We start from the raw sequence: 71,711 nt of genomic DNA, 5'->3' as shown, positions 1-71,711 counted from the left end.
CAGATTTCCTCCTGTCCTTACTACCCTTACATCTCTTATCCCTTCTCCTGTTTACAACCTCCCCTTGAAGGTTGGACCCCCACCTCTACCTGTCCCCTTCCCCACTTAATCTTACCAGAGCAGCTAAGGTGTGCACTTTTGTGTTTGGCACTTTCCACAAAGTTGTGCACTTTCACCAAAAACCAAAATACATTATGTATTTGGGCACATAATAAGCGAGTGGCTGAATATTTTTGCATTTGAAGACATTTGAGGTTTGTTTAATCCTAGTAAAATCCCTTCTTCTCTCACTCATCCCCAGAGTTCATCTTCTACCCAGTTGAAAAGGAGACCAAACACCCCAACCCCACTTTTGTTGTTCCTCCCGGCTGTCTTTATCTCACACTACATGCATGAGCTTTCCAGGTGCTTGACGGTAAAGAATCTGCTTGCCAATGCAGGAGATGTGGGTTTGATCCCTGGGTCAGGAAGATCCCCTGGGGAAGGAATGACAACCCACTCCAGTACTCTTGCCTGGGAAATCCCAAGGACAGAGGAGCCTGGCCGGGGTGGTAGGGGGGGGGCAGGAATGGCAAGGAGTGAGATATATATGGCTTAGTGACTGAGCACGCACACACATACATGCATGATTTTCCACCAGGGCATTGCTGAGGCCAGGCGGCAATGTTCACACCTCTCAGTTAAGATCAGACTGGGCTCTGCCCTCCAAGTGAGCCAGAGCCTCCCCAATCTAACCAAAATCAGCAGGTCAAGTGTTAGGCATCTGCCACTAGCCAGCTGTAGGCCTTTGGCAAACTATAATCTTTCCTGTTTTCAATTTTCAATTAAGTCAACCAAAGGCAGGATTAAATAATTTCTAAAAATCACTTTTAGTTCTGAAAGACTATGATTCATGATTCGATAGCCAGGAAATGTAGAAATAATCAGAAAATCAGAAGCAGAAAAATTTTGAAACAGCATAATAAAAGATGATTATGAACAAAGTGGGTTTATTCTTAGATGCAGAGGATAGAAGAATCAGACTCTCCTCACACATACTGGTGGAATAGAATTAGCTAATTAGAGACTGGGGGTTTCACAATGGGACAGTTACTGACTTCATAAAACAGTTGACCATGACTTACCACTATGGATGAATGACACATCTCCAAATGCTATAATTAAATAGATCGGAAACCAAATTCTAGCTATGAGTAAGCTTTTCTTCCTTTATACTTTCAGTAGCTTGGGAAGAAAAGTAGAGTCAGTTTTTTAGGTTATTAAATCAATGGTTCCACAAGTTTAGACCAGAGATAAGAGCATTTCAAACGAGAAGGGAAGGATTGATGACAACAAGCCCAATGTTAAGTCAGTGCACAGGGAAAGTAAAGACCAGGCTGGTTGAGTGACTTGTTGAAGGTCACACAGAATGGAGGTTCACTCCCAGAACGTCTGCTGGGCGGGGTACCCCACTGCTAAGCATCCTCGTCCATCAAACACTTCTCACCAGCTAGTATCGTGCTGGTCTCTGGGCTCTCATTGAAACCGTCACCTTTGACACTGATTCACACGCTTCACCCCTGTACACACTTTACCCCTGAGGCTGTCAGCTTAGGTAGGCTGTGTACAAGGAGACCTTTTGTAGTGTTGGGAGTCATTCCAGCCCTCTGGGATGGAGTCCAAGATGCACACCTTCTACCTCCCTGCTGTGGGTCCCTCTGGCGACCATCCAGGTGTTTCCAACTCTTGCAACAGCAGTAGGTGAAGGGCTCCACTTGGCTCCAAGGGTCTATATCTCCATCAGCGTGCTGTCTAGAAATCTGCAAAACTTGAAAGCCCAGTACACGAGCTTCCCTGGTGGCTCAGACGGTAAAGAATTCATCTGCAAGGGACTTCCCTGGTGGTCCAGTGGTTAAGACTTTGCCTTCCATTACAGGGGGTGCAGGTTCAATCCCGGGTCAGGGAGTTAAGATCGCACACGCTTTCTGGCCAATATATATATATATATATATATATATATAACAGAAGCAATATTGTAACAAAGTCAATAAAGACTTTTTTTTAAAGGTCCACATCCAAAAAAAAAAAATCTGCCTGCAATGTGGGAGACCCAGTTTCAATCCCTGGGTCAGGAAGATCTTCTGGAGAATGGAATGGAAACCCAATCCAATATTCTTGCCTGGAGAATCTCACAGACCAAGGAGCCTGGTGGGCTATGGTCCATAGGATTGCAAAGAGTCGGACACGGCTAAAATGACTTAGCATGCTTGCACATTATTTAACCACTCAAGTCAAAGGTTTTTCTTCTCTATGGATGAAGGCTGCTATGAAGAATAAATGAATAAAGAGCATGCTGAGGACCATGCTGCTTCCTGCTCACTAGGCAGTTATACAATGACCATATTGAAGAGTCTGACTGTCCCATCTTAGACGAGAGAACAGTTGATAAGTTAGAAAATCAAATGAGTGAAGGTGAAGGTCTTGCTGACTACTATGGTTGCGATTTCTTCTCTGAATGCTGGTTTCATATAGTATTTGTGCTGAAAACAGACAAGTGTTTTGTACAAGAGACTTGAAACTAGGGGTTACAATGAGAAGAAGCTAAAAGACAATATTCAGTGTGAAAGTTTTCTAGTTCTTTATAAAGAAGCCTTAGCATCCTACAAGGAAGAAATAGTGCATTAGCCAAACAATAAACTGGAAGATCTAGAGGGTAATACCAATCAGATATTGAAATGGATTGAGCAGTGAGTCAAAGACCCTAGTTCTTGACTTAACAAGAATGCCACTTTACCATCACTCTTGATCTCTCTCTTCCATCATCATACAAATTGTTCAATTATCAGTAAGACTTTCTTACTGAAATTGTGCTGTTGGACTAGAAGGTGGATAGTATAAAAGCTTATGCTTGTTTTTTTTTTTTTTCCTCTCCATGAGAAAGCCAAACTCAAATGTAATGAATAATACTACTAGTAAAAGTTGAGAGTTAAAACTGTAATTGCTCCATGGTTCAGTTGCTAAAGGAAAAATGTATTAGTTGCTCAGTCATGTCCAACTCTTTGCGACCCTGTGGACTGTAGCCCACCAGGCTCCTCTGTCCATGGAATTCTCCAGGCAAGAATACTGGAGTGGGTTGCCATTCCCTTCTCCAGGGGACCTTCCCGACCCAGGGATTGAACCTGGGTCTTCCGCATTGCAGGCAGATTCTTTACCATCTGAGCCACCAGGGAAGCCAGTAAATAAATAAATCTGACCAACAGCGTAGAAAAGAAAATAATAAATGAGGAGAAAATGCAAGATATTCACAAAAGTACCCAGCACAGCACTTGGTGCGTAGTAAGCATTTTAAAAATATTAGTTATTGCTATTAGTGGAAATGCAGTGGCAGCAACATGGCAAGCAGGAGTAACAGCAATATCGCTTTATTTGGGAGACAACTTGTAATTAATAACAGTGGAATATCTCTGAAAAATGTTCTTGGCAGAATTCATATTTCCATCTTTGACTGGAGCTCATTACAAATTACCATCTTCTCTGAACAGAGGAAGAACCTTTGAAAGAATGTCCTGGATGAATTGGGAGGGCACACCATCCAGTAATGTGTAGACAGAGAAACATTTTTTTCCTTCCTGAACCGTTCCATTGGACTTATTAAAAAAAACCTTTCTTCAGCTGCTTTAATCGTTGGGATACTAATAAAAACAATAAAAATCCCTGCCAATATTTATAATACAAAAATATTCACTGGCCTCATATTCAGAGCGTCTTAAGCATTTACCTGAAGTCAATTTATTCTCTCAAGGTATGTACACTGGATTTTATGTGCTTGTGCTTATTGCTCAGTGGTATCCGACTCTCTGCAACCCCATGGACTGTAACTTGCCAGCCCCCTCTGTCCATGGAATTCTCCAGGCAAGAATCCTGGAGTGGGTTGCCATTTCATTCTCCAGGGGATCTTCCAGACCCAGGAATCGAACCTGGGTCACCTGCATTGGCAGGCAGATTCTTAATTGTCTGAGCCACCACGGAAGCCCAAGTTGAAACAAAACCAAACATGTTATATGCAAAATACTCCTCCATCTACTGGCTTGGGTAGAATATCACAACCCTGGGTCATCCCTTATTATTTCTTCATTTCTTCATCCGTCTCCTCATCCATGAAAATAGGAGCCTTAGTGGCTGCCCTGCCGGTCTTCCAAGGTTGTTATTGGAGATGAGATGAGGAAAAACTTGGATCCAATAATTGCAATTGAAGTGGTACAAATTTAAAAGTTGTTCATATTTCAAAATGTGAGCTCACTGCCCTACACAAACACTGGTTCTCAGATTCTATTTGTGCTAACTGAAAAACAAACTCCGTGGTTGGTACATCTGCCCCGCCATTGGGGCCTGAAGCTGGCTCTCAGGAATGGAGACAGGCCGACTCAGAACTTGCTGGAAGGTGTTTGGATGCTCACCTATCTGCGCTGCAGACAGGGAAGCCACGACAGCAGGAGCCTTTCCCAGACTGCTTGAAGGAATGTAACCAGGCTGTCTCAGGGCTGTGTGCAAGCCAGAATATATATTGACATGATAGACCACAATGGATTTAAGTGTTTTAAAGTCAAAAATACACTTTTAAAAATAAGTGCTTGAGTTGGCTGCTTGAGCAATACCTGGGTGCTGAAGCAAATTTGTTTAGAATAAACCACGGAATATACAGTGGCTCAGACGAAGAATCTTCCTGCAATGCAGGAGACCCAGGTTCGATCCCTGGGTCGAGAAGAGTCCCTGGAGAAGGAAATGGCAACCCACTCCAGTATTTTTGCCTGGAGAATCCCATGGACAGAGGAGCCTGACAGGCTACAGTCCATGGGGTCACAAAGAGTTGGACATGACTGAGCGACTAAAACATGCACCCCGCTCCATGTCCTTCTAACGCTTCACACACGTCCCTTACACTTCCTGTAGCCCTCCTTTTGATGGGCAGAAACTCTATCTGCTGCAAAAGAATCTCCCAAATTTGGGGAAAAACTGCAGAAATGTCGGCTGCCTCTTTTGCCCTGATATGCCTGAGGGTGTGCTTCCCAGGTGGCTCAGAGGTAAAAACCTCACCTGCCAATGCAGGAAACGCAGGAGATGAGGGTTCCATCCCTGAGTCGGGAAGATCCCCTAGAGGAGGAAATGGCAGGCAACCCACTCCAGTATTCTTGCCTGGGGAATCCCATGGACAGAGGAGCTTGGCAGGCTACAGTCATGGGGTCACAATATCAGGCACATCTGAGCACGCACGAGCATTCTGAGGGCGCACAAACTGCCCTCTCTTCCTCTGGTGAGGCACAGCTCCTGTGACCCTCCCAGGTTGTCTCCATTGCTTCAATTCAGGTGTTATATTGTGAAATATTTTGTCTTGAGTGACATCTTGTGTGGGTGGGATAGCCAGGGGTTCTGAAGCACGGAGGTGAGTTTGTCTCATTCACTTGGCTCATTTAGGGAGACACCACTGCCTCTAGCATATTCTAAGAAGCGATAGGTTATTTCATCATTTGGTGAGATTTCAAGCGCCAGCTTGAAGTATAAGGGGAAAAACCCTGTTGAACCAGGCAGGTGGTCAGAGCACTCTTGGTTGTGTCGTGTCCTCAGATATGCAGACACTCGGCCATCATGTAGTGACAGGAGAGGTAAGGGGGTGGCCCTGGGAAGGTCTCGGAATTTGCCACAGAGGCCTTGCTCCTCCACTTCTGACCTGGTTCTGCATCCCAGGGGTGGGAATTGGGGAGCAGGACCCCACCCTCCAACACAAACGTAGAGCAGTAGGTCAGAGGTGGTTTATTCTCCCTTTGGCCTAGAGGGGCCCTCCGCAATTGAGACAGGTTTATCAGGCTTGTCTGCCTCTGTCAGAGGTGAAGGTCCAATAAATAGTTAGCTCGGCCCCCAGTAGCGGGTAAACAATCTACCTGTAATGCAGAAGGAAGGTCCAATAAGTAGTTAGCTCGGCCCCCAGTAGCGGGTAAACAATCTACCTGTAATGCAGGAGACATAGGAGACACGGGTTCTATCCCTGGGCCGGTTAGATCCCCTGGAGGAGGAAATGGCAACCCACTCCAGTATTCTTGTCTGGAGAATCCCATGGACAGTGGAGCCTGGCAGGCTACAATTCATCAAGTCACAGAGTCAGACATGACTGAGCAACTGAGTATGCACATCAGTGGCCAAGGCAGCCTGTTTCCTCCGAAGGAAGGAAGGCTTTCTTCCCTCTACCTTCTATCTATGGGTGACATTCCTCCGACCTCAAGTGAGTGTCCTGCTCATCCTTCACCAGCTCTTGGCCACACCTCCGAGCTTGACCGCAGGTGCACCGGGCCGCGTCCTGGAGGAAAGAGAGAAACTGAGGCAGTCATGCAAGTGCTGGGGGTCACATCAGCGGGCAGTTAACTGCATTTCTCACTTCGGTCTTAGGATCTCCTGTGGGGAGAGATCTCTTTCTTCAAAGGTGTTTAGCGCTCTGTAGACCCCAGTCGGAAGTGTTTCTGAATCCCAAACCTTCCTGCGGAGCCTCTGTGTATTCCACGAGTGCTCTCAGTCCTCGCTGCCTGTGGTTTACAAGTTCATGGCGCCCTGTGGGCTTTGGCTGCCTGGGCCCTGGGGAGCTTTGACAGTGCTTTTCGCTGTGCGTTTCCATCACCTCCATTAGCTATGATTACCAGGTTCTTAAATGCTTATTCCTGCTTTCCCTGGGACATTCGTATGACCTATTTTACTCCCACATCCTAAACCAGGAGATGATCATTAGAAAAACGAGGTCAGAACAGCAATAAGGAAAGTCACCCATCTGGGTGGTGGCCCCAACTGCTGTCAGAGAAATGAGCTTTGCTGCCTCTGAATCAGTACATCCATACCCCCTTCCCATCCCACATCCACTGCTCCTCGCGCCTCTTCTCTTGCCTTTACGGTCCTTTTATTTACAACACTTACAACTTTCTAATAAGCTACCTAATAATAGTTTATTCATTGTGTTTATTGCTTACTCATTCTCTCTCTCTCCAATCAGATAAGTCCCATGAGGGCACAGGTTTTTGCCTATCTTGTTCAGTAATCAATCTTAAGTTCCAAGGACAGTATAAGGCATAGTAAGTATTCAATAAATAGTTGCTGGAAAATAAAAAAGAAGTATTTGCTGTACAAATGAATGAATGTCGAATGACAGATACCTGTCTGATGCTCAGGTCATAAAGCATACCCTTCAGAGTGCTAAATCTTTTCCTTGCTTAATTTCCTCATCTCTACGTACAAAGCTTCAGCAAAATTTTAAAACTTGGCCATTCTTTCTTCTACTCTCTTTACCTCCTCTCACAACTGTAAACCAGAAATTTTATTTCATCTAACACAACCATTTCCTTGGTCCAGTCTGACCCTATTCTCCAAAGAACCCCATGCTTCAGTAAGAAATTCTCTCTCAGTTGTTCACCCTCTTCTAATTAAATCCATCCCATTATTTGTTTTATTGTTCAGAGAAGCACTCAAAATTTCAGAACCATAAACATTTCTGGGGAAAAAACCTCTTCAAGTTAATATAATTGTCTATCTTTGCAAACATGCTACTGTCTTCTTGAGGATTACTACTGCCAAATCATACAATCTTGAGCAGCTGGCCCTCTCCCTTAGAGATACCCAGATAGTAGAATTACTATAATTAGTTTTGCAATCACTCAGCACCAAAGAACTCTTACTCACGACCGGGATACTGTTTTTGAGATGACAAGTTCAACAACATAGAAGGAAGTGGTACTGATCTAAAGACTAGTCTAGTGAAGAAAAAACAAAGTCTAAGATCTCTGATTTTCAAAATGTAATCTCCTGGAATATAGAGTTCATGGGTATATTTTGCTTTTCCTTCTCCTCAAAAGGGAGGGACACAGAATAAAAACAAGTGAGATTTATCAGTGCTTCCTATGATCCAGTTACCATGCTAAGCTTTTTACAGCCATCATCTTGACTCCTGGCCCAGGTTAACTGTAAAATGTTAGCATTTCACAGTTGCAGAACTGAGACTTCTACGTTGAAGCAATTATCCAGAGCCCACTGCTTAGGACAGCTAGAAAGAAGTAGGGTTGCCCCTACCTTCAATCACCAGCCGCACCCCTCCCATCCTGTCCCTTATTTCCTCCGCTTTCCACATCTTCTCCCCATGCCCAGCCCGAAATGATAAATAAAGGGGCTTCTGAAGAGACAGACAAGTAAGTGACCCCGACACTGCTCTGAGCCCTTTTGTGTCCTGAGGGGCTGGAGCCATGCCCCCACCAGGAACAAAACTCAGGAGCTGCAACAAGGTGGGGTGTGCTGCTGTTTGAATTGTTGTTGGGTCTTGTTTTCTCAAGAAATGTAGTCCACAGAGCTTGTGAAAGACATTCTTCAAAAGCGGGAATTACATACAGAAGCTGTCAAGGGTCTGGAATGCGGTTCTACAGGATATCATCCATGTTTCAAGAGAGACAAGATGACAGCTCCAGCTACCAAGCCCATGAACCACAAAGTGGAAACACCCCCACCCCGGCCATGAGTCCCCAAGTCTCTAAGAAGCGCGGGTGTGTGTCAGGAAGCACTTCAGCACACCAGATTGACGAAGTCCACCTTTTTATCCAGGAGAGCCTCCTCTCTCTGCAGATGACCCAGACCTTGGCCTTCCTCTTCCTTGCTCTTCATGACAAACAGCGTGGTCATCACATTGATGTCATGTTCCTCTGACATCTCTGGAGCAGAAGACACAGGCATGGTGACAGGGCAGCCAGGACCAAACATTTGGGGAGATTTCTTAGAGGTTTGGTGAAGTCAGTCACATGGTCACATAAGCTAACTTGTAAATTTATTCGTATGAATCCTTATTTTTACATCACATGTGGAAGCCTTTTATTTGTGTAGACTCAGTATTAAATGATGAAATGAATAGTAACTGGAACACTAGGCAAAGTCAGGAGCTGCAAAGAAAATGTAAAATGCTGTGAGGCCATGTCTATGCGGGATGAGGAATGTGAAGGTCAGAGATGCATGGATCACAGCTTATAGGGTAAAAGTTTTGCTCCTGTATCTGCGACCCAGGAAGATGCCTGGCTTCCCATGGGGTGGGCTGTGCAATTAACAGGACATTTCTGACACTGCCTTAAAAACTGCAAGGTGCCACACAAAGTGTCAGGACAGACTGCTTCTGCAGTTTAGCACAAGATGTAATGGGGACAACCTAGGTCTACACCTGGGCACGTGACAGAACATGCATCTAGTTACAGAGTGGACTAGTGCTTCATGGGGTGCTCGGGCACTGGGAGTGTACAGATGGAGAGTTACTTCTGGAATAGGGTAAGGACTGGTGTGAAGTAGAGCTGACCCACCACAAGTCTGCTCCTAAACGGAGCAGAGGATGGCTTTGCAAAAGCAGCAGCAGAATGCTCCCAGCCGTGGGCAGGAACAATCAGCTCTGTTTATGCAGCTCAGGCCCTAAGCACCAAGGCACAGTAAACTTCTGACTGATGTGGTAAATGGCTTGTTCTTATCATCTGCCCCCTACCCCCACCCCAAAATGAAGTTTTTTACTTGTTCTTGCTTATCAGAGGTTTCGGGTATACATGAAGCAACTAGGATGGGGGTGTAGAGTGTGAAGTTGAAGCTCTAGTACTCTTGACGTGATCTGAAGAATCGACTCACTGGAGAAGACCCTGATGCTGGGAAAGATGGAGGGCAGGAGAAGGCGACAACAGAGGATGAGATGGTTGGATGGCATCACCAACTCAAAGGACATGAATCTGAGCAAATGCCAGGAAATGCTGAAGGACAGGGAAGCCTGGCGTGCTGCAGTCCATGGTGTCACAAAGCTGGACATGATTGAGCGACTGAACAACAGTGTGAGAAGAAATCTATAAGGACAACATTCTGGGCCAAATTATGTAATAAAACTATAAAAGTAAAGCAGTAAATGAAACAGTTTGACTTCTTGCAATCTTCTCCAGCAGAGATGGGTTTAGGGGGTCAAGTAAGAAGATTGTTGTAGTTGGTATCAGTTTTCAGAGTAGACCAAGAATTAGCCAGGCTTTCACTGATTACCTATAAATCCACTATCTTTTTATCAATGCATTTGAAATATTAATAATACCTACTTGCATGCCACACATGAAACCTGCTGTGGGACAACCTACAGGAAGTTATGGCATTTCTTAAAGACATATTCCCAGGACAAAAGTCTTTGAAAGAGTCAGTGGTTTGCTCAGGTTGTAATGGCACCAAGTGGCAGAGCCTGAACTCAGTCCTAGGAACTGACTCCAAATGCAGTGCCATTTTCACACCAAGTTTGGGTTTGGCTTCCGGGTATTATGTGGATTTCTGCTGCTGGAAGTTTTATTTTCACTGTGAACAGCCTTTCTCCTCAGTGTTCACCACGCTGGGCAGGTCATTCTCTCCTCCCCCACAACCCCACTCCGCCCCTCCCATCTCAACACCCTATACTTGCCCCTCCTTCACCCCACCCACTCTGAAGACAGGTAGAGCCCACCCTGATTCTCTTCTTTCTCCAGGACGACGATCAGGACTGGTGGAGGAGTCCGAGTTGGTATTAAGCTAATCTGTGGTCTCTAAACACAGTAATGAAGGGACTTCCCTGGTGGTCCAGTGGTTAAGAATCTGCCTCCTGTAGGGGCCCCAGGTTCGATCCCTGGTTGGGGAACTAGATCTCACATGCCACAACTTAAGATCCCACATGCCGCATGGTGTGGCCAAAATAAATAAAATTTTGAGAAGAGAAAAACAGTGATGAAACACAGTGAATCTGAGCGCACAGCCCAAGGGAATGTTTGTGAATGGGGCTGGTCCTATAAGCCAGCAGGTTTGCAGAATGTAAGCCAGGAGGTCTCCTAGAAGCGAGCAGGTGTTCAGACGTGGACTTGACATTTGGCTGTGCAACAGCTCCAACTAGGGCAGAGGCAGAGCCTGCTGGCCCTGAGAGAGTCACCTGCCTGGGGCCGGGGGGCCACAGCGGCCACCCTGCCGTTTCAGGCGTCAAGCACACTTGGTCCTGATGCAGGCGCCCATCCATGAAAGCTGTTTCTGGGGTTGTAACTGCAGACCAGACCCAGTCCACCTCATTCAATTTCCTTTTCAGAATAGAGCATTTCACACTTCTTCTACAAAATACAAAACCAAAAAGGTGAAGTTAAAAAGTCGGCTCAGGTGGCACTGGTGGTAAAGAATCTTCCTGCCAACGCAAGAGACGCAAGGGACTTGGGTTTGATCCCTGGGTCAGGAAGATCCCCTGGAGAAGGAAATGGCAACCCACTCCAGTACTCTTGCCTGAAAATTTCCATGGGCAGACGAGCCTGGTGGGCTTTAGCCCACAGGGCTGCAAAGGGTCAGACATGACTGAGCATGCACAGGTGACTTTATTTTCCAGGTTCTATGACATCTGACTATATGAACTCACAAAGTGAGAGGCACCATGGAGCTGGGAGCTGGGGAGTGAGATGGGCTCTGATGAGGTGGTACAGAGGCTGCAGACACAGCCAGGGGCTGAAGGTCAGGGGAGATCCGACTGCAGCCCAGGAGGCCGGGGCGCTTGGCTGGGAGGACTAGGCTGCTCAGGGAGCTGCGTGGGTGCGGGAGACCCCGTGTCTGGGAGGAGGCAGCTGTATTGTCGGTCTCCCTCCCTGAAGACTAGGGCCCTTGAGGACAGAGCCTGGGTCTTGTGTGTCCAAAAACATACCCTCCCCACCCTGCTCAAGCCTGCACCCTTTACACGTGGTGCTGGATGGCCAGGACCGTGTAAACAAGAGGAGGGACTGTGGATGTTTACCCTAAGGTGACGGCAGGGCTCGGGAAGTTCAAGGAGGGGGGTCACTGGGTTTCCATTTGGGGAGGTTCTCTGGGCTGCCGTACCGAGGAGGGCCTGAAGTGGACCAGGATTCCTGCGGGAGACAGTGTAAATGGTAGAAGTGATCCCGGACCATCACCATAATCTCTGAACCAGCCTCTCCATAATTACCCTTCTCAACACACAAGTCAAGTGTGTTGACTTGACCTTCTTTATCTCAGAACCCTGCAGAGCTTTCCCCTCTGTAGAGAGTCAAGTTTAAGTCCTTGGAACAGCCTTCGAGGCCACACACAATGTGATCCTAAGCCACCTGTCCACAGCCCCTGCCACTGCCTTCATCTACTCTTTCAGCCAGTAAGAGGATGTGTCTGTCAAGGCCACTCACTCTCTGGGAAGCTTGCTTCTGCCCCTCCCAGGGGGCCATCCTCCAGGGACCATCTCAAAGTCTCCTGAGGCCGGTGGTGCCTTGCTCCTCCCAATGGTTACCCCAGCGCTCTGCACACTGTGGGCACTTTGCTAAGGCTTGTGGAGTAGAATCAAACTGCAGTGCTTGCAGCTGGATTCATGTAATACTTACTGAGCAGCAGAAACCATAAGCAAAAAGACTGATCCATTTAATTACCTTAAAATATAAAATACTGCTCCAAAATGAAAATACAAAGTTAAAAGACAAACTGGGAAAAATACATAGAATACATATGACGAAGAGGTAGTAATAAATTTTCTTACCAAGCCAAGCATTCCCCAACTGGTTCACAGCAACAATCTAAGAAGAAGAAAAAAAAGGGCAAAGGAAATAAATACGCCCACTCCATTTTTCACTCATCAATGATAAGGATGGAAGTTTTAAAGTGCCCAGCAGGAATGAGGGCCTGAGGAACAAGGAAGGACTCACAGGCTTTTCATCCAGGACTGTGAAGGTAGGCTTCCTGGGGGAAGGAGTAACTACAAAATTCAAACTAATGAAACCTTCAGCCTAGAAATTTCACTCTTAGAAATGTAGCATGTAGATAATAGACAGAACAGGCAAAGTACTCATAGCTGACACTACTTCTAAAGGAATCCATCTGTGGGAAATGGGTCCATGACCTAGTATCTCACAAGGAAAGACCTACAGTGGACCTGTAACCAGCCATGCAGAACTATTCCAAACTACACTGCTCAGTGCAAAAGGCCAAGCGCCTCCACTCACGCACTACCATGTTCTTTTGCAAACCAAATATACAGCTATACCTGCTGTTTAGTTGCTAAGTTGTGTCCAACTCTTTTCGACGCCACAGACTGTAGGTCTGCCAGGCTCCTCTGCCCATGGCACTTCCCAGGCAAGAATACTGGAGTGGGTTGCCACTTCCTTCTCCAGGGGAATCTTCCTGACCCAGGGATCGAACCTGTGCCACTGGGTACCTGGGAAGCACTGGGATGTGCCTGTACTTGCATGCAAGACCTTGAAAACTGCCGACATTGGCTGCTTCTGGGCAGATTTATTTACATTGTATACCCATTCACATTGTTTGAATCTGCCGTTTTCCAATGTGTTCAATTTTAAAAGTCTGCCTCCCCCAAACACATGCAGAGCTGTTGATCATTTATTACATACTAGAAGCTTCCTAGGGAGGTGTTATGGACAGAACTGCTTCTTGGAGTAGTTGACATTGCTACGTCCATTATAGTGGATGACATTGCTTCCATCCTTCAAGAGCATCTGGATAACTACAACCATGTAGCTCTTAGAAGAAACACAGATGTTAACCTTTGGACTTTTTTGGAGACATGACACCAAAAGCTACAACCACCACCACGAATTGGACTACATCAAAATGAAAAGCTTCTGTGTTTCAAAAGACACCATGAAGTGCAAACACAACCTATTCAGAATGGGAGATAAAATTTACAAACCATGTATTTGATCAGGTACGTGTATCTAGTGTGTGTAAAGGACTCTGGCAGTGATAAAGATACAAAACCCAATTTAAAAATGGGCAAAGGATCTGAGCAAACATTTCTCCAAAGAAGATCTCTAAGTGGCCGATATGTATGTAAAAAGATGCTCAGCATCATCAGATATCAGGGAAATGCAAATGAAAACCCCAATGAGGTACCAGCTCAGGCCCTCTAGGACGGCTGTCATCAAACGCGGGTATTACAATAAATGTTAATGAGCATGTGTACAAACTGGAACTCTGATATGCTGTCAAGTGGTGCTGCCACTCTGGAAAACACGCTGGCTCCTCAAAAGACTAAATGTACTTACCACACGACCCAGTATGGTCACACCAGTTCAGCTGCTGGGCATATATCCAAAAAGACGCTGTCTATGCAAAAACTTGTACACACAAGTTTCAAGAAGCAACACACCTTGTAAAAAGGCCAATAACGCAAACAACCCAAATACCTGTCAACTGATGAACGTATAAATGAAATGTGGTATATTCACACAATGGAAGCTTTGTCAGCAACAAAAGGAATGAAGCACTGATATCAGCAGCGGGACTGAACCTTGAGAACATGAGGTTGAGAGAAAGAAACCAGTCACCAAAGATCACAAGGTGCATGACGCCATTTATGGAAATGTCCAGAGCAGGCAACTCTAGAGACAGAAAGTAGGTGAGTAGGTGCCTGAGTGTTGGGGATGTGAAGTAGGGACGAAGGGTGGTGTATGTTAGAAGCAGATCAAGAGTGCTAACAGGTACAGGCTTTCTTTCTGGGGTGATGCCTCCTAAAATCAATTGTGGGGATGGATGACAATTTTGTCAATATACTACTAATAAAAACCATTGCACTGTACACTTTAAACAAATGATTTACATGGTATACATATTGCACGTTGATAAACCTGCTCTTTAAAAATAAAAAGAGCTAGGCCAGGACAAATAAATGTGGATATTGGTATGTACATTTAAAAAGGTGACATTAAAATTCCACTCTTAAATACACCTAGAAGTACTGAAATGTTTCTTACACAGTAAGTATTCATTTCTTGTCAGCTCCTATCTAAATCCATCATTTTTGCAATCAATACAAATCAAAGAATTTCTGAAACAATTCTACCTTTTATTTGAATAGAATCATATTTGAAAATAAAGGTTCCATAGTTTAAAAACCTCTGACCTGGATTTTGGACTAGGACCAACGAGCTAGACAGTTTGTGTCAGCGGCTGTCGTAATATTCCTGCACCAGGACCAGACGAAGAGAAGGGACACAAACTATCTGTTTTCACTTTCTGTACACATGAAATTTGATCAAATAATGTGTCTTTTACAAAGCAATCCTGTAAATGAAAGACCCCGGATTTTAAAAGGCGGTGAGTTTGAGACCTGCTTTACACCACCACCCCAGTCATGATACGGAATATTCTCGCTTTTATATCATAAAATGAAGCTCAGCTCCAGCCTCATCCTGTGTTGCAATCACCTGACGAACCCCAGCCCCTCCTTGTCCATCTCATCCTGCAGGTAGAAACCCCACCTCTGAAAGCATCACCTTTTCTTTAGAAGGCTGTCCAGTAATCACAGACTTCAGTCACAGAATCCTTTGACTAAGCCCATCCTTAAGGAAACATAAAGAAAACCAGTTCTCTGTATGTCATTTAAAGACACCTGTGCCTCGCCAAGGCTTTTTAAATCAAGGTACATGAGTGATGTCAGGGCAGAGACCTTAGTGACATGCCTGGGACTGAGCCCCATCAGGTACCCACCCTGGACCTGCCATCCAGTCTGCTCCCCACCACCCCTCCAGGGGGACAGTCCACAGACTGCTCTCCACACGCGGCTCCAGCCCGCCCTCTGTGGTGCTGTCACGCACATCACTTGCCTTCCTTGGAGACACTGCCTCCCTTTCACCCCCATTAATCCCTCCCTTGTTCGCATCTTACTTCTTTCTCTCAAGACCCAGCGGAAAAGCTCAACTCTCCACCGAGCTGTTCCTAAGGCCCCCTTGCCTTCAGCAAGTCTTGTGAAGTCGGGGACGCGGCAGAGCCGGGGTGGCCCACTCTCATCGTGGTATTGACAGCAGAAGTGGAGGACACGGGACTTCCCCTGAGGAATCCGAGCTCTGTCTGCGTAAGGCCTGAAAGGTCTTATGAAGTCGCAGTAACCACTTATTAAAAATATTTATCTGTGCCTAAGTTACATAAACAATTTTAATGCAAACACTCAATAGGGCATCTTCCCCATTGCTCCTAAGATCTCGTCTCTCTCTGCGGCCGTGGGCATGGGCGGCTTCACTCCGTTCTGTCTTCTCTGGATCATGACAGAATTCTACAAGTATGTACAAGAGAGAAGAAACCAGAATCAGTCACATACTAAATGCCAATCAACTGCCAGTATTTGGCTATTGCGTCTTCTAAAAGGAAACATAAAAGGGCAAGTTAAAAAAAACAGAAAATAAATTCTAGGACTCTAGGTAACGTTTTGAGATTATTATCCATTAAACAGAAGTGACTATTCCCTTGGTGGTGGTGGTAGTTTAGTTGCCAAGTCCTGTCCGACTGCTATGTGACCCCATGGACTGTAGCCCGCCCGGCTCCTCTGTTCCTGGGATTTCCTAGGTAAGAACACTGGAGTGTCATTTCCTTATCCAGGGGTGTTCCTGACCCAGGGATCAAACCCACATCTCCTGCATTGCAGGTAGGTTCTCTACTACTGTGCATCCAGGGAAGCCCCAATATTCCCAAAAGAATATGTCACCTGTTACTAGGATGGGGACACAGTGTTGAACTACCAACCCAGGAGCACAGCCCACCAAGAGCTCAGGAACTGCCCAAAGGAGCCAACAGGTGACCACAACAGGTGAGTGAACAGAGGGAAAGGAAGCCATTGGAGCCAGTGCTCAGAGAAGCAGAAATTACAATATATATGAGAAAATGGGGACCATGGGCAGTGGTGGGGGAGTAGGAGGCAGAAAAAGAAGCCGGATACATGTGGTGACAGGGCAAGGCCACCAGTCCATCCACCTCTAGAAAACTAACACGATGACAAGATACTGATCCACGTAGGAAGACCCACCTCGGTTGGAGCTACATCCTCACACATGGGAGGGGGTGAGGCAGCCAACGAGAGTGCCCGAGGGTTCTGAGGGCACACGGGGGATGTGGTCAGAAAGGTGGGCTTCCCACAGCCATCTAAGGAAGGGTGGTGGGTTCTGACAAACTTCAGGCTTCAGACGCATGCCTAACAGATGAGTTCTAACAGAGGTGACCGAGCCAAGCTTACCCAGAACTTCCGGCAGTTCTTGTACTTCAAGAAGTGAGAGGAACAGCTCTCCTTGTCATAGTTATTTTCAGCCATGCATCTGGTAGACGCATCCGATTCCTTAAATATGTAAAACAGGCAGCATTTAGGAGGCAGAGTGGCATCTAAAAAACAGATACACACACCTCTGAAGCTGCGTCCCCCCGAGCAGATAACTGGAGAGAGTTTCAAACACTTTCACTCCCAGGGGCCTGGGTTTAATCCCTGTTGGGGAACTAAGACTGCATAGTGGGGCCAAAAGAAAAAAAAAATTCACTGCTGCATAGCAGAAGCCAAACCCCATCTCCTGACTCAGAGGGCAGCTCTCCACTCCTCCAAGTTCTCACCTGGACTTGAACGTTTGATGTTAAGGTGATTTCAAGACCCTAAGTAAATAGGTAATGACTGGTCTACAACAAGGTAAAGTAACGACATTCATCTCAATGTAAATTTGGCTATCATTCACTCCATTACGCACGTAAATACACTATTATGTCAGTAATTTTAATAGGTATCATTAATATCACTTCAAAACTGAAGTGAGCCACACAGGGCTACAAGTTCAAAGGAGGGTAGCTGCCATTTGGGAATTAAAGTTTAGCTGTCTGAACTGGAAGTAGATTGGATAACAAACTTCAAAGTGAAAGGCATGATTCTGAGAAGTCATCTAAAGGAAAACTTTAAATTAAGGGCAAGTAATTTGCTTCACAGATCTGAGAAACATGGTTTATCTAAAGCAACTTAGGAAAGCTGCTGAAAATAGATTTCAAGTAGAACAAAGCCAATACTCCATGCCAAATATTTAACAAATGTGTGTATTTGGAAAATGCATATGAATCGGGAAATATAATTTTCATAGCACCAGTTCGATGGCTGCCTTATTCAAGGATGACAATGCCACAAGTTAAGAACTGCTAACTGTACCAAATAAATGCCAATAAACGATTTTAACAACAAAACATTTTGTTTACGTGATACCCTTGTGAAAACCTTCAGGCTTTAAATACTCTAACTCAGTTATCAGCCCTTCACTCTCAGCGAGGTGGTCTCAGGGACATGATGAAATCATTGCTATCAAAACATAAATTTCAGTAACCATCTAAAAATACCTACTTTCCAACTTTGAATGTTTGGACTCATGCTTGTCTAGTGTTAAGAGTGACAACTAAAAGCTTGTATGCTCTACAAATTAGGGAAACTCAAAAAAGAGATGAGTTTTTGTCAGCTAAATGATGAATATCTAAAAATGCTCTTGTGAAATAAGAATACGCAGGCCATGAATGTTTCTTGTACAGGAATAACTTTATTCAAGAATTGCAGAAAACTGATGCCCACAAAATCAGAAGACGCTTATTTTTCCAACTTTACTTGTACAATTCAAAGCCAACCAGCTTACCGACAAGCAAGGGTTTATGTCAGGATCCCTCAGCCTCCGCGTCACCATGGGCATCCTAAGTGTCTTCTCCCTGCAGGCAGAGGTTGGGAAGGGTAACACAGTGGATGGCACACAAGTCAGTGAAGCCTCATCAACTCCACAAGTACAGTACCGGAAAAGTTAACCCTGGCATAAAGATTTTCTAGTGAGGAACTCACACGCTCTCTGTATTTTCAGAATGAAGACTTGGATGTGATTCTCCTCTACACTGACTCATGCCTCAGCACAAAGGCCTTGTTTAAACTGTTTAAGTGCCTCTACTGAAATCTGACTACAATGTTCAGAGAGAAAGTTCCGCTAAAATTCAGTTTTAGTTTACTCCTATTTCTAAAGGTGGCTCAGTGGTAAAGAATCTGCCTGCCAATGCAGGAGACAAGAGTTCTACCCCTGAGTTGGGAAGATCCCCTGGAGGTGGTACTGACAACCCACTCCAGTATTCTTGCCTGGAGAAATCCACGGACAGACAAGCCTGGCAGGCTATAGTCTATGAGGTCGCAGAGTCAGACTGACTTTAAGTGACTAAAAGACAACAATATCTATAAACTAAACAATTAAATGTATTAACAAAACAAAAATACAGCATGCACTCTACTGACTACTTCCTTATGATACACTGATTAGCACACAAAATACGGTGGAATAATTTAGTACAACCCAACTTAGGAAAAATTTGTCAACTAAAGTACCTGAATGTCTACTCTGTGGCCTGTCCTGGCCAATATACCAAAAAATATATAAATAAATAAAAAACCACCAAAGTTATTGCTCAGTGGACATTTTGAAAAGTTAAAAAAAAAAAAATCTGAAACTTAACTTCCTAAAGGCATCTTCTATTTAACTGATACTTCCAGGGATAAAGGGAAGTGAGGGAACACCACTGCGGCACATTCATCTTCTGGCTAAAGCCCTATAGGCATACAGCTTGAAGGAGCCTTTATCAATTAAAGATGATCACAGTTCTCTAAGAGCCAATTAGGGATTCCAAGTCAAATCATATACTCTTATAACAAGTAGGTCACCTATATTATCCCAGGACAACTGCCCTCTCTAATGAATCTAACTGAAATTGGTATGCCTGTTATCTTCAAAGACACATCATAGACATGAACTAAAAGAGAATTTTTTTTTTTTTTTTTTAAAAACTCAACTACTTGTAACAACACAATTCTTTATTTCAACATATTGGCATATTATCAATGAGCCACCCACAAATATTTTTAAATGCTCAGCGCTAACTTTATGGAACTTACCCCTGAATCCCGCTCTAGCTTAACTTCTACCTAAAGATCAAATTAGACAGCAAATAATGTAGGATGACCTACCCAAAACACCAATGAATAAAAAACTGCGTCAGTATAACTAGACAGAGCTCTGAACTTTTGTACAAAATGGTTTCTACTTCCCTTCCCCAAGATGGGACCATCAAAAAATATGAGCCATATTAAATAAAGTACGTTCAGGGAAAACAATCAAACCCCCATAAGCTCCTGAAAAGTGGAGGTATTCTAGGATCATGAGTCAACTAGTTCCCTTTCTCTTTTACAAGAAAGATCAGGATGTCCAAGCTAAAGGGTATAACCTTTGCAAAGAAGGATGGAAAAAAGTCTAACCCTTCCAGGTCCTTTCAGTAAGTAATGTATTTTATGATCTTCATTGACCAATACACGTGAGTACACCTAGCTAACACAAATCTCTCGGCAAGAAGAAAATTCAAGATGCTGTTCAACTGTACCTAGAAGCTTCTTCCTCTCCCGAACACAATTTCTTTGCGGGCTTGACTTCTTCCTAAGACAGGTGAGGGCACAAAATGAACTCACGGCTTTCTTGTCTACATGTGTCCCGTGCTCTGAACACAGAGCTCTGCTCCGCTGTTCACACTCCTTGGATGTAATCTCAACAATGATGGGACGCAGACTGAACTCAGGTTGCCCCCCTTCCGTGACAGTGTTCTACTTTTTATCACCATCGTCGGACCACCTAGGTAACATCATATATACCGAATCAGGTTTGCTGTAGGAATTTATTCATCGTTCCTTTCCTTTCCCTTCCGGGTTCTAAATCCCAGTCAATCTAAGTTTGGATTTCCGACTGTCACCTGCTCTGCACGAACCCACATGTAATAACTGGAAATGAAGAGGAAATGTCAGTTTACAGTGAGGAGCAGGGCTGAAAGCGGCTGTTCCGCTAGGGAGGCCTCATCTACTTACTCTCTAAAGGTTAACAAACAAACATGCCTAAGCTCTCTGTCCGCAGAGGACAGTCAGAGAGAAACCAACGATTTGAGGGAGGGGGCGCAAAAAAGCACAGCACGTTTGAGGAAGAGCTCTCAACGCTTTCTGCAAAGGGCAAGCTGCTTTAAACAGTATTTCTTGACTTTCCATCCACTGGTTCCACGTCCCCACTTGGAGCAGCTTTGCAAGGGAAGGGAACGCTGCTGAAAGGTCCAAGGCCCCCTGCCACCACCACCGCCGGCGCCCCCAGGCTGTCCGAGCCCAGGCAGGGCTGCGGGCCTCCCCACCACAGGAGCAGCCGTCGGGAACCCGCAACGCGTCCCACGAGGCATTTGACCCTCCAACGTACGTCTGGGAGCAGGCTGCGGATCAGGAAGTAGGGGTGGCCTTACGGAGGGGCCGGGGAAGGCCAGAGGAGACCCCGGAGCGAGGCGAGCCCCAGGCCCGCGGCCTTCAGAAAGCTGCCCGTCCAACCTTGTGAGCGGTGGGCGCAGGTGAACACACCTTGCTCTCACTTTCGACGGCACCCAGGAGGGCAGGGGGCGAAGAAAACACAGGGAACTGGGGGCACGGGCGGGGGGCCGATTACGCTCCAAAGGCTGGGAAGGAAGGATGAAGGAAGGGCTGGGGGTTCCCGGGCAGGGGGCACCTCCCTCGGCCCCGGCCCGAGGAGACCCGCGTCGCCACGAGCAAGCGCAACGGCAAGAGGCCCGCGCCTAGGCGAGGCCTGGTGGAGGCGGCTTCACGCCAGAGACGCGACTGTGGGTCCCGCGGCGGCCCGGGCGCGCCAGTCTCTTCCCGCAGCCCTGCAGCCGCGGCGGAGAGAAAGCGGGGGGAGGTGGGGGGGAGTGGGGGGGGGGGGCGGGGAAACCACTCACCTCGGGCGGCCGCTCCGCCAGCGCCCAGGCCGTCTCCAGCTCCAAACACGTCAATGGCTCACGCAGCTGGGCCTTAAGTAGCGCGCATCCCAACGTGCTGCCCCCGCTCCTCGGCGGCCGCCGACCCAATCAGCGCGCCCCGTCGTCTGACTGACAGCCGAGCGGGTCCCGGCTCGGCGGGGGCGGGCGGGCCTCGCTCCGCCCCCAGTCCGCGGGAGGCGGGCCGAGGCCGGAGGAGTGGGCGGGACGGTGCTCGCGACCCCGCCTCCGCCCCCGCCCCGCCGCGCCCCCCGCGCCGCGGCCCTCCTCTTAACACTTCGGCTTGACTGGCGGTGCGGCAGGCCAATCGGAGGGCGCAGCTGCGGCGGCGGCGGCACCCAGTGGCCGGCCCCGGGGCGGAGCGCGCGGGGAAGGGTGGGGGGGGCGGGCGCAGCGGCGGGCGGGGGCAGGGGGCGGGCCGGCGGGAGGCGGGGGCGGCGGCCGAGCGGGCCGGGGGAGGCGGCGGTGGGCGCGACGTCGGCGGCGGCGGCGGCGGCGGCGGCGGCAGCTGCAAGTTGGGCTGCAGGGGCAGCGCATACACTACAATGGCTGCTGGAAAGAGGCGTAAGGAAACAATTTCCAGGCCCGCCGCGTCCAGCCCGAAATATGAGAAAAAAATTATTAGAAATTCCGCGGGCGGTGTAAAGGCGGCGGACGGGCCGGAGGGAGGATGTTAAAGCCCCGCGGTGAGTTCTCCCGGGGTCCGGGGCGGCGGAGAGGCGTTTAGCGGGAGAAATATCAGGGTTATTTAAATTATGGGACTCGCTGAGGGGGCAGAGGAGCCGCGGCGGCGAAAGGAGGAGGAAAAAGTTTGTGCTGCTCTCAGCCCCTGCTCAGGACCCCAGAGAGAAAAATAATAATAAAAAATAAAATAAAAATAATCGGGCGGGGGTGCGGGGACTCCCGAAGTCGCTTCTGACAGGGCAGGGGGCGATGCGGCTGGAGACCCGAAGGTGAGGTCGGTGGGAAAAAAAAAAAACCCTTTATTCAGGGTCTGGAAAGTTTGAAAAGTTTTCCTCCTCCTCCGCCTCCTCTCTGGTGCTGCGAATATTGTGACAGCGGCAGCGGCAGCAGCGAGAGCGGAAGACATTAGAGACCCGAAAAATAAGGGAAAAATTAATATAAATTCGGTTTTGAGAGTAAACTCTCCGCATTTTCTACCAAAACATCCCGGGGGAAGGTGGGTCCCCAAAGGGCCTGGCGGAAACCCGCAGTCGGCAATATTTGGGGGGCACTTGGAGTGACTTGGGGGGAACTTTGCCCCTTTTTTCAAAAGAGGTTTTTCTTTTTTGGAGAAATGCATTTGTTTTCGCCCTTTCCTCAGGTGGGCGAGTCGGGGTCGGGGTGCGGGGTCTGCGAGGAGGTGTGAGCCCCGGGTGTGTGGCTGCGGGGGGGGAGGGGGGTGCTAAATGAAAGCAGGAGATCTGCACAGACCAGGGACAGCTTGTTGTCAGTATCATAAACAACCAAAATGGAGGGAGAACTCAGGCATATAACCAAATAAAAATTTTTTAAAAATCGCAAAAAAATCCCAAAAAATCCGGGATGCTCCCCCTTTTCTCGCTCAAGGTAAAAGGATGAACCGCCTTTCCCCTGAAGTCCATTTTGACTTTGCAGGGACCAAGGAGTTAATATTTATTTATTTTTTCAAAACTTTCGAAGGGCAAAAGCCTTTTATAACTCAACCGACAATGAGAAAACGTGAAAATCCGATGCTCGAGAAGGAGGGGGAGGGGGGGGGAGGTGGTAGTGCAGAAACTGCTAAACTTAATGGTAATGTGGGCTGATCTGACATAAGATAAACACTATATTTGCTATTTTATAACTCTGTTTTAATGATCGTTGCGGGTTTTTTTTTTCTCTCCCCCCGGTGGAAAAAAAAAAGTGATGCCATTTTCTTAATAGAGTTAATATGTGTGATTGGAAGAATAAACCCTTTCGGCTTTGAATTGCATTTTCGTCGCATTTATGCTTCAGGTTTTGTTGGTGGCTCCCTCCTTTCTTTAAACTAGGCTCTACAGAGGAGGGGTAGAGAGGTGGTGGTGCACACAGAGGCTGGTGTGCAAGACTGGAGCACCTTTTGGGGTGGGGTGGGGAGTTACTGAGCTGCTCGCCTCCTGACACGTTTGCTTCACCTGCTCATCCTCAGGAAAGAATGTCCAGCCGAGGTTTTCTGGTTTTATGTATAGAAAAGGATGGTGCCTCTTGCATCACAGTGAAGTTAATGGGAAAGTGCTGCTGATGTTGGTTTCCACGTGGGATGTGGGACAGAGCAGGGCATTTTAAAGGGACAGCTTCTCTTTTCTTATGATTTTTCATCACCTACACAGAAGCCCTGCGTGAGGACCAGCAGCAGAGGTGCTGGGAGGGTGTGGTGATGGAAGAGCCTCCTCTTTCCATGACTCAAATGCACCCACCTTTAGCAGTGATGGAGGGAAAGGAGGGCTAAAGCAGGCTCAACAGAAGATGGATATTGTGTAGATCAGTTTGTTTCCAAGCTGTTCTTTTGTGTAACAAGCCCTCCCAGGAACTTTGCATGTTACATTGCTGTGCTCTGGAAGCTGATTTTGGAAGGAATTGTGGAAAAATGGAAATAGTTTAAGGTGTGTGGTGTAATGGTATAGCATTATTGAACAGTTATGAATTCTGTGCAGTGAGATCAAAGAGCTGTGTATGCCCATAATATGATTTTACAGCCATTTTGTAAAAGCTGTAAAATACCTAATATTCAATTTGGCTTAAGGTACAGTGAGGACTTCTGGTTGAAAACTGCAGACAGAGTGGTGGAGATTCTTTTACTCTGTAAGCAGTAGGCATTTCTTTAAGGGAAAAAAAAAGCACATACACCAACACCATGGAAAAGTTTACACATACCCATTTTAAAGCCCCATCCTATACATGTGCAGTAACTCTGTGCCTTTGAAATGAAAAGGTTTTAAAGTCCTGTGACCTACCGGTTTGCATCTTTTAAGTTGAATTTATTTGTGTTATTTAACAGGAAATGTTTACTGATCATAAACTACTATTGACTCTGATGGCTTAGATTTTCACAATATTTTCAAAATTGAAAATATGTAAGTTGTATGCTGTACTCTATTGGACATTAAGGTTCACCTTGAATAGAATTTACTTGTGTTCCGTTTTCCACAGGTATATGAAGTTTCTGGAATAGATACCTATTTTCCTTTGTTTTTATGATTTATAGAAATGGATTAAAATAAGGACTGGATTTTTAGACTTCTTATATAGAATATTTTTTCTGGCCATACTGTACAAACAAATTATTATTTTGAAGTCTGGTGTACGTTAACCTGTGTTCACATCTGAACTCTTACCTGCACCTTTCTGTAAATACCTCCATAGTAGCAGTTACATCCATATAGTGTGGTTTCTGATTTTGGAAGCAATTGCAACTTTCTAAGAACTCAATAAAAAAATTAATCCCGTGAATCCCTGTTAAATCAAAATTGATTGGAAAGTGATTAAACTGTCAGTGGAGAAGGGAAACTCCCCCCCCCCCCCCCCCAAATAATCTTTGCAGAGGTCTCATGGTGCCATTAATACTTATAAAACCTTTGAAATTTATCTTACATGTTCATTGTAGTTTGGCTGGAAACAGTTACATTGAGTATAAGTAGTCAAATTCAGTATGGATTTAAAATAAGTGAGACTTTTAAATCTTGAATAGTTGCCACTTTGACAAACCAGTTTCTAGTATCAGTAAATTTAGTTTCTGTAAATGTGAAGAAAAAGTATTTCTTCCAGTTACATGAGACCATGGAGTTATTCAGTTTGCTTGGACACTTCACATTATGATTAGTTTATTGTCATCCTAAATAAAAGTGCTGGTATTGTGATTTTTTTTTTTTTTTTCTTTATCACAAAAGGTGGTATGAAACCTTCTCCATGTTTGGGTTTTACACACCTGGCTGCTTGTCTGAATCAGAAAATACATTCAGAGCACACAAGTATAAAACCTGTAATTGCTTGGAGAGTCTCATTTAGCTAGGACATAGCATAATTACTCATTTGAATTGATTGTACTGAGTTTTTGTAATGACTAAGAAATACTACCTGTTGAACATCCTTTTTCTGAAGCTACTATTAAATTGTACCAATTAACAGAAATAAGTTAAGGCTGTTGTATACTCATAATCTTTATTTCAGGGGGAATTAGAGAAGCCTCATAGCTGGAGATGCTAATTTGAAATTTATATGCCTAATTTAGCTATTGGACATTCTATAAGGAATTTAGCTGCTGTGGAAGATGATTTATAAATATGAGCTAATTCTGATAAAATTCAACATCTGCATATTTATTACATATCTAAATATTTTAATAAACAGACATAGCTAAATAAATTAGTGAATATGTTTTTATCAGTACATTTTCAAAGTTGTAAGTGTACTCTTGGTGTTTTAAAATCATACAAAGGTGTCCTTTTTTTTCCTTTGTTTTTAACATAATCCTGGTTGTCACTATATACATTTTGGTTTGGTATTCTGGAAATTTTCCTTTCTAAGAATTAAATTGTTATTTGCTGAATGAAATATAATGCTGCTGTCTTTGAGATTTGAAAAGCTTGATAACTAAAACATGTATCTATAGCTGTCTTTGAAGTTTTGTTTTGATAATCATTTGCTCCTTGAGCTGTATAATCAAAATGTTGGTTCCTTCCAGGAATGTTTTAATGTTCTTTATTTAGAATCTTGTTCTTTGGAAAATTAATATGTCTGAAAAGTTACCTGTTACACACACATATATACAGACAGACACACACCCAAGAAAAAAGTTTTACTGAGTAACTTTACTTACACAATCTGGAATACTTGTTCTTTTTTGATGTGTTTCCAAATGTATAGGAAATAAATAAAAATTTTCCTCTTTATATTGATAACATCTTAGACTCTTTAGTTAAGTTATTTGAGTAAGGGAAGAGTTTCAGAAGAAGGCAAGAACAACTGAATGTGTTCAACAAAATCCAGGATAGTGAATATGTTCAAGGTAAAAAGGCTAAAAGTTGTCCCTTGAGCCATTTTTTAACTGTTTTAAGAACCTGATAAACACCTTATCTGAAACATCAAATACTTTGAAAATATATCGGACACTGCAGAGGAGCAAAAATGGACCCTTAATTTCTTTAATTGTAACAGGAATTAATGTAGGCAGCATATTTAACCAATTAGTAAGTGTTTAGGTAGCCTTGGAAAAGTATTTACAAATAAGTTAAATGTGAGGGGAGGGTACAGTGAATTGATGAACTGAAAGTTAACTATGATTTTAGAATTCATGCAGGGGAATTCTTTCCCATTTTACAATAAGACCACTTTGGAAGTAACTAATTTTTACTTTTGTGTGTATTTCAGTACCTAATTTTTTCTTTTTTTGAAAAAGCCTGAACCTGACATCTGTGTTACTACATTTCTTTTATAACAGGGCAACTTTTATATCTCATTAGCAAATTTAATTTGAGAAATTAAATGCAAAATTTTACATCATAACATTTTCTGAAAGTATTGATGTGTAGTTATTAACATTTGAAGTTGTGAGAAACATAACAGGTATGAAAGCCTGGTAAACATTATTGCAGGGGCATAATTTGATTTTTAGTTTTAAATCGCTTGGCCTAGTGCCCAGTAGTTTACATTCTACCCTGGGTGTCCACCTGTCTCTGCCTCCTCCCTCCAGGGTGGTATTGACAAGGATATGGTGATGAGGAACTACCAGGGGTGCTTTGGTATTTTTGTTTTCTGATTTTGTGTATGCACTGGTGTGTGTTGTCCAAGTGTTAAGGTTTTTGTTCTTTTTTTTTTTAAATGCTTATCAGAGAACAAAATCCCAATTTTAGAAAACAGTATCTCATTTTTAAAAAGTGAAGTGGTGTGATACTGCATTAAAATTGTTAGTATTGAAAAGTCCCTGGATGTCTTGTAAACAGAGTTACTGCAGGGACATGGCTTTAAAGCTAACCACAGTATGTGGGGGGAATTTGAGATGGCAACCCAAAGAAATGGGTATGCCTATGTAGAATGAATGAATTTAGGCAGTTGTATCCTAGGTTAATAGAATGAGCAATTTGCTTGAAGTGTTTCCCTGTGTTTTTTTTTAAGTGAAAACTTTTTCCTAATTTAAATACATAGAAAACCTAGAAATATGAATGTGTTAGAAAGCAAAAATGTTCTTTTTGATGTTTGTTTGTTTGTTTTCTTAAAAAAAAATTGTAAGGAAAAGTGTATTATAAGAATCTAAGTGTGTACTAAAATGTCCAAAATTAGTGGGGGAAGAACTAGTTATATGAGAAGATCAGATTTAGTCGTGGTAACTTTAAAATTTGACTTCTGTGAATAAAGAATAACTAACTATAAAGCAAATAATAGTAAATTTACTCCCCCAAAATGAGAGTGATAATTGGGGGAATCTGTAAGAGAGTATTTTTAATACAAATTGCTGGTTTATGGTAACCCTTTAAAAATAGATTCCTCCCCAATTTTTCCTCCATATCTTTAGACTTGTAGTAAACTAAATTAAACTCTAAGAATAATATGTAGCGGTTATTCAGAATACTTTATTTTTAAATAAGAAAAAATGATTTTTTGTTATTTTTTTAAAAGAGTAAAGTTTATTTCAAATGTGTACCTAAGTGAAGTATTCTGAAAAATCTTAGAAACTGTTGAAAATTATTTTCTTAATTCTTCTTCAGAAACTTTAAAACTTCCAATTAAGTTAATGAAATAAATTCTAAAACCTTAGTTTAAGAACAGTGTACTTTCTGAACTTTTTTTCAGGGCAATTTAAGTCATTTCTTCCAGACTCAGTAACATTTTAAAAGCTTTTCACAAGGTAAAGATAAGAACACTCACAAACTTTTTGATTTCTGAAGTGTTTTTAGAGGTAGGCTGACAGTTAAAGAAATTTTCTTCCCCGTTTATTAATTAGCAATTGATTTTCTGAAGGAGAATCTAGACCTATTACAGTATTGTTTTCGAGAGTGGAATTTTCTTTTAATATTAGAAAATATTTTGAGGGTAAAAGAGGCATCTTTTCTTCAAGGGTCTCAGCAGACTGTGGTTATCTGCCATTGCAGAGCCTTGAGCTCTACCTTTTTTTGAGAGTCAGAGACTCATTTTAGGCTTTCAGATATTAAATATTTGAATTATTGTCTCAAACCAATGTTCGAATTGCATATTGTTTATTGATTATTTATGATATCATATCTTTTAGTTTCTGAATATGGAAATGTTAGTTGTCAGATGAAATGCTACAACTGCAAGGCTGCCATCCGATTTTTTGAAAAATTTTATCTTTTAAATCAATAGTTTGACATTAGAGCCTTGAGTTTTGAGATACATTTTCGGAGACTGTTCAACTAGAAGTCAGAGAATGAGGAATTTAGTCCCTTTGACTAATAGGCAGAATTAGAAAAATGTTTTAATCAATTTTTTTTCCACTTGAAGATATTTTAGTAAAAAGTTGGCTGAATTGTTCTTAATCAGAAGAATTTTAAGAAATTGAACCTGAAAGTTTGAGGTAGTTCAAATGTGCAGGTTCAAAATAGCCCCATTTGAATTTTAGACTAGTAGATTTTCTCAATAACTTGATTTTATTTCCTTGTATTGCCTTAATGTTGGAATTACGTAGAGCCCACATCACTTTTCATCATATTCTAAAACAGTTACACTAATAGGTTTTATTTTTATCAACTTTAGACAATGAAATGAAAATACTATTTTATATAAGGGTACATTACCTTTTTAAAACTATTTTGTGCATTTCCTAAATTTAATTTCTTTAACTATTCCATTCCAAGGAAGAGAAACTAGCTCCTTTACTCTAAAACTAAATTTGTTCTAAATTTGCAGTTTATGGGAGAGTTGTCACTTTATATGTTTAGATAAGATCTATTATAACCTTAAACATAAATATTAACATGATTGTCATATCTGATTATAAACTATATCTCAAACATGAATTTGCTCCCTTTCTTCTAAAATTGTTTTCTGAATAAAACTGAGAAAATATTTTTCTTGTGTTTTTCTCATTTATTATTGTTTGAAGTAATTTAATTGGGTAAGTTTTCAATTTCAATTATATTCCTCTTGTAATATTAATAGAATTTTACCTAAAATTACTATTCAAATACACAGTGTCTCAGCAGTAAAATAGAACTAGATATATAATAAAATAGTTAATTATACTATGAGTGGTAGAAGCAGTCTTAGTAGTTCTTATTTGGAATAGTTTAAAATGACTCAAACAAACTGCCCGTGAGTATAAGGCATACCTCTAACAGCAGTTAGTGATATTTTATAGTTTTCTTTTTCTGCTTCATAAAGTTTGAGCATTCTCAGAGCTACTGTCATGCAATAAATAACTGATTTAACTATGCCCTATGTAAAGTACACATATCAGGTTTAGCTTTTAATACAAGTTGCTTTAGCTTTCTTATAAGAAAACTGAATAAGACAGGTGTCCCTTAGTTATAATTTGGTGGGCATCACATTTTAAAAGATATTACGGGTAAAATATATTATCATAATCACCCAAATCAAAATGAAAGTAAACTATCAAGTAATTGTTTTAATTAGACATAGAATGATGGTTTTAAATATTTAACTAGATAACTTGATGTACTGCTGAAATATAAGGAATTTTAATTGAAAGTTGTTATTGTACCCAAATCTATTTTTGTATGCCTCAAAAGTTTGTAAACAAAAGTGAACACATGTGAAAGTCTGGTAGCTTACAAACGTTCCTAAGCATCTATCATTTGACAGTTAATGAAAATGTATTTTTTAAATATATGGGCAAAATTATTTCAATAATTATAACATTCAATTATTATACTTATTTTTCAAAGGAAAATGGAGAGGAATGGTTTAGTGTTGCTTATATCTCTATCAGTTGCATATTCATTGCATTTGAAATTAATCATTAAAGCATTTGATACTTTACGGATATTTTAGGCTTTTTTTCTTTTCTTCTAGTAGTATAACAGTGTTTTCCTTAAAACCCTTTCTTTTTGGACATTATAATCTATTTAAGATAGTTATTTCAAAACTTTAACTGCTTTTATTTAATAAGAGAATTTCTGTTCCCTAGATCATGTTATTCTTAAAAGAAGTTCCTATCTTGAAATACTCTTAATCATAGCTAAGGTTATGTTTGTAAATATATACTAGAAGCTTTCTTCTTTCTGGTGTTAGGCATTTATCACTATGAACTTATCTCTCAGAACTGCTTTTGCTGCATCCCATCAATTTTGGTATGTTCCATTTTCATTTATCTCAAGGGTTTTTGTTTTTTAATTTCTCTTTTGATGTCTTCTTTGACCCTTTGGTTGTTTAGTAGCATTTTGTTTTATCTCCACATATTTGGAAATTTTCTGGTTTTCTTCATGTAATTGTCCTCTAGTTTCATACCATTGTGATTCAGAAAAGATATTTGATGTGATTTCAGTTCCTTAAATTTATTGGGACTTGTTTTGTGACCTAACATATGGTCTGTCTTGGAAAAATGCTTCATGTGCACTTGAGAAGAATGTGTGTTCTGTTGCTCTTATAGAATGTTCTGCCAATATGCATTAAGTCTACCTGATCTAACGTGTCATTTAAGGCTGATATTTCCTTATTTTCTTTCTGGACGATCTAACCATTCGTGTAAGTTGGGTTTTAAAGTTCTGTACTATTACAGTATTGCTGTCTATTTCTCCCTATGTTTACTTTGTTTATTTAGGTGCTCCTGTGTTGGGTACATGAATATTCACAGATGTTATATCTTCATGTTCAAATAAACAACCTAACTTTTAGAGATATTTTAGGAACTATAAAAAGAGTCAAGAAACTAGAAAAGAAAGGAAGGAAACATGAAAGATTAGAGGAAAAAATGAAATAGAGACTAAAAAGATAATAGAAAAAATCAATGAAGCTAAGAGCTGGTTCTTTGAAAAGGTAAATAAATTGACAACCTTTAGCTAGACTCATCCCTCCTAAAATAAAAATGAAAGAGATAAGTACAACTAATACCACAAAAATACAAAGCATTCTAAGAGACTGCTATGAGCAGCTATACAGCAACAAATGGGCAAATTTTGAGAAACATAACAAGCTACCAAGACCGAATCATGACAAAATAGAAGATCAGAACAAATGAGTTACTGGTAAGGAGACTGAATCAGTAATCAAGACCTTCCAACAATCAGAAGTCTGGGATCAACCAGATGCCTTCACTGGTGAATGCTACCAAGCATTAAAGAAGACTTAAAGGCATGCCTCATCTTATTGAGCTCTATAGGTATTGTGTTTCTCACAAATTAAAGGTTTGTGACAATCCTGAATCAAGCAAGTCTGTTGTTGCCATTTTTTCCAAGAGCATGTGTTCACTTCTGTATCACATTTTGGTAGTTCTCACAATATTCAAACTTTTTCATCATTACTGTATTTGTTACGGTGATCTGTCATCAATGACCTTTGATGTTACTGTTGCAAAAAAAAATTACAACTCATTGAAGGCTTAGATAATGATTAGTATTGTTTAGCAATAAAGTATTTTTTAACTACATTGTGTTTTAAGACATTCTGTTGCACACTTAATAGACTACAGGATAGTGTGAACATAAATTTTATATGTACTGGGAAAACAAAAAAAAAAAATCATGTGACTTGATTTTTGCAATATTTGCTATATTGCAGTGGTCTGGAACCAATCCTGCAATATCTTTGAGGTATGCTTGCAATTTCAATCCTTCTCAAACTCTTCCAAAAAATAGAAGAGGAGGGAACTCTTCCAAACTTATTTTACAAGGCCAGCATTGCCCTGATACCAAAACCAGACAGGATGCCGCAAATAAAGAACCTCATAGGCCAATATCTTTGATGAATGGGCTTCGCAAGTGGCTCAGCGGTAAAGAATCCACCTGCCAATGTGGGAGACTCAGGAGACATGTGTTTGATCCCTGGGTTGGGAAGATCCCCTGGAGTAGGAAACAGCAACCCATTCCAGTATTCTTGCCTGGAAAATTCCATGGACAGAGGAGCCTGGTGGGCTACAGTCCACGGGGTCACAAAAGAGTCAGACACAGCTGAGCAACTGAATAAGCAGGCACGCATCTTTGATGAACGTAGATGCAAAAATGCTCAAAAAAGCATTAGCCAACCAAATTCAATATTGTTAAAAGGACCGTACACCATGATTAAATGGTATTTATTCCAGGGATGCAAGGATGGTTCAACATCCACAAATCAGTGTGATATGTCATGTTAACAGATTGAAGGATAAAAATTACATGATCATTTCAATAGATATAGAATAGGCATTTAACAAAATTTGATATTTATTTATGATTAAAAAAAAAAACTTTAAACAAATCAAGTGTATGTACCTGAACATAGTTATGACCGTATATGGGAAGCTCAGAGCTAACATCATACTCAGTGGTGAGAACCTTTTCTCACTCAAAGGTGAGAACCTTTTCCTTGATAATCAGGAGGAAAGAAGGATACCTACTTTGACCACTTTTATTCAACACATATTGGAAGTCCTGGCCAGTCCAGTTAGGCAAGAAAAGAAAATAGAAGGCATCCAAACAGGAAAGGAAGAAATAAAATTGTCACTATTTGCAGATGGCATGATACTTTATATAGAAAACCCTAAAGACTCTCCCCCGACCAAAAAAAAAAAAAAAAACTGTTAGAACTAGTAAACGAATTCAGTAAAGTTGCAAGATATAAAATCTGTATAAAAAAATCTATATGTTGCATTTCTATATGTTAATAATGAACTATCCAAAAGAGAAATTAAGGAAACCATCCTACTTAAAATTGTGAAAGACTGTATGCTGAAAACTGTTAAGACATTGATGAAAGAAATTGAAGAAGTCACAAATAAATTGAAAGATATCCTGTGCTCATGGATTAGAAGAGTTAACATTGTTTAAGTGTTCATATTTCCCAAAGCAATCTACAGATTCATTCAATCACTATCAAAATTCCAAAGGCATTTCTCAGAGAAATAGAACAAACAATCTTGAAATTTATATGAAACCATAAAAGACTTGGAGTACCCAAAGGAATCTTGTGAAAGAAAACCAGGCTGGAGGCTTCACATTTCTTTAGTTTCAAACTATACAAAGCTATAGTAAGAGAATAGTATGGTATCAGAATAAAAACAGACACATAGATCAATGGACCAGAATAGAGAACTCAGAAATAAACCCATGCATTTTCGGTCAATTAATACATGATGAAGGAGCCAAGAATATCCAGTGGGGAAAGGACAGTCTCTTCAATAAATCATGTTCAGAAAACTGGAAGCCATATGCAAGACAATGGAACTGGACCACAGTCTTAAACTACTCACAAAAGTTAACTCAAAATGGATTAAAGACTTGAACATAAGACCTGAAAACATAAAACTCCTAGAAGCAAACATAGGCAGTAAGGTCCTTGACACAGGTCTTGACAATGATTATTTTAAATCTGACATCAAAAGCAAAAGGAATAAAGGCAGAAATGGAAAAATGACATTACATCAAACTAAAACTTTCTCCACAGCAAAGGAAATCATCAACAGAATTAACAGACAACCTACTGAATGGGAGAAAATATTTGCACATCATATATTTGATTAGGGACTAATATTCAAAATATATAAGGAAGTCCTATAACTCAAAAGCAAAAAAAAATCCAATTAAAAACTGGCAGATCTGAGTAAACATTTTTCCCAAGAAAGCATGCAGATGGCCAACAGGTTCATGAAAAGATGCTCAACATAATTAATCGTTAGGGAAATGCAAATCAAAACCACAGTGAGATAATACCTCACAGCTGTTAGGATGGCTGTTAAAAAAAGCTAGAAATAACAAGTGCTGGCGAGGATATGGAGAAAAGGGAACCCTTGTGAACTGTTGGTGGTGTAAACTGGTACAGCCACTATAGAAAAAACAGTATAGAGTTTCCTCAAAAGATTAAAAATAGAAATATTGTATGATCCAACAATTCTACTTCTGGGTATTTATCCAAAGAAAACAAAAATAGTGACTTGAAAAGGTATATGCACCCCTATGTTCATTGCAGCATTATTTACGATTGGCAGGATATGGAAACAATTTAAGTGTCCATCAGTGAGTGAAGGGATAAGGAAGATGTGGCATGCATGTGCATGTATGAGATGTATATTAATTCATCCATTAAAGAGAATGAAATCTTGCCATTGATGACAGAATGAATGGACCTCAGAGGTCTGTGTAAGATAAGTCAGAGATAGGTGCACACCATATGATCTCTCCTATGTGGGATCTAATAAATAAATTAATTTTTAAAAAACCCACGCTCACAGATACATAGACCAGATTGGTGGTTACCAGAGGCAAGGAGTGGGAGATGGGAGACATGGATGAACTGCTTTTGGTTTTGGTTTTGAGTTTAAATAAGTAGGAAGCAAAAACAGTAAAAACAACAACAACAACAACAAAAATATATATATATATATATATATATATATATATATATATATACACTAGAGATCCAACTGGTGTGCTTAAGCATTGGATCTGATGTGGTGCTTCAGTTTCATCATACTCATTTCACCTATTATCAGCCAGTGCAGGAAGAGGAAGAGAAAACAATTTGTTTTGAGAGAAGGGCAGTTGATCATATTCAGGGGCTGACTCATAAGAGCCTTTCTAAAAGGCATGATACCTCTGCCAGAATTAAAAGGAATTTCTTAATTAAAACCATAATACCCGTGTGTCTAAGAAGTGTTTTCATAATCAGATTTCAGGCGCACTTGTGTGCCTGCACGGGCCCTCCCAAGTGTTCTGCTGTTTGCACGTATCTGCTCTCAGTGCTGCCACCCTGTGTATGGCAGTGCCTCTGTCCCGTCTGCACTAACTTTCCTTGTGTGTGTGTGTGTGTGTGTGTGTGTGTGTGTGTTTTATGAAGCGATAGTGTCCAAAACTACTTCGGGAGAATGAACATGCATATTACAATAAATTTTAAAGATATTTTAGTATACTCTGCCCTGTGTTTAGTGGTGTATTAAATCTAGACTTTTAAAGGTTACACAATTCAGAAATATGGTATTCAGTTGCCAAAAATGAAATTTGGGGGATTTTTAAAAGACAAATACCTTTATCTGTTTCATCCGTCACTTCACTAAAACAAGGTGGATTGTACTAGTAATTTCAAAATAGCTTGAAATTGGTGAAATGTGAAAGCAGAGGGTTTGATCCTTTAAAGTTGAGAAATATTATAAGATGTTTTGTTTTAGCCAAGTTTTAGTTAAAAGTTCTTCCTAGCAAAAGCAAAACCAAAAATGAGCACAAAAGAGACTGTTTCTGTTTAAAAGAAAGAGAAACTAAATTTGATTGGTTAAATTATTCCCTGAATCATTAGACACCATGACTTTTAAATTATATCACCCCAAATATTTTGAGTATTAATACTGCACACCAACGATAAAGTAGTTCACCTGGGTAGCAATCTCTGTTTTCACCTATATTATCTCATTTAATTTTTACTGCAATCTTGTGAGATAGGAAGTGCAAGCGTAATATGTATGCATGGAACAGTAATGACTTCAGAAACTGAAATTGTTACTTTTTATGAGCAAGTCTCTAGACTGTACAGGCCATAGAAGCTCAGTATATTAATTTGCTAGAGAGTAAACCTGAATTATCTCCATATTGAGGGTTTATTTTAAAAATCAATTTGTCTCAAAGCTAAAATTTTCAGTTGTGAAGTTGATACTGAGTAACTTCAATTAGAAAGTACTGCTTGTCTAGATACTTTTAAAAGTTATAGATGAGGGGGAAATTTTTTTATGAATTTACTAAGTTAAGGGAGATTTTTAAAGATGTACACCTAAACTTTTTTAATGACCTTAAATTGATACAGTTTTACTAATCTTTGCTTTCAAACACATTTATAGCAAAGCCTTCTGATATCAGAATAATGAACATCTCTTTTTTAATGTTTGGCTAGTTTTAGTTCAGTAAATAATGTAATCATATATCATAATTGAACATACTGTTTAGTTTGGTTAATTTCAGATGTTAAGCTTCCCAGATTAGAACCGTCACTCACGATTTTACCACTCAGGAGAATTGAAAGAACATTATGCAATATGTGGTGTCATTCCAACTACTGCAAAATTCCAAGTCAAGTTCAAAATCTCTTTTTTTTTAATTTTTGCTGGGAAAGATTGAGGGCAAAGAGAGAAGGGGGTGACAGAGGACGAGTTGGTTGGGTGGCATCACTGACTCAGTGGACATGAATTTGAGCAAACTCCGGGAGATAGTGAAGGACAGGGAAGCCTGGCATGCTGCAGTCCATGGGGTCACAAAAACAGTTGAAATTTAGTTGATGAACAGTGATTCAGGTGTGCAGCAAAGTGATTCAGTTTTATATGTATGTATTCTCTTTCCGATTCTTGTCCATGTAGGTTATCCCAGGATATTGACCGTAGTTCCCTGTGCTGCCCCCTTGGTCCTTGTTCACCTGTCTTAGGTACGCTCATCTTTGTCTGTTAATTCCGAATTCCAGATCTTGTTAGCATGTGCTTATCTCTGTAAGTTTCGGGAGTTAGAGACACATGCTACCTTTGATGGTGGCCATTTCTTGACTTTGTCCGGTCTCCATGCAATGCTTTTCTCATACACCTGTCCACCTCTTAGCTATCCTAATGTTAAGTCCCATCTCAAACCATCTTTTTTTTTTTTTTTTGGAAATTTCTTTATACTTTCTCTAAATGAGAGCCAGAAGTGGGGAGAGTAGCTCCTATGCCTCTAAGGGTTCTGATGTTGGCCTTTCCTTTTTCCTTGTCTTTTTTTTTTTAATTGCCTTTCAGATAATAGGTTGATATATGAAAGAGATGCTACCAAGCAGTATGTTTTAAAATGCCAAGTGAATGATGGACATTAAAACCTAGATCTTCAAGGGAGGGGAGAGGTGACCCTGGAGGTGGGCTTTGCACAAGGTGTGATTTGGGACTAGACAGAAGGAGGGATGACATTCCGGTAGAGCGAATGGTTTCAGGAGGGTTTAGGGGGCAGAAGTGTGTTTGTCAGCAGTCTCCAAGAGGACCAGTCCACCTGGAGGGGGTGCCATGGTGGGGAGCAGGGCCAGGTGGAACTGGAAAGGTGTGCTGGGGCCTGCCGTGAACCACCTCGCCCACAGACTGAGGAACCTGCAGTCTGCGCTGTAGATGGCACTACAGGTTCTTGAGCAATGGAGGGTATTCGGAAAACGAAGTTGATTCAGAACCCAGAATGAACTGAGCCTACAGGTGTAAGACTAGAATCACAAAAATGTTAATATGACCCAGATTTGGAGTGGTAGATCCACTGCTGCAAGAATGGCTCAGATCTCCATTGCCACGCCCGTTCTCACTAGCCAGCTCCAGACCTTCATTCTCAGGGCGGCTTGGACCTAGCCAGCAGGCATCTCAGACCTCAGTTGTCTTATTTATGGCCCCACTGTTCTTTCAGGCCCCTGGTCAGGAAACTGTCTTTTCTGCATTGAGTTAGAACTTCTGTTGTAGGTTTAGTACTTCTGTTGTAGAGATACCAAACCAAGTGGAAACGTAAGGGAAGAGTAGGAGGATTCAAGTGGTCCTGGAGCAGGGAGTTTGGGCGGGGGGACACATCCGGCCAAGAACAAGGGAATGATGAGGGCCTCGGCCTGCAGCGCCCACTGGGTACTGTCCTGGAACTGGGGCCTAGGGCATGGTGAATGAGCGGACTACTAGTCAGTGAGGCTGGGAGGGAAGACTGGGGTCAGGATGGGCCAGTCCTCACTGTAACGGAGCAACCCCATGGTTCAGAGCTGGGACTGCAGTGGCGTGATGCCCCCTCTTCCCTGGGTCTCCTTCTCACCCCTCTGCTCCGTCCTCTCATTGTGAACCCCCAGCATCTGGCCTGCTCCAAGCCCCCTTCCTCCGTCCCCTCCCCAAGTCACAGAGAAGCTCCCTGCCCCGGGCCTGCCCCGCAGCCTGGTGGGGACGGCCTCAAGTCTCCTGCCCCCTCACCCCACCAGGACTCCAGGCCTAGGCCATCTCCACATCCACGTCCTCGTACAGGACAATTTGTTCTGTCTTGTGTTCAGCTCGCAGATTGACAGAAGGCCCACCAAAGGCCAGAGATCCTGCCAGACTCTGGCAGGTGGGAGGGAGGAGACGGTAAGCAGCCATCTCACCCATGGGCCCCCCCGCCCCGCACCTGGGCCCTCCTACTGTGTGCAGACAGACCGCTGCCCGCGACCAGCAGGCCAGCCTTGTAGCCAGGCCACAGAGACAAACGCACGCACCCCAGAGAAGGACAGGCACAGGCGACAGGCTTGGGTAGGATGTACACACACCTGGAGCCGGGGGGACCCATTGTCCCCGGGAGACACACACCCACAGCAGTCCAAGGGAGACACATACCCTGGGTGTGTGTCTCCATGTCTATGACTGTTGTCTGTAGTTCTGCAGAGAGAGAGCAGGGGAGAGGGGGAGGGATGAGGGCGCACCCGGCTCAGGCCAGGGAGGGGACAGACATACGGTGGGGAGGGATACACGCTCCCACGGGGTCGGGGTGAGTGACTTAGTGACACATGTCCAGAAGACAGGTGGGTGGGAGGGACAGACACTCAGAAATGGTGGGGTACAGACCACTGTGGCATGGGGCACTCACTTGTGGGGACAGAAGGAGACCCACACAGGAAGTGGGGGAGTCACACCCGCAACTGGATGTGAAGGGAGACACCTGGCCTGGGGCATGGGGATGGAGAGGCCCCTCTGCACCCAGGAGAAGCTGGACACCCGCCCCGGGATCCAGAGCCAGGGAGAGACACGTGCACTGCAGGAGATGGACACCCAGAGGGGAGAGAGAGACGCACACCAGGAGTGGAGACGGGTGGCCTCAGCCCCGATCGGGAGAGGAAGACAAGCAATGGAGAAGGGAGTTGGCACAGGACACACGTGTCCGTACACTGCGTGCACACATGGAGGTGGGGTGGGGAGAGGCGTGCGCACACCATGAGGGGAGAGGCAGACATGAGCAGGGGCACACACAGGCCCCCTCTGCACCTTCTCTGTGCCCACCTCCAGGGTTGGGGTGATGTGTCCTGATGCCCTGTGGGTTTGTCCAGAGAGAATCTGAACAGACATTATCTCTTGACCACTCAGGGGACCTGACCCTCTAGGCCACCCTCAGGTCACAGCTCCACGCAAAAGGCCAGACCTCAGTCCTTTAACTCTCATTAAAGGACCAAACTGCAGTATAGCCCCATTCAAGTTGTTTTTCTCTGAGCATAATGTCCATGTCATCACACCCATCTCCCGAGTTTTGAGAGTAGGATTCAGAATCTTGGGTGTGCCCAGACTCTAACCCATGAGTCCCAGCCTCTCCTCCTGGCCCCAGCACACAGCGGGCTTGGACTTGAGTAGGGGCGTCCATGTTGCCCATTTGTGGACCTAGGTCTTATTTGTCATAAAATCTACCCTCACCCTCGAGCTCTTGGAAGATGTCCACTCCTGAGCTGAAACCATCAAAGCTGGGTCTCAGTCCACCTTCGCGCCCGTCCAGTACTCCTCCAGGGTCTCCCCTCCCGGCTGGATGCCTGCCCCCAGCCAGACCCCTCTCCTCCTGATGTCAGGTCGAGTGGCCTCCTACACCCGGAGCACCTGCCTGCACTGCTGCCCCCTCACCGCGTGGTCCAGGGCTGGGAAGGTTCCGTGGGGAGCGCATCACCTGCTGTTACCTTTACCGAGTGCTCACTGCGCTCTCGCTGGCACGCTCCCACCTGGCAACTCCTTTAAGCCTCATCACAGCCCTGTAGATGGTTTCTGAGCTCATCTGAATTCCGAGTGGGAGAGGAGGAGGAGGCTGGGAGAAGTTAAGTAACCAAAGACTAAATGAGATAGTGCCTGAAGAAGCCTCCGCGTGGCCCCTGGTTCGCACACGTGCTCCAGTGACTCTCATTGTCTGACGGCCCTGTGGACTTCTCCCTAGTAGTGGTGACGGTGTTAATAGTTCTGCCATAGAATCAGGACCTCTGAGTCTGCTGCTGCTAAGTTGCCTCAGTTTTGTCCGACTCTTTGCAACCCTATGGACTGTAGCCCGCCAGGCTCCTCTGTCCATGGGATTCTCCAGGCAAGACTACTGGAGTGGCTTGAGGATCTTCCCGACCCAAGGATCGAACCTGTGTCTCTTATGTCTCCTAAATTGGCAGGCAGGTTCTTTACCACTAGTGCCACTTATTTCTAAGAGTCTGGTATTCTATTAATAAACTGATATTAATTTATTAAGTGATTAGTATTTTCCTTTTATTCATACTCAGTATTTGATAGAGTAGGAATATCTATTTTATGTTCTAATTAATACTAATCTGTTAGTAGCTCATACTCTAATAGAGATTCCTATTAGAATTTATAGTAGACATGAGGTAACTTTACGCTAAGATCACCAAGAAGACTGGTCTGTCAGGCTTGCTTGTCAACAGCCTGTTCCCCTACCACCAACCTTATGGTATGGGCTTCCCAGGTGGCGCTAGTGATAAAGAATCCCCTAACATTATCTGCCCCCAAATCCCTTCTCTTGGCTGCTGGGCAGCTCTGCTGTCCTGCCTAAGGCTCGCCATCTCTTTTCTTGTCCCACTGAAGATGGATAGATGTTTACCCCACTGGTTCTGACTCTCTGCCGGTGGAGCGGTTCAGGATTCCCCAGGCTGGACTCCGCCACCTCCCTCCATCCAGCTGTCCTCTTTTCCTTCACACCTTCCTGGCCTCACCTCCTCTCTCAAACCTCGCCCCTCGGGGCTCCCATGTGTGTGAGAAGCTGCGTGCATACGCCCTGCACACAGGCCCACCCCACTGCCAAGCCTGGCAGGTGCTCGCCATCCCCCTCCCCTGTGTGATGCTCCCCTGGGTGCCGGTCCATTGACTCGCTCCGTGACTTGGGGCCCATCCTCTGTGAGGTGCCCACCACCTCCGTCCCTCCGTGTTCAGCCCCTTCCCAGCCAGACACGGTTCTCTGATCTTGCTAGACTGATTTAGCCTTCACTCTTATTACAGTTAAAAATGACCCAGCCGTTGTATGCTAAATGATTGTTTGAAAGACTGAATCATGAAAACCCTCTCTCAGAATATTTATTTGTGGAAAATAATGTACACAGTTGAAGGGCCATGACTAATAAAGGTATTTGTTTCTATTAGTTTTACATCCTCTCAAGCTTCAAGTGGTAATTGCCTGGCTTCAGCAGCGCATGTAGAGCGGCTGGTTGGCCTGTGACCGTATGTCAGGGTTTCAGATACGATTCCTTCACAGAAGCTGTGAGTCAGAAACTGCATGTGTATATTATCTTTTCTGACTTCATCATCGTCAGCTGGGTTTTATTGAGCACCCATGAGAGTTTATACACAAGAGACGCTGGTTTGATCCCTGGGTCATGAAGATCCCCTGGAGAAGGAGATGGCAACCCACTCCAGTATTCTTGCCTGGAGAATCCCATGGACAGAGGAGCCTGGTGGGCTACAGTCTATGGGGTTGCAAAGAGTTGGGCACGACTGAGATGACTGAGCACACACACAGCACATGGAATTTGTAGTACATTCCATACAGATTTATTGTGGAGGTTAAGTTTAGGGCTGTGTTTAGAGATGTTTTGTAAAACTTGTTATAGAGTATGTCAAAGATACTGAAAAATCTAAAGTGGGGAGAACAGTAGAGTGCATCCTTATCTATCCATGACCAGTTTCAGCAGTTACCACCTCTGTGGGGGACAGGGTGGTCCTCCTACCCACGCCCACCCTTTCTCCTGCCCACTAATTTAATACAGAATTATTTCCCATCACTCGTATAGTTTTGGTAAGTAATTCTGAAACGTACACTCTTTTTAAAGATATAGTTACAATACAACCGTCATGCTCCAAAAGGACAGTAATGCCTTAATGTCATCAAACACAGTGTTCCGTTCTTCCCAGCTCTCGCAGTTTTCTTTTTTTTTTTTTAAATCTGCATGATTCAAATCCAATAAGACCTGTTTATATAGTCAGTTGACATGTCTCTCAAGCCTATTTTGGTCTATAGGTTACCTCTTCCTTTTTTTTCCCCTTAAAATTTTCTTGAAGAACTGATTTTTTGGGGTTTTGTTTGATTTTGTCCTTCCCACAAGTCTGTATTTTGTTAATTGCATCCCTGTTGGTTGACGTGCCTCATTTTATGTGAGAAACAGGTTCTGCTTTCTGCATCCAAACACATTAAAAAGTCTCCCAGAAAAAAAAAGTGGGGAAGGTGGAATGTTGAAGAAGTAAATTTTGAATGAAGTGCTATAAGCAGTAAGAATGACATTGATATACGTATAGTAAATCTAGATATGTGCTGTCTTATTTCTGGTGGAATGTTGATATTCACATCATCAACAGTGATGATCAGCACTGACAGGTATTTCCTTCTAGTATAATTTTTCTTTGAACCTGTGTTAATACTTTTGTAAATTGGGACCTTCTTCATTGTCTGTGCTAATACTGTATAAAGGTTATTGCCTGCATACTTTTGTGTTACTTCTACATACACCTCAGATGCTAGGCTCCTTTGAAGGAGCGTCTTTGAATTCAGAGCATCCTTTGAATGAGCACCATGTGTACTTAGCCTTCCCTGTAGTCAGCCAGGTAGCTTATGTCTGGTCTTCACTTGATGCAGTGAGGGATGGTCTTGTGCATAAATCATTATGTGTGTCTCATGTTTTCTTCAGGTAAACTCTCAGGTGTGAAATGAGTGGAGAAAATGGTAAATGCCTTCTTTTACTTGGCCATTGTGTGGCCAGTTTGACTTCTGGAAGTTGCCCGTAGTACCTGGGAGTGGTCATTTCCTTAGCTCTGCCCAGCGTGGCCATGACCACAGTCTATGCTTTTTTATTTCTATTGTGTATATTTATGTTTCATTATCTTGCCCATGCTTAGCAGTCCCTCCACTGCAACCATTATTAATTTGTCTTTGACACCTGAGGTTTCTAATCTTCTCTGCACCAAAAATCTCAGCAACCCAATCTGTTGGGGTTTTTTGCCTGAGAGGTTGGCCCTGAGTGTGGGAAGGCCCAGCACCCGCCTCCACAGTGCAGTGTGTGATATGCGAGGATGTGGGACACCTTCGGGGGCTGCTCAGGACTTGTGTTCCTCCTTTCTGTCCTCTCCCTTTGTTTCAGATCATTGATGTTTTGGTTTAAATGAAAGATACTTCAAGTTCATGGTAGGATGAGGTGGGAGAAACTCACCTGCCAAATTCTGAGTTAGAATTTGCAAAGCACATAAATTAAGGGAGTAATTATTCACATTACCCCAAATTCCTTTTTTAAAAAAATAAGGATCCAGATGGGCGCCTCTTTTGGTGTCTTGCATTATTAACTGTGGAGGGGATGTCAGTTAGAAATCTCAAGTATTAGAAATATTCAAACATCATAATCAGAATACTCTGAAATCACAGTACATCCTGAAAATACCTCCCATTTGCATAACGCTTTGCCACGTGTCATCATTTCTTGAACTGCTCGCCTCTGCGACCAGGTGACTCCGCGACTGCATGTGTAGTGTTGAAGTAACAGCTGAGCCCCAGGCCTGCCCCCACCGTGCCTTGGTGTTCTTCACCACCAGCACCCGGGAAGCCCCATGTTAGTTTCTGCTATATAGCAAAGTGCCTCAGTTACACATATATATACATGTATCCACTCTTTTTTAGATTCTTTCCCCATAAAGGTCACTACAGAGTACTGAGTGGCATTCCCTGTGCCATCCAGGGGGTCCTTACTGGTGACCTGTTGTAGATGTAGTCGGGTGTGTTTATCCGGAAGTGTGTTTGGACAGCACCTTCCAGGTCCTGTGCGGGTGGGGGCCGCTCTCCTCTGTTGAGGAGGATGGACGTTCTCGGCCTGGCCACCAGGTGGCACAGTGACTGCAGCGTCCTGGTGTCCGGTGAGGGTGGGCCCAGCCAGGAACCCCGGCAAGGTGCTCCTGGCTGCTGGGCCCCAAGGGAACCCAAGGGATTTCATTTACACGCTCAGCCAGTTCCTCATTGCTCACAAAGGGAGATCAAGTAGGGTGGGCAGCCGTACCCCTCCACAGGTCCACGTGGCCAACAGGAGGACAGCTTCCCCCCGCCTCCCTTCTCTGCCTCCTCCTATGCCTTCAGCACACATGTGAGCACCTCCTTGGTGCACCCCCCATTCTAGGTAGCGGGGATGTGGAAACAGATGAGAAGAGGCGGGATCTCGGCTCTGAGGAACTTTCTCTGCGGCCTCGCCAGGGACCCCACTAGAGGCAGACCCAAGAGTCTCTCTGCTGTCTTTTGTCACCTCCGAAGGCTCCTTCCCCCCTTGCCCCCAGCATGGATTGACTTTCTTGTTATCTAAGTGGGCTTCAGTTCAGAAAGCAGAAGGGTCACCCATCAGGGCACTGCTGTGACACATTTTGTCTTCACCATGAGTTTCTGTGGCCACTTTGACCTTACGTCCTGGAACTGACTGTGCTGTTTTTACAGTTAAGGATATTTAGGTCCAGAAAGGCCATGAGGCGTGTTAATATGGCGTAGGTCAATACATGGAGAAATCCATGCTTAGGTCTCTGGGTCATCAGGCCATTAATGATAGAATCAGTGCCAGTAAAGTTTTTTATAACTTACTTTTAAAATTTATTGAAGTATAATTGATTGACAGTGTTGTGTGAGTTTCTACTGTACGGCAAAGTGCTTTTGTTATGTATGTGTATATATATTCTTTTTCACATTCTTTTCCATTATGTTTTATCATAGAATGTTGAAAAGGTCCCAGTGCTTTGCAGTAGGACCTTATCGTTTGTCCATCCTATATATAATAGTTTGCATCTGCTAATCCCAAACTCCCAATTCATCAATACCAGTAAAGTTTTTGAAAAACAAAACAAGCAAGTCCAGGATTGTGGCAGGTGCCTGTAGATAAATTTGGCAAACACCGCATTTGCTGGAGAGAGCTGTTTGACAAGGTCAGCCCGGTGTAAATGCATTTAGTTAAAATTGCGTCTAAACACCAGGGCTTCCCTGGTGACTCAGACAGTAAAGAATCTGCCTGCAATGCAGGAGACCTGGGTTCAATCCCCGAGTGGGGAAGATCCCCTGGCGAAGGGAATGGCAACCCACTCCAGTATTCTAGCCCAGAGAATCCCATGGACAGAGGAGCCCCGTGGGCCGTTGTCCATGGAGTCGCAAAGATGTTTAGAAACATTTCCTCTGCAAAGGGTGAGCAGGAGTGTGAGAATAATGCAAATGTGATCACTTAGAAACCTCAGAAAACACACGTTGTTTGTTTTGAGACCATGGGAAGTTACTGTCCAAGACCAGCCATCTTCATTGTGTCAGACTTAGCTGAGGACACATGGGAATGCCGTCTCCTTCCCTCCATCCCTAATCCCTCCACCAGCCTGGCTCTGCAAGATGGCATTCAGTTCACAAACCCTTGCCAAGCCCGCTTCAGTTTCAGGAGGATGTGGGGAGGGGACGAATTCGAGATGCTGTGTGACCAAGGCTTTCCCATGTCACAGCATTCACAGTGAGGAATTTGGGTTTAGTTTTTACCTGGATAAAGTAGGTGTTTTCTCTGGTTTGTAGTAATCTTACTGTTTTCACAGGTGTGTTATAATCTTTTACCACAGTTAGAAGAGATAATTAAAAGTAAGCTGTTTCAACAGGTATCAGTTTTCATATGCATCTCACACCACATATGACGGAACAGTTCTTCACACATAGTCCTGCCCTGCCTGTCCTTCAGAGATTCTGTTAGCTCTGATTCTATATAGGAGCCTGTGCCAGTAAAGAGGGAGAAAAAAAAAATGAACCCTTATTTTTAAGCGCACATCCAGATGTTTGGGGTCAGCACTGATTCCTGAGTCATCCACCGAATAGGGGACTTTGGGACCTTGAGCCCTGAGAACCCCACTAGAGATCTAGCTGCGTCCCCACGGTAATGCTCACAGGCCCACATGGTCCCATCCTGCCCTTAGGAAAGGGTCCAGCAGGATCAGACCTGGTTCTGACTCTCAGAAATTTGGGCCTGTGTCTCTAGTCCCCACACTCTTGGCCCTGAACCCAGGTTAGAGTCTATGTTTTGAGGGCCTCTCCAAGTCAGAGTTCTGAAGGAGCATCGTGAAGATGATGGATCGTCAGACTACACTGGTCACGCTGACGGAAACACACAGCCCTGGTCACTCAGTCCTTATCAGAGTGTGGGGGGCTGGGTGGCACTCTCCCACCTGTGCAGAAGGAGCCCCCCGGGTCCTGACTGGGGCTTCAGGGGAGAGGACCCTCAGTCTTCACACTGATGGGTGTCAACCCCTTTTTGTTAATTATTGATACCTATCAGCAAACACTGCAATGGCCTGAGTTTCTAAGTAAGGAAGATCACATTTCTTTAAAAGAAAACATGCTAACCTAAAACAACTGATAGGAAAACCACCACTTAATTCTGTTTCAGAAAACCACACAAGCACACAGAGGTTGGCTGTTTGTTGAATGATTTAAAACTGTCTGGGGATGGGAGTGGGACGGGAGGGAACATGTTATACAGGCACCCACACTGAGGATAATTTTAAATTAGAATAATTTAAACTGTCCAGCCTCGTACAGGACTCCTCCACCATCTCCAGCTTCCTCCTGTCTTTCTCTCTTGGCTACCAAAAGCAACAAATCGCCTGAAGTCACCCGGACCCACCATGCAGTTCCTGACCCCCTACCTGCCCGTGCTTGACTGATAACCTACTCCTTCTTTGATTGTCTTGGCTCAACTCTTCCTTTATTGTTTTTTTTTTTAATTAATCAAAGGCAGGCCTCCCAGTCAGCATGACACGTCTTTCTTTTTAAGGTTACCACTAATTAATATATTTAGAAGATCTATCCCCAGGCTGAATCGCGGCTCTCCACCGAGTGCTTCCTTTGGTATTTGATAAATGGAACCTGCCCCAAACTATTTATTGTGTGTAGGTCTCAGTTCCAGGCAGAGTGTATTCCCGGAGGCCCTAAATCACAGAGTGTGATGTGCCAGCCAGCGTGCAAGAAACAGGTGAACCTCGCTGGCTTCCTCCAAGGGCGACAGCTGAGAATGTAGCTCTGAAAACCGCCTGGACATCTTATCCTTTCTAGTAAGGACTGAATGTGACTCTAACAGTTAACCCAGGATCCCGCTCATCTTTTTTTTTTTTCCTTTTCCCCCCTCTGAATGGGAAGGAAGGATTTTAGTCATTTTGAGTCATAACCCTTATGAAGAATTTAGTTGATAAGTTTATCATTTCACAGAAAAGTGGAGGTGTTTTGTTTTGTTTTTTTGCAGACTCCAGCAAATTCATATGATGATTTGTTTCTGAGACTCATCAATTTTAAGTTTCTCTCAGTATGGAAACTTGCCTTCTTTTATTAGCTTTAGGTGGCAGTAGTGATAAAGAATCCACCTGCTAATGCAGGAGATGCAAGAGACACAGGTTCCATCCCTGGGTCGGGAAGATCCCTTGGAGGAGGAAATGGCAACCCATTCCAATATTCTTGCCTGGAGAATCCTAGGCAAGATCCCCCCCATGGACAGAGGAGCCTGGCGGGCTACAGTCCATAGGGTCACAAATTCGAACACGACTTCAGCAGCACTGAAGTATAATTGGTATCTGGTAAACGGCATGCATTTAAGGTGCACAGTTCGCCAGGTGGTGACCTCAGGGATGTAGCCATGAAACCAGCAGCACAGACAACATAGGGAGCGTGACTGTCATTCCCAAAGATTTGCTCTTGTCCTTCTGTGAATGCTGCTGACCCATCCCATCCCATCCCCAGTAACCGCCAAGCTGTTTCCTGTCACTGTAGATGGGTTTGCATTTCCTAAAATGGTGTATAAATGGAATCATGTAACATGCCCCATTTTTCTGCCTGACTTCTTTTGACTCAGCCTGATTATGTTGTGGTTCATCCTGTTACTGTGTGTATCAGTACTATATTCCTTCTCATTGCTGGTGATTAGTTCATTATTTGAATCTACTACAGCTTGTTTATCTGTTCACACGCTGATGGGCATTTGGGTTGTATCTAGTTTTTCACTTTGACAAATAGGACTGCTCTGAATATCCATTTTCAGATCTTCAGACAGACGTGTGTTTTCTTGTCTCTTGGGTACACACATAGGTGTGAAATGGCTGTGTCACATGCTGGGCACATATTTAACTTCTTAAGAAACTGCCAAACTTGTTAAAAGTGATTGTACATTTTTACCTTCCGGCCAGTAGTGTGAGTCCCATTTGTCTTGCATCCTCACCGGCACTTGATAAAGTCAGATGGTCAGTTGTTGTTTTTTTAATTGTAGTCATTCTAGTATGTAGACGGCAGTGTGTCCGTGTGGTGTGATTTGCATTTCCCTCATGATCCAGCGATGGTGTGCATTTTTTAATGTGCTTATTTGTCATCCTTATTTCTTCATTGCTGAAATGTCCGTTCAAACATTGCCCATTTTTTTAATTGGGTTTTGTTATTGTTGAGTTTGAGAAGTTCTCTGTATATCCTGAATACAGGTTCTTTATCACAAACATTTGCAGAGTTCTTCTTCCAGTCTTCTTGTGGCTTGTCTTCTCATTCTCTTCACATTGTCTCTTGGAAGAGCAGTTTTAAAGTTTGATGGAGTCTAATTGATCAGTTTGTTGCTTTATGGGCTGTGCTTTTAGTGTTGTAGCCAATGAATTTTTGACTTACTGAATGTCACAAAATCTTTATTCTGTTTCCTCACAGAATTTTTTATGGGTTTAGGTTTTATGTTTCTGTCCATGATGTACTTGTATATGGAATGAGGTATGGATACAAGTTCTTTTTTTTTTCCCCAGCATCATTATTTGAAAAAGCTTTTTTTGGTGGGAAGGTAAAAATTATTTTTTTCTAATTGTAAAAGTAAGACATTAGTAAAAGAGAGAAGAATATAGTCTATATCTTGCTAATTTTTTAAAACAACTTAGCAGGTAACATATCAGGGTATTGTGAGGTGAGTGGGGAGGAGTGGTTCTAAGTGTGTACTTTACAAAATTGGAATCGTAGTGTATTCTGTGTCTTGCTTTTAAAAATCCTTAGCATTATATTGGTGCTTAATCATGTGATTCATTGTTTTTAAATGCCAGGTTTTTAATGGCTGACTATTTTATCACATAGACATATCCTACTTCACCCCTTCTATTAGACATTATCAATTTATCTTTTTTTAAATTTTATTCTTAAAATATGCTTCAGATATGCTTATACTTAAATCTTTGTTTCTCGGTTTTTCTCCTTACATTTTTAGAAATATTTATCAGATCAGCGTACATGGACACTAAAAAGGCTTTGAGTACCTATTTCTACAACATATTCCAGAAAAGTTTCAACAATTTACACTCCCGACAGCAACAGCTAAGAAACTTAATTTTTTAAATTGATCTTTAAATTCTTTTTTGAAGTATAGTTGATTTACAGTGTTTTGTTAAGGAATACAATTTGCAATTCAATATTTTTATAGATTATAATCCATTTCAGATTATTATAAAATATTGGTTATACTCCCTGTCCATCACGTCCTTGTATCTTATTTAAGAAATTCAATTTTTTATGGCAGGTTTTGTTTGTTTATATAAAAGCCTCAAGGATGCTCTGGACACCCCCTTCTTGTCTGCCGCAGCGTCCCTCTGACCTTGGCCACTGTCCCCAGGCCAGGCACCCTGCTTCTCCCCCATCCTAACCACGCACAGCACCCGCTTGCTTGGCTCTGCTGACGCTGACCAAGTTAGGCCAGCTCCTCGCGCCCCTTACCCCTTTAACCTAACAACTTGCCAGGACGAGTGTATGTCTCTCCCACATCTGTAATCACCTTGGATGAAAACCTCTCTGCTTTCTCATGCATGGTTTTGCCTTGTCTTCTGTCCCTCCCTTCCCGCCCCTCTATCCTCAGCACCTCAGCTCTCTCCTGTCTCTCCTGCCAGGCACCTGACCGCCACCAGCCACCGCCCTCCCATTTTTCTCCTCTTCCAGTACAAAGCTCTGAAAGGAAGTCTCTCTTCCCTGGAGGTCACTTCCTGTCCCTCCGCTGGCACCCAGATTGAGGGGAGCCCACCCCTGGCCCCAGTCTCAGTCTCCTCACTCCCTGGTCCACCCTCTTTCTTGCTGAAACTTGATGCCATCATTCCTAAGTGGCAAACTCTGCACAGGAGTACAGCGTGGCTCTGGAACTCTTAGCAGTCCTGTCTTTTTGTGGGTTTTGCCACCTTGTCCTTCTCAAAGCTCTGCCCGACCGCCCCCCACCCCACCCTGACAGATGGCCTGGTTTCACCCTGTCATTGTGTCAGGAGCTTGTCTGTCCACCTTCCATTCATCTCCTGTGTTGATACTGTCGGGCACACAGGCGGCCTCTCTCGGGAAAGGCTGCTTCTTGCTGGTTTTCAGCTCTGTGCTCATCCAGCACAGTCCCCCACAGCCCATGGGACGAGCACTCCCTGCCCCTTCTCCTCCCCCCACCGCCTTTGCTCCCCGCATCCACCCCGTCTCCCTGGTACTTGTTCTCAGAGCCGTGGACCCCTTACCTGTCTCACACTTGCTTCTCGTCACAGTACATGGGTGTAAGAGCCCCCAGCCTCGGACACCGCTGCATTTCTCTCATCTGAACCCTTATGATGTCCATGACTGCACCCCACTCCAGCCAGGGGTCACCTTGGCCTGCAGCATAGCCTGCACTGGTCACCCGAGTCCTGGCTTACCAGCGTGCTCCCCACCCCCCTCTTCTTCTTTGTTGTACATTCTCCAAGCACAAGTCTGTAGTATTCTTCTCCTTTTCTGGCCCTCGGTGTTCCTAGCTTACACCATGTAATACTGTCTCTGCTGTCGATCTGTCATGCTAATACCGCCTTACGTATGGTTGCGCTCTGACCGCTGGTCCAGGGGAGTGAAGCCGATCATTTGTGCATGAAGCGTGTGGTGCCTCTCTCCCTGGTGGTGAGCACCATAGACGTAGGTCTCCATCACCGGCACGGTATAATGAAGCTGAGGACAAGATACACAGTAGAGGCTTCAGAGTTCATTTGGGGTTTTTTTGTTGATGATGAACTCGCCACCTGCAAATTCACCTTAAAACCAGTGACAGCCTCATCTGATCTTGAAGACCAGCTCAGCAGCTGGGTGCCACTTGTCCTCCTTGTTCCACCTCCACTTCTGGGGTGCTCTAGGTTTGCACGCTGTCCTCAACACACCCCCCCCCCCACCCTGAGAACACACAGCCCACGAGGAAACACTCATCCGTCAGGATTTCTCCGTCACCTATTGTTCGGAACAAAATACGCACCCCTAAAGGTTTTTCTCAAAAATGTGTTGCAGCAAAAATAGTGCATGTGTTTAGAATGTAAGTGAAGAAAATAAGCAGCAATTCTGAGAAATGGCAGTAAACTTAGGCTATTTTACTAAATTAAAAACATGAACAACCTAGATAATTTCATGGTGGTTCAAGGGGAAAGTGCATGAGTCAAGGCATATTGATTGTTTTACTTTTCATTTTCTATGTACTATAAATATTTTTCTTTGATTCACATTTGTTCCTAACAGATTCTGAGGTAGATTTCCCACTAAAGTATCAAAATACGAATAAGTGGTAATGAATAAGAACAGCACTGTGGTTCATGTGCCGTTAGCCAAGCTGGTGTGACTTTTGGAACTTGAGACTAACTCTTCTTTTCTTTTTAGGTCGCCTCTTGGTGGTGTGTTGGCCGTAACTGGCACCCAGAATGCCTCACTCTGTGACGGTCTATTAATAAGGTTGCCTTGCTATACTTGGGAGCAGAGCCCCCGGTAGGTGGCTTTTATCATTATATGGCACGGCTTTCCAAGTGATCGCTTATTCCAGTTTCTTCATAATAGAAGATACGACATTAAAAGCTTTGGAAAGCCTGCCACATAATAAGCATGCCACTTACTGTTCTAAGATCCATCAAAATGTATCGTGCTCAACAGGACCTCGTTAATAGTTACGGTCTCACAGAAGGATCGGAATCCTGGCAACGAGCAATTTTTCCCCTGTCTCGTGCACGAAACGCAGAGCTGCTGTAAAAGCTTATTTGTCCACGTTCCCCAAATAGCCCACAGATAAACTCTTCCTCCTCCAAGTCTTGCCCAGAGTTTCCACTGTATCTCTCTCTGTCCACTGGGAATGGTCTGAGTACCTCCGAGCAGGTGGGGAGAGGGCTTGGCCCTGCCAGGTGGGATGCAGCAGATGCTAGAATAAGGACCCCGGTGGAACAGCAGCAGTTTGCTGACCTTGGAAAGAGGACACAGTCAGGCTGCTAGAGCCTGCAGCCTGTAGGGGCAGCTCAGTGGCTCAGATCACGGTGTAGCCATACTTGGAAATCCAGGCACATGTGGATTTGGTACCAGGTAAGTCTGTCAGCAAGACCTTGAATACAGGATGGAGGTTTAGGGGCCCGGGCCCTCAGCCCTGGGATGGGAAGGATACAGATGGCCATGCCGAGCGCCAGAGGATGGGGTTAAGTCACCGAACTCCACCAACAGCAGGCGGGCCACGCCTGGGAAAGGGGGACACGGCCAGAGGCCGAGGGCCAGGCAGGGTCTCACAGTTCATGGGGAAGGAGCTCTGATCAGATGAAAGGCCCACAAACTGATCTGGCTGAAATGCCCCAATCTCAGCACAAAAATCAAGTCAGAATGAACTTATAGTCGTTCCTATGTTGTAAATATTTTTAGTTATATATAAAGATGTTAATGGTTTTCTAGTGTTATGGGTTATGGATTTTTTTTTTTTTCCTCCATTTCATTGTAACTTTTACACTTGCTTTGAATAAGCTGTTTTGGAGCAATTAGAAAAAAAAATTTTTTTCATTTTTTTCACTTTCTTTTCACTTTCTTTTCTTTCACCAACTCGGTTCACACAGATTCTCTTCCTTCTCATTTCTCTTAATCTGTAACTAGTCAAAAATTACCTGACATTTTCAATGTCATCCCTCCATTGAAGATCACAGGAAGAACATCCTCTGTTAAGGGTTTTGAATTTCACTTGGTTCCTTTTTCTTTCCCATAAAACCATTGATTTCCCAACAGTAAATCACAGTGGAGACAGGTTGCATGTACTCACAGAGCTATGGAGCCGAACGTTCAATGGCAGAAACGTTCTGAAAGTCCAGGCCAACCTAGTGCTGCCCAGGGGCACCTCCCTGCCCGTTGGGTCACCCGCAGGCCTCGAGGGGATGTGCCCACATCTCCACAGCTTTCCACACCCACGGCTTCCCAGCGGCTGTAATGCTCACTAGGTCTCCACCCCGGCGTCAGAACTAACATCTTCCTCCTGTGGGGCTTGTCTTCTCAGCTTGCTTTGAAACTCACTTGAAATTTCAAGAACCCCACAACATGTTCACCTGCTTGCTTTGATTCCTGAAATTCCTTAAAGGGACTCAAGTGTGGTCCACGCACATTCATCCAGCATCTGGCATTGTGCCAGGGATATGGAGGGGGTGACCTGTGGTCTCTCCCTGCAGAAGAATTTACAGTCCTGGGGGAGAGACAGGTCATTTCAACAAGGACTTGACCCACTGTGTTAGACATAAGAATCTCAGAGACATAGAGTTCTAAAAAATTTCATTCTGAAAAAAGTTCACCCCATCTCAAGTAAAACTGGTCAAGGAATAGAATTGTCAGGTCTCTTCTAATCGTGACAGCCGTGGGAGGGCAGGGGCCGTCTGGCGGCGGGGGCAGCGGCCGCCCCTGGTTTAACAGGCTTGCCTGGAACGAATCCCATTCACCTTCAACTTGGTAGGAATCAGTCGAAGTGATTTTGCCCCCAGACAGTCACACGGACACAACCCGGGGAGGACAAGGTGAGGGCGCAGGTGGAAACTTCCTGGGTGTGGGTTCCTCGGTGGGTTCGCTGTCTGGTCACACTTCCCAGCATCTGTGCCTTGCTGTGTACCGCCGCACAGGCCGACATCCACAGCGCACCCGACTTTGAGATGGCTCACAGCTAATTCTCTGCATGAGCTTTTGTAGCTTAGTGAAACTCTTTCCTTACCCCTTTTGTTTTCATGTGTACTCTTTCTGAACGTATAGACAGATTGAGTGTGCGTGCTTGGGGGGGTCAGACTCGAGGCCTGGGTGATGCTGTATTTGTCATTTTAATAGCAGTAGGCTGTTAACTGTCTATGCACAGAGGCAGCCCTCCAAAGGTTCAGTGTGAACATTTTTATAGTTGGTGTCCAGCATTTTTCTTGTTGCCCCAGGAATCTAAGGGGTCAGTGGTAAGAAAAACAGAGAAACAAGTCATTCCCAATTTGAGACACGTGCAGTTTTCAGATTGAGCTGACCTGTGGCGCCTGCTTTATAATCCTAGCCTGAGCACTAGTATTTTGGGAATGCTTTATGCAAAAAAAAAAGAAAACCTCTAGAAATAAAACTGTGATTAAGCAATCTTAACTCTGTATGCAGGTGTCCTTGAGATTTTTTGGCGCTCTCTCGCTCTTTCTCTGGCATCTTTGCTTCTCTTTTGCATCATTGTGTGCTCATTTCCTGTTGCCAATACTAATTGTCTAGGTGAAGAAAGTGAAAATGCTCGAATATAGCACCCATCTGTAATTTTTAGTTGTTTTTTTTAAAATTTTGATATGAATATACAACCATTTAAAAAAGGGGCTTCCCTGGTGGCCAAATGGTAAAGAATCTGCCTTCAGTGTAGGAGGCCCAAGTTCATTCCCTGAGTGAGGAAGATCCCCTGGAGGAGGGAATGGCCACCCACTCCAGTATTCTTGCCTGGGAAATCCCATGGACAGAGGAGCCTGGTGGGCTACAGTCCATGGGGTCACAAAGAGTCGACACAACTGAGTGACTAAGCACACATACACACATACAACCACATAAATTAACCAAGGAAGACGTTTCTGAATTGAAAGATAAAATTTATTTGGATAAGTTTGTTTTATTCATCCAGCTATCTGTTCTTTCTTCTGGGGACTCTAGAAAATAAAATAAAACAGTCCACACCCAAGTTCAAGGTGGCCCCAAAAGGAACACCTTCATTGTGCAGATGAGAGAACTGACATCGGGGTTTGTTGATGCCACTTTGGAATTCGTTGACTTTTTCCTCTTGGTTCTTAAACACAAATAGGTCTGCAGTTCCTTTCACTTCTCTGTCGGCTTTCAGTATTTGTATATTAAATGTAAAAGTCTTTCGAAATATTGTAGGGCTTTATCGCGTGGTAAATTTCAGAAGGGTTGTCCTAGAACTGCTTTTTAATGAATTGCTCAAACGTTGAAAATAACACATACAGCAATTTCAAAAAGGCGTCCTCATAGTTGACCGATTTTCATTAATGACATCAAAGATAGGAAGATTAAGTCTGTGATTATCAGTATTCCGGGTGTAAAATGAGACATTTGGGTGCCAACAACTTGGCGGGCCAGGTCAGGCGCAGCCCTGCTCACTGCCGTGTCTCCTGCTTCTGGGCACGTGCCCTGCTCCATCCTGTCGCGTGGCATCGCAGACTCTCTAACCACCTAACCGTCTAGCCATCCTTCTGCTCCATGCCAGGCACGGACGCAGGCTCCAGGCATGTCTTCACTTTAAAAACTTGCTTTAGGAATGAATGGGGACCAAACTGATATTATACACTCATACTAATTGATTCCTTAGCAGTAAAGTCAGTCATAGAATGCTTGTTCAATGAAACAAAATGAGTATTTCAGACAGGTTTTAACTGCAGTTACTGGGTTCAATCCCTGGGTTGGGAAGATCCCCTGGAAAGGGAAAGGCTACCCACTCCAGTATTCTGGCCTGGAGAATTCCATGGACTGTATAGTCCATGGGGTCGCAAAGAGTCAGACACAACTGAGCAACTTTCGCTTATCTTCACTTGACTATTGTTTTAACCTAAGGCCTTACAAACAACTGTTTAGAAAGTCCCTTTCTAGTGGCTTAAGTTTAGTTTATTGGACCAAGTTATATCCACACTGTATTATTTTTTACTTGAACTTAGATACCTGCATTCTGTCCTGCGTCTGCCATGGGGATTGAGCCTGTAAGTTCACTTCCTTGCTGGAAAGCACTTATCTTGCTTTAATTATTTTCATTCACTCAACAAAAATTTTACTTCCTTTTATAGGAAACAGCAGTAGATAGAACTAACACAGCTCCTGCCCCAATGCTGCCTACAGTCTACTTTTACTTCTGTTTTAGGTTTTTATACTTAAAAGATAAGTTATTATTCTTAATAAGGGGTTTTACAGACCTGCACAAACCGAATGCTGTAAAAATTTGCACATTACCATACCGTATCAAAGAAGTGTTCTAGGTATGCTGTTGCCCCTCAGAATTGACTTCAATTATGTTGTCGTGTTAGTAATTTCTTTCACATTATTCAAAGCTTTATCGTGTTTTATACATATGAAGTATTAATTACTAGTAAATTTCCTTTTCCAACCCACTTGTTTACTATACATGAAAAACATGTTTTAAGCAAATGTTGACATTTTCTTAATTGTTTACTAATGGTGTTTTATGATTAGCATAAAGGAGACTGAAACTTTGATTATGATGGCTTTTGCCCTTAATTAGCAAAGTATATGCTTGACTTCTAGCTTAAACATGAAAGAGTTATCGATGCAGGTAAGTGTTGTCAAAACTCACAGCTCTCAGAGAAACGACTATCAGAACTGTGAAACTTAAAGTACAAAGTACAGAAATAGTTTTAATTCAAGCTTTTTCTTTTGTCAGCATCCTCATAGGAATTCATTTTAGTAGACCCTCTGATGTATGATTCATTTCGCTTGTTATTTTTCTGCATGAGTCACCATTTCAGAATGTAAAACACAGGGAGATAATAAACCTGTGTGTGTGCACGCACACACTATATTCCCTTTAATTATTGTTTTTGTGTATGCAAAGTCGCCCTAGGAAAAATAACATCTGTTCTGAAACCAGCAAAAACTGGGCAGGTATTCTGAAGAGTGTTACTTCATCTTAGGGTAATTTAAAATAGGTATATGTACGTTTTCTACCTTGCTCCATGATTCTTTAGATCAGGACAAAGAACTTTAATTATTTGGAAAAGCATGGTAACCCATCTTTGATATGTAAAAAAGAAAAACTGGAGTGCGAATTTCATTGCAGCCTTTTCAGAGGAGTCATGACGGTTTGTTTAAGACTTTCTTAACAGTATAAAAGAGAATACACAGGTAATTTTAGTTGACGTTTTAGTTAGGAATCCATGAATGGAAACTGTATATTTATTATGCCAAGCCAAATAGTTATAAACTCTAAACAGCTTCTGGTTTCCTTTGTTTGAGGAAATAATTAGCCACTCATAAGAACCCAAAATAATTAGGCTGAATTCAGGGAAATTAACCATGACTTTGGAATTATGTTTTGTGATAAAATGAATGAAAATGATGTCTGTTATTTTATTTCAGGCTGTAAAATATGTAAGCGGGGTAATTTGTAGACTCTTGTAACATTTCAAATCAAAATAGATGTAATTTTAAGCTGTACTGAATTATTTTGACTCTAAAGGGTTTTTTCTTTATTACAAATGCCATTGAACAGTAAGCATAAATAAAAATTTTATGGATGTATTTGAGATGCAGTAAAATTTATATTGGTTGGGGAAAAAAGGGAAAAAATTAAATTTATTGTTCACTAGTCTACTTTGGTTTTAGATTTTTGTTTCTACCTATAAATCACTATCCACTGAGACAGATATGCTACTTGTTACTTTAACTGCTATTTAAATTATCTTAAATTTACTTTACAAACTGTCATCATTTAAAACAAGCTTTTTAAATCTTAAAGGTGTGTCTGTTTGGGAGTCATATTGGCAGCTCTGATAGAGAAAAGAGGACCATCCCCTATTCCTTCATGCCTTTTAAGTGTAATGACAGGATTTATCCACTTGCACATTGGTTTGCCAGCCTGCCCTTTTACAGAGTGGTAAAATAAGACCGACATAGGACACTGGCCCCTTCTTGACCACATATATGCTGTCAAGATGTTCAACTTCTCTGGGCCTCTCACTTTAAAATGGACATAGTGATAAAAACATCTGCCTCTTAGACCTGTTGAGTTCCAGGGAGGTAATAGAGATGAAAACACCCTCCACTATGTAAGGCATTTATATTATTGAATTAGCATAACGTGCAACACAGGCTTTCATATTCTTAATTACCCTACCAAAAACCCAGTATGTGCCCTGGGCAAGTAAGTATTCACCAAGTTTATTTTATCATTTTGCAATTTTGAGGTGCAGAATTCAGTTCTTCCATTTATGCATGTTCTGTGCTTTTCCAAAAAATGGAGCCTTTGCTTTAACTTTGTTGAGCATCCTTTATTAGCCTAAATTTTTGTTTTCTCTTGTCTTTTAAACTATGAGAATAATAACTGCTTTCACATATACCTGTAGTATTTTTGTATTGATGCTTGAATGCCCTCTATTAAATATTGTATCTGCAGATCATCAAATTCTTAAAGTATTTGAAAACTTGATTTCAGGGGAATTAATTAGATGTGTGTTTAGAATCTTAGGGCTTCCCTCATAGCTCAGTCGGTAAAGAATCTGCCTGCAATGCAGGAGACTCAGGTTCAATTCCTGGGTCGGGAAGATCCCCTGGAGAAGGAAATGGTAACCCACTCCAGTATTTTTGCCTGGAGAGCCCCATGGACAGAGGGACCTGGCAGGTTACAGTCAATGGGGTTGCAAGATTTGGACACAACTGAGTGACTTTCACTTCACTTCACTTAGAATGTTAAGTAAAATTATTGTCATTTAGCCTGTCATCGGGGAAGCTTATTTTGTTTCAAGTATTTGATTTATATTCTCCTCAGATTCTCATAATCATGATTTCTGAATTGTTTTCTTTAAACCATTTAGGGTTTACTTATTTCTCTGTGCCCTGTACTTACTATAATAAAGAATTCTACTTTTTTTCCCCTTCTCTTTGACCATTTCTGCTATTTGTTCTTTTCAGATTTACTTGTACAATCAGGAATTATTAGCAGATTTTTTTTTTTATGCATGTTCTTAGTCTCCTAAGGATCTTGCTACTAATAGGCATTTTTAAGATATTTTAAGATTTTTCAACATCGATCTCTTAAAACACCCCTTCTCCTGTAGCAAACCTATATTTAACTTCCCTTGCATGCTTTTGAAATCTAAGGAGTGCAAGGTTATTGCCACATGTCAGCAGTTGTCACATGCAGTGCTTGCAGCATCCTGGGAAATAAAGTGTGGGCTCTAGCAGGTAACACACGTGTAGCTTAGAGAAGCCCGTGTTGCACAAGCATGGGCAGTATGAGCTTGGGAGGTGCTCTCCTCAGGGAGCCCGCTGCTGTTCTGAGCTCAGGCTGCTGGTGCACTGTCCCCAAGAGAGAACCGAGCTTGTCTGTTCTTGAGTAGTGCTGAGCTTCATGAAAATTTGATCCATTTGGTTTACAGTCACCCTAATAGGCATTTCTCTGAGTAGGCGAGTTAGGATTAAAAAATTGAATTTGGGGAAGAAGTGTGGGGTCATTCAGCATCATGAGATGCCATTTATCTAGGTAATACTGTCTTACTTTTCATTTCTGCCTTAATTTGGTCATGTAAATGTGCTCAGAACTAATAAAGATTTGCAACTGGTAAAAATTAATGCATGACTCTTCAGCCGAGTACTGAATGAAAGCATGTGTCATGAAATTGCCATTCTCTGATCCCGTATTTTCCATCACTTACGGACTGGTTCCGTTTAGAGTGTAGTCCATGCTTATTTTTTGTTTCATAGGTTGGCCAAAATGGGAAGGACTGGATTCCGCTCTCTTCCACGAAGAGTCAATGGGACTGGCTAAGATCAAGGTCTGAGGCTTCGTCCATCCATCATCAGGTATGCATTGAACAAAAATCACTGCAGTTCTATGCATGTATCTTTGACGTATTTGGTTGATATGCATATTATGAATTTGGATTTTTATACAATGTTGAGTCACAACTTTATCCTATAGTTTTTAAATGCACTGTAAGTAATTTAAGTTTTGCAATATATTGAGTTAAATGATATTGTTAGCCATGAAAAAATTTCAGCTGGTCTTAGAAAAGTGTAATATTTGAAATATGCAATTCTTCATTGCTCAGTCTGTACATCCAAAGATAACAGAATTCTTGTGTTACTCCGTATTGAGTGTCACCAATTTTCATAGGATCAATTGTTTGCTGCATCATGATGCAGTTTTTGTACATTTTTTTCAGTAACTGAAAAACTGTTTTTCTCAACTGGAATTCTCTGCCCAATTATGGTTAGGTTCTTCTAACATGATAATGGCAAAATATGACCAGTCTTTGAAATATTTTCAGATATTAGTTATACATGGGGGTTTAGATACTTTGTATTCCCTGTTGACTTAACAGTTGCAAAATTTAACAGCTTGTTTCCCACACCATTCTAAATAGATGCACAAAAGCATCATGTTAGGAAATCAGATAGTCAACATTACTCTTTTTTCCTGCTTTGGCAGAATGCTTTATACCAACTTACCTTGTCTTTACTGGTTACAGCAGAATAGCTGTTTAGATATTTCTGAGAGAGGCAGAGAAGCTGTGTCTTGAATGAAAATGTAACAGGAAAAGAACAAGCCCTTGAGATTCAAAAAAATCTAAAACCAGAGGGAACACATTGTGTTAGCAGTAGTGATGTCAGCTGCATTAATTGTGTTAATGTCACTTTAAAAAAATTTTTTTTTATTTTTTAAATTATGAAAAGTATGATAGCACATATACAGGAGACTTGGAAAATACAGAACAGAGTTACATATAGTTCTAATACATATTACAACTTTTAAGTAGATAAATTAAGAGTTTTAGTTGGAGTTTCTCAAAATAGCAAACTCTTAAAAATTAATAGAATGAATAGATAGAAAAGTAGAAGGATATAGTCTACCCAAAAAGCACTGTGCACTAATTCAATGTAATTAAGATTTATCCAGCTTTCACACAATCGCTGGGTACAAATGCTGTCTTCTCTGCAATAACCCTCTGTGTTTTTTCAGTCTCTTCACCTTCTTGTGGCTTTTGATGACCAAGTCTAAGGTCTTTCTTGGTAACGGTCACATTGTACTTTGAAAATATGTGGGTTATTTTTCAGTATCTTTTGATATTTATTTCTCACATAATTCCACAGTATGTAGGAACTTGAGTTTGTACCCTGCAGTTGTGTGAAAAAAGTGTTAATGTCACGTTTAAACTGCAGAGGAAACAGGCGTGAAGGAAAGCCTTGTTGTGTCTGCCTACCGAAGAAGAAAGGCTATGTGAATCAGACGCCGACTAACTCATGCACATGCTTTACACTTCCGTCACATGAGCGATGATTGCTGTATTTTGCCTGTTTAGGGACATCCTCTATATTAAAATACAATAGGATCAATTGCAATGTACACTTAATTTTACAAAAATGTAGGTTAAATCCATCCACTTTTAGGGCAAGTGTCAGTCTGATACCAAAACACAAGTGATAGAAAAAAACTGGTTTTCATTGTTTTTTGAATATATAATAGGATGAGAAATCCAGTTGATCAGTAGTTGATAACATTTAGCCACCTGCCAATTTTCAATTTAAAATCAGATCTTTTTGAAAGAGGTTGCCAGTATTATTAGTTCTGTGTCTCTTAGAAATATAGTACCCTGCTAAAAACTAGCATTCACGAACCTTGAGGAATCGTTTAACTTTTTAATATCAAATGGATCTTTTGGGAACTGGTTTCTTCCTCTGAGAAATACAGTTGATAATATTTACTATCTCTTGTCCACAAGTTTTCAAGGGTTTCAATGTAAGTTTTTAAGTAGACATATGCTTTGCCATACACGATATACATTTCATTCTTTCTTTCTCAAAGCACTGATAGTGAATTGAAACTCTGACCCACCTTTTTCGAACTGACACCTCCACACTGATGTACCCCTGCCCAAGTATTGTGCTCACCCCTGTCACAGGTCACAGGTGTGTCAGAGACTAGTCCCCTGTATCTGGCTCATCCGCTCTCCTTGGGTGCCCGATGAACAGCGTCATCTTCTGTGATGTGAAAGACAGTGGGGAAAGTTACTTCAGCCAAATCATTGCTTCCACCCAAGAGACAGGGAGCCATGACCCTCACCTAACATAACACCAAAACATTTCACCACCTCAGGAACGCATATTTGTCCTGAAGATAAGTCATGTCTACTCTTGAGTCAGAAACCCCTCTGCGTGTGATGACACTGATGTAAAGAATTGATTTTCACCTTGGGCAATGAGTTCAACTCTTTCAGGCCTCTGGTGTCTCTGTCTTGAGAACTCCTTCCCTGGACTGAATGGTTCACAAGGTGCCTAAAAGAGTTTTTGGCTGATTAGCTTTATTTTTCTACAACACAAATTGTGACTAGAGCCACCTCGCACAAATTAAGAGGATTTTTAGACATTAAAACATACGTGGAAACATTTTTATGTTCTCAGCGAGATTTATGTTCTCTGGGTCCTTGTAAAAAGTGAAGCTTTAATGATGCTACTTTCAGTGGCACGTCCTGATGATTCCTGAGGGTTCCCTGCTGCTCTCCCTGAGTACGACGTTTGTCAGGTGGGATCTCAGGGGATCTGTGAACTGTTCATTCTGAGCAATGCCTTAATATGTATTTTGACAAATATAAAAGAAGCCTACAGATATTACATTAGACCAGCTGAATCCATTTTATGGTTTCTTCTTTCTTTTTTAATTCAAAAGCATCACATAGCAAGTAAAACTTTTAAAAATTAAATCTAGTTACAAACTAGTTGTTTCTTATTTTTTTTTCCAGTCCCTTTTTGCTTTCTTTTACGACCACATGAAACTTGAGAAGCCACCTAAAGCTAAATCATTTAGTGGAGTTGGGCAGTTCCCAAGTGTCCAACAAGAAGGCCTGCTTTAGGCTGCGATGGCCACTGTCATTCCTGGTGATTTGTCAGAAGTAAGAGATACCCAGAAAGTCCCTTCAGGGAAACGTAAGCGTGGTGAAACCAAACCAAGAAAAAACTTTCCTTGCCAACTGTGTGACAAGGCCTTTAACAGTGTTGAGAAATTAAAGGTGCACTCCTACTCTCACACAGGAGAGAGGCCCTACAAGTGCATACAACAAGACTGCACGAAAGCCTTTGTTTCTAAGTACAAATTACAAAGGTATTAAACTCTATTTGTCTTTCAGATTCTATTTTCTATTATGTTGGCTATTTGAAGCCATTGTTAACGTATATATTTGTATCCACCTCTTTCCGCTGACTTGCAGAGAGAAATGTTTAAGTAGATTAGTTTTAGCATTCTAAGTCACAGACTTTTATGTGTTAGTGCTTTTGGATCTTTTTTAATGCAATGCTTAAACGAGAGTAGAATGTCCGTTTGTACAAAGAAATTGCAAGAGAAGGGTATGGACGTTAACGTGAGTATATTCTGTCTTGCTCAGTTGCATTTGCAGTCACTAAAAACCAGCGAGAACTAAAGTGGCGACTTAGATGGTTCCAGGTCTGCAGTGTTTAGGTGTGTTAACTACCCTTTGTAGCAGACGCGTAGTGAGTTAGAGAGTGTCCGAGAGTAGGGCAGGTCTGTGTTAGCCTAGCAGCTTAGCTTCCGTTTGAACAGGGAGGCCAGGCCGTTCTTACCATAACGCTGACAGAATATGTCTGTGTTCAAGGCACATGGCTACGCACTCTCCCGAGAAAACCCACAAGTGTAACTATTGCGAGAAAATGTTTCACCGGAAGGACCACCTGAAGAACCACCTGCACACGCACGACCCCAACAAAGAGACGTTCAAGTGCGAAGAGTGCGGCAAGAGCTACAACACCAAGCTGGGCTTCAAGCGGCACCTGGCCCTGCACGCGGCCACGAGCGGCGACCTCACCTGCAAGGTGTGCCTGCAGACGTTCGAGAGCACCGGCGTGCTGCTGGAGCACCTGAAGTCGCACGCGGGCAAGTCGGCGGGCGGCGTGAAGGAGAAGAAGCACCCATGCGAGCACTGCGACCGCCGCTTCTACACGCGCAAGGACGTGCGCCGGCACATGGTGGTGCACACGGGAAGGAAGGACTTCCTCTGCCAGTACTGCGCTCAGAGGTTCGGGCGCAAGGATCACCTGACGCGGCACATGAAGAAGAGCCACAACCAGGAGCTCCTGAAGGTCAAGACGGAGCCCGTGGACTTCCTGGATCCCTTCACCTGCAACGTGTCGGTGCCCATCAAGGACGAGCTCCTCCCGGTGATGTCGCTGCCCTCCAGCGAGCTGCTGTCCAAGCCGTTCCCCAGCACGCTGCAGCTGAACCTCTACAACACTCCGTTCCAGTCCGTGCAGAGCTCGGGCTCTGCCCACCAGATGATCACCACCCTGCCTTTGGGCATGACGTGCCCCATAGACATGGATGCTGTCCACCCCTCCCACCACCTTTCCTTCAAGTACCCGTTCAGTTCTACCTCATACGCCATCTCTATTCCCGAAAAAGAACAGCCCTTGAAGGGGGAGATTGAGAGCTACCTGATGGAGCTGCAGGGCGGCATGCCCTCCTCCTCCCAGGACTCTCCAGCGTCCTCGTCCAAACTGGGGTTGGAGCCACAGCTCGGGTCCCTGGAGGACAGCGCGGGGGACCTCTCCCTGTCCAAAAGCTCCATCTCCATCAGTGACCCCCTGAACACACCAGCATTGGATTTCTCTCAGCTGTTCAATTTCATACCATTAAACGGCCCTCCCTACAACCCGATCTCGGTGGGGAGCCTGGGGATGAGCTACTCCCAGGAGGAGGCACACTCTTCCGTGTCTCAGCTCCCCCCGCAGAGCCAGGACCTGCCGGATCCTGCCAGCACCATAGGGCTGGGCTCTCTGCACTCGCTGTCTGCAGCCTTCACCAGTAGTCTGAGCACGAGCACAACCCTGCCCCGTTTCCACCAGGCTTTCCAGTAGAGTCCCAGCGTGCGCATTGACGGCCGAAACGTACGTGCAGCCCTGCCTTAGCTGACCATTCTGGTTTTAGTGCCTACTTTAAGACAGTATCATAGTTTCTGCTTCTGTATAGTACCAATTTTCATTAAGCCAGTATAAAATAGAAACTAGCTTTTTAAATGAGCTTCAGAACCATTTGTGTTCAGCTATGTTTACCTGGGTATTTTGTCCTGATTCACTGCCAACTGTCATATTTTAAGACGATTTCTCATATAGGAAAGCCATTATTAGCAGTCAAGTCTTACAAATCCCATGTTCTGACTTACTGTTGGATCTTAAACTTTGCATTTTTGTCCAAGATCAGTGGCTCTACCTTTTGACATTTGGCTCCTTAAAAATATTTTGCTACAGAATGTAAGTTTTCTAAAACGTACGTGAATGACCTGAGAGTTTAAAAAAATTTTACTAGCCTCTAAATGGATTAATAAGCAAATGCTTCAAATGAATTTAGAATCCAGTCTGGGAACATAGCATATGTTTCTTAGATATTACCATAATTTCAGGTCAGTATATTTTGAAGACTTGCTATTGTCTGGCTCAAATGTTTGCTGTCTTTTTCATGCACGTGTAAGAAAAACAGATCCTAGACACAAAGCGCACCAGTGTTTGTAGCAAACAGAGACCCCCTAGGAAGGTGACCCGGCAGTCCATGTTACTTAAGAGTTGGCCTTAAATTAGTACACAGGATGTTTGCCACGCTTTATCCTTGTTGCTGTCTTGCTGTTGCATTCATGCTAATAGTCTATGGCGTCAAGAGTCTTCAGCGTCAGTCTTTAGGTGCGTCTCTTTCATCTTCTCCATCTTTCATGGTCAGAGGGTAGGTCGAGGACAGCCAGCCATTTCCCTTGGCATCTCACTACACAATTGGTCCAGAGTCCAGAGCTGTTGGGGAACACAGGTGTGCTTATCCCGGGGGTGGGGCAGTCCCATCTTCTAGGGTGAGAGACCCCAGGCAGGCCTGCCACTCTGCTAGGGACTTGTGTGGGGACCACATCCCCTGTTGCCAGGGTGGAAATGAGGGGTCAGGTCATAGCATATCACTTACATCACTTCTTGCTCCCTTTGATTCAGTTTTCTCTCCCTGAGCACCAGAAGCAGAAAAGAGAACAACCTGCTCTCCAGCCACTGCCACCCTGCACTGTGGTATCTTTCTCATCAGTGTTAATTCATTTTCCCTGCTGTTTTTGGGCAGAGACTTTAAAGTTAAATGCATTCGAAAACTATTTGAGGAAGGATCACAAAATTTAAGTGACTAAAAGAAAATACTGTAAACCCTGCTTTTACAAGTCCCTGGGAAAGTGGGAGGAACATCACAAAGAAGCTGAATTCGCAGAGGGAGGGAGGAGAGCACAGTGAAACAAGCCCTGTCTTCAGTGATGTGAAAAATAACAGGAGCATGGTGTTCCGTGAATACAGTAGTAATCACAGGCTTTCCTCGCTTTAGACAGCCAGCACATTTTCTCAGAGGTCAAACTATTATGCTATTTTTCCAATAATCGGTTGGGGGCATCAACCTAAGAAACATATCTTACTAAGCACTTGTTAACACCTTATTTGGGGACCCTGTCTGTCGGGGTGGGTTTGAGGAGGGAGGGTTTATAGAAGAGTATATATCTCTTTAAAAAAAAAAAAAATATTTCTGAGCACTCATGAGCCCTGTGTGGAAGCTTCTCTTCCCTTTGACAGGGCCAGCTATCACTGCGGATCTCCATGTTTACCAAGAAGTTCTAAAGATGAGTGCAGATTACTGAATATAATACGTTATTTAAACTATTGGGGAGTAGTATAATTTGTGGAGAGATGTAAATTGTAATAATGTAAATGGGGGTTTCACTATATATGATATATATGTACACACACGTGTATCGCACTTCATAGAATCAGAGTTGCTCTCGTACGGAGCTTTGGCTCCAGTATTTTTATCATGCTCCTATTTGTTTTGTTTTTTTTAAATCCCAGGAGCAGTAGTTTTTATACGTATGTATTTAAATTTTATTATTAAAAGTTACATTTTATTAAAAAAAAAAAGTGTGTTCCAAAGGCATTAAAATTATATATGTTAATAAGGAAATACATTTAAAAATTTTTCAAACTGCTCCTGAGCGTTTGCCTAGGAGACTGTTTGCTCTCAAAGTAGGCTTTTAGCTCTGCTGTGTTGCGGCCCGCTTTAGTTTCTATGAAACAGATTGCTTACTTAAATCATTAGTTGAATGATTAGTGTTCAATATTGCTTTAATCACCGTTGAGAGGAAAAGAAAAAAGAAAAGAAAAAAAATTTTGGTGACAGAGCACAAATAAATAGAAAACCTGTTTTTAAATAGAAATCACGAATCACAAGTGTGGAAGCACTACTTTATTTTTGCCTAAAATTTGCTTAAAGAGAAGTCAGATGAACGAACTGAGATGTTGGCCTTTTGGTGGGCTGTATTTCACTGCTAATAAAAAAGTAAAAAGGGAGTACCAGGATTTATTAAATAAAGCATTTTGGAAATGGGGAATGGCGCCATGTAGGTGTATATATATATATTTAGCCTAATTCTCGCCCGGCATACCTTCCAGGGCACCAGGGCTGAAATTGTGGACTCTATTTTCACATGTACACACCCCTTTGCCTGTTGCTTTCCCACAGACTTGAAATCACACTTCCAAGTAAGAGGGAATTCAGCTCATTCATTTTTTAAACTGACTGTAGTGGTCACTAAACCCCCTTTGAGAGAATCTCTATTAAACATGAGGTAGACTCATTTTATTTTAATTGCACAATGGTCTGACAAGGCTGTAACACCAAACTGGCTCTTTTTTTTTTTTTTTCCTTAAAAAGAAAATTGACACTTTCGATGTCAACTGGATGTGATTAAAAATAATGATTGCCAATTCTGTTTTCTTTCATTCTCCAGTGGCCAGAATCATCATCCTCGAAATTTCTAGTGGTGCCTTTGCTTGGGTTGGTTGGTTGGTTTGTTTTTTAAAGGGATTGTTATTAAGTAAAAATATCTCAGTTTAGAATTTGGACCTCAGACAAGATATTGAACCTCATTCAGTTTGACCTTCCACGTGTTTGTACAAATTAAGATCACCAGATACTGAAGTTTACGAGCATGGAAGGATACTGACACTATAAGCAATATTCTCCACGGATGGACCCAAACATCACCTTGATAGCTACTGGTCACTGCTACAACATGCATCTTACAACCCTGTTACCGAGTTTCCTTGTTCGTGTCCTGACTGATCACGCGCTACTCTTTGTGCAACTTGTTAATTTCATGTAGGTGTTTCTTCCAAACTATGTATTTTTGCGGATGTGTTGCTTGTGTTTTATTCTTCTTCGTCACTTGTGCAACATAGTGATATATTGTGTTAATTTGGACAGTAGCGGTTTTTAAAAACCATATACTGACTGAAAACATGAGCCAGAGCTGACTGCTTTATTAAGCTAATAATGAATGTTAAAGAGTACATATTTTCAGGATTATTCATCTAGTAAGCAATACACATATATAGGCCAATATTTTTTTAAAAAATAGAGCTTGGTCAGCCTCTATACTACACATATTACAAGATATAGCACTTTCAAAACGAATCTAAACCTTTACAGAAAAACTTTCTTATAGGTTATGCCTTTTATTTTAAGACTTATTATAATTTGTTTCAAGTGCCATTAGAGGATAGATATATAGGCCTTTGATATATAATGCTTTGTGTTCAAGAATGGTAGACGGTATTTTAAACAGGTACAGTTTTACAGTGTTTTCTTATCAATTTGCTATATTGCACAGAATCAGTGTGTGTCTTTTCATAAGGTTTTACAATGGTTTATTTTTTTACAAGGTTTACGTGTCTCAAAACACACTGTCTTCCCAGTATGTAAGTTAAAATACAAAAAAAAAAAAAAAAAAATATTCACCCAAGTTGCTTCCAGCCTACTGAGATCCAGGTGACATTGGAGGAGATCTTTTAGACGTCATGTATTCTTCATTAGCAATGGCAGACTGTTACCTCTGAGAAATGAGTGCCTACGTTGAGACCTTGTCTTATTTTTCTCACACTGTGTCAGCAGCCATGTCAATCACACAGATAGTCTGTGGTCATCCCATAGATCCATGTTAAGCTGTGTTGTGTAGCTCTGTGCTGAGAACCCATGCAGAGCTCCTTTCTGATCCTATATACATCCAGATGATACGACCCACAATGGGCAAGGCACGTTCCTATCACCCCTGGCCCTTCTGCAATATTGTCAACCCTCTGAGGACGGAAGGCAGTGTCTTTTGATAAGTTACCTAACTTAGAAAGGACAGAACTATTGCTAATGTGTAAAACACTTCATTGTATAAGCTTCAGTGGTACAGATGACCCAGAATGAATGTGTATCTTCTCAGAAACACTCCTTCAATATTCTGTTGGATCATGCTGCTAATGTAACTTGGGATACAACTCTTCATGGTGCTACAGACTTCTCTGTCTCGTTCAGTCGTATTTTTTTTTATCCATAGGAAAAATAAAAAGGACTGTGTTAGGTGTAAAGGTGTACAATATATTTTTATACTGTGACTTCATTTGTCTTTAACAAGACTTTTACACCACCCACCACAATGTATTCATGTGCACTTGCAAAAGGAAACCTTGGACGTGCAAATGTTATACCAGAACAAACCCAGCTTTGTCCACAAAGGTGACCGTGACTCGGAAAGAAACACGGGCTTTATAATACGGTGTGGAGTGAAGAACGTGCTGTACGTTACTAACAGCCCTTTGAATTTAACAAAAACTGGGCATCCATTCGGAAATGGATTGCATCATGCCTGAACATAAGCTGGACTGCTGAAATTGTATTTTTAGCTAACGAAAAAGTGTTTGGACTAGTACTCTAAAAATGTTCTGATGATAAAGTTTTGAGTCAAAATAGAAAAGAGAAACTGCATTCCAGGCTGCATTATGTATATTTTTATTGCATTTAAAATTCGCTCTTCTGTGATACCGGGAAATCAAGTGGCTTATCCTGTATATCATGTACTTAAAATGTATTCACAAACTACTGTTGTGTTTGTATAAAATATAGACAAAGATCATATTTTCTGTGTGTGTATAAGCTCTGTAAAATAGCAATCACATTATGAAGCTGCAGCGAGACTACATTTTAAACATCCACATCCAAAGAAGCAGGCTATTTATTGTCCAGTTACCCAGTTATAAAATATTCATTTGCTGCTAATTAAACAATAGTACTGCAGCTTCTCATGGCCTACAGTGTTATGTTTGCTGTAAGAAAAAGATATGTGAACTCCACAAAAATATATGAATAAAAATTATAGAATGGCTTTAGATAATGTAGATCTTCCTGAAATTTTAACAGATGATAAATTTCTATTTGGTATAACATTTTTTCTCTTTGAATTTTAAATATTTTCTCATTTGATAAATATAAGATTCTAATAGCTTCCTCTAGGACAATACTTGGTTGTTGAAATGTAAAGTTCTAGGGTTTCTTTTGTTTTGTTTTAAAACTTTTGTACCTTGAAAGGAAGGATAGAAATTGTAAATAAAAAAATCAAAATGTTGTGCATCAAAACTTTAATCCAGGCGAGAATTCAAACAAAGAATCTCCCAAAGGCTGTTATAATGTATAGGTCAATCATGTTTCTTATTCATATGAGATAAAATTGGCATTAAGCGTTCCTTTGGCAGTTACTGTCCATCAGTCCTGTAAATTATTTTTTTAGATGTTCTCTTTGGGCTACTTGTCTAAAACTTTGCTGAAAACCCTCCTTTGACCATACACCTGGACCAGAGTGATGAGCTCACAGATGTCATTTCATCTCAAATTCATCAGTTAAACAGTGATGCATCTTTGAAAGAAAGAGATTAATTCTGAAAATGCAATTAATAATCTGGCCAGGAACCAGTTGCAGGGAAAAAAAAAATTTCTTTTGATTTCTCATAGCACCTCTTTCAGTATGATAGGAAAAATTGCTTCTTCACCTTTGACTTTCCTGTCCTAAGGTCCTCTGCCTTCAGTGAGGTAAAGAAAATACACGGCGACTCCCCATTTGGCAGTTCCTCTTTTCACATACTTAATTCCAGCAAATCTAAAAGCATTTCTTTGTTAATTCTTAG

The 71,711-nt window shown here is 42.7% G+C and overlaps 2 protein-coding genes across 6 annotated transcripts; one reads left to right on the top strand and one right to left on the bottom strand.

Moving 5' to 3' along the window:
• Positions 1-14,836: 14,836 nt before the first annotated feature.
• On the bottom strand, positions 14,837-21,711 carry CHCHD7 (coiled-coil-helix-coiled-coil-helix domain containing 7). 4 transcript variants are annotated; one of them, XM_061123343.1, is made up of 5 exons: positions 21,580-21,677; positions 20,203-20,255; positions 18,432-18,501; positions 17,018-17,116; positions 14,837-16,063 (listed from the first exon to the last, which is right to left on the bottom strand). In XM_061123343.1, exons 3-5 carry the CDS (start codon positions 18,483-18,485, stop codon positions 15,959-15,961), a joined length of 258 nt encoding a protein of 85 aa, XP_060979326.1. In that variant the 5' UTR covers positions 18,486-18,501; positions 20,203-20,255; positions 21,580-21,677; the 3' UTR covers positions 14,837-15,958. The 4 variants fall into 4 exon arrangements, with proteins under 4 accessions (XP_060979326.1, XP_060979323.1, XP_060979325.1 ...); XM_061123340.1 differs by having other exon boundaries at positions 20,203-20,447; positions 21,580-21,663; XM_061123342.1 differs by lacking the exon at positions 20,203-20,255 and adding an exon at positions 20,288-20,447 and having other exon boundaries at positions 21,580-21,663.
• A 423-nt stretch (positions 21,712-22,134) lies between these two features.
• On the top strand, positions 22,135-70,924 carry PLAG1 (PLAG1 zinc finger). 2 transcript variants are annotated; one of them, XM_061123338.1, is made up of 4 exons: positions 22,135-22,304; positions 60,399-60,497; positions 63,434-63,792; positions 64,301-70,924. In XM_061123338.1, the coding sequence occupies exons 3-4, from the start codon at positions 63,551-63,553 to the stop codon at positions 65,556-65,558; spliced, it is 1,500 nt and encodes a 499-aa protein (XP_060979321.1). In that variant the 5' UTR covers positions 22,135-22,304; positions 60,399-60,497; positions 63,434-63,550; the 3' UTR covers positions 65,559-70,924. The 2 variants fall into 2 exon arrangements, with proteins under 2 accessions (XP_060979321.1, XP_060979322.1); XM_061123339.1 differs by lacking the exon at positions 63,434-63,792.
• Positions 70,925-71,711: the final 787 nt, after the last annotated feature.

The sequence above is a fragment of the Dama dama genome, chromosome 21 (assembly GCF_033118175.1).
Source record: "Dama dama isolate Ldn47 chromosome 21, ASM3311817v1, whole genome shotgun sequence".
Taxonomy (NCBI): domain Eukaryota; kingdom Metazoa; phylum Chordata; class Mammalia; order Artiodactyla; family Cervidae; genus Dama; species Dama dama.
This window is presented reverse-complemented; position numbering and strand designations above follow the sequence as displayed.

Excerpts from the sequence above, each read along its gene's own strand:
- CHCHD7 (XM_061123341.1), bottom strand. The coding sequence starts at position 18,485 with ATGCCCATGGTGACGCGGAGGCTGAGGGATCCTGACATAAACCCTTGC. Across the intron at positions 17,117-18,431 it reads ACATAAACCCTTGCTTGTCG|GAATCGGATGCGTCTACCAG; the intron begins GTAAGCTGGTTG and ends TACATATTTAAG. Across the intron at positions 16,064-17,017 it reads AGAACTGCCGGAAGTTCTGG|AATTCTGTCATGATCCAGAG; the intron begins GTAAGCTTGGCT and ends ACATACTTGTAG.
- PLAG1 (XM_061123338.1), top strand. The coding sequence starts at position 63,551 with ATGGCCACTGTCATTCCTGGTGATTTGTCAGAAGTAAGAGATACCCAG. Across the intron at positions 63,793-64,300 it reads TCTAAGTACAAATTACAAAG|GCACATGGCTACGCACTCTC; the intron begins GTATTAAACTCT and ends TCTGTGTTCAAG.